Raw genomic sequence first — 60,948 nt, forward strand, 5'->3', positions numbered from 1 at the left:
AGGTTCCGCCACGTTGTGTTTCCGGAGGGCCTGTTCCAACTGCTGCAACGGGGGACATTCCCACTTCCCAAACACCACCAGGTCTATGTCACTGTGGCAACAGAGAGAGAGAGATGGTATTAAGTAAACTGGTGGCCAAACACTTGTGGCAAATTCGGAGAACAAGACTGAGCCAAAACATCACAACAAGACTGCCCTCTTACCTTGTAGGTAGGTAGAGTCCAGTGCTGAAGCTGCCAAATATCTGCACCTGAGAGAGCAGGGGAATGAAAGAGTTTGAAAAAACCTATACTGTACAAATCATTTTAGGGAAAAAAGTCTGATGTCCCAGTTCAACCCCCAGCTCTGGTGTGTGTGCTCACATCGGCAGTAGGCCACAGCTCCTTGATGACCGTCTCGATCCTGTCGACCACCTCCTTCCTCATAGCAGCCTCCTCCGGTCGGGGAGACATGAAGTTGTAGAAGTCCACCACCTCCTCATGGAGACTGGGGGGGACAGGGAGAGGGTTAATACACACACAGTTGCTCACCCAAAACTAAACCAGTCAAATAATTGGTCGATTTACATTTTCTGTTTCAGGATTTCATTCATTTAAATGTCATCAGTTCACCTACATGGTAGGTATTCTCAAAGAAAGCAAGACCATTATGGAAGCGCATATATATATATATATATATATGTCTACATTGAGACAGGCTTCCCAGTAAGCTCAGCATCCCTCACAACATTCAAAATCATTACATAGTCCTGTAAGAGCATGGGATTAACAACTCCATGGTTGAGGTTTCAATTCCCATACTGATCACAGACTATACAAAAATTATATGTATGGATTTTAACATTTTTCACACCAAAATGATTGAGTGCAGCCATACACTGAAATTTAGCACAATCAGATATTGCAGTATGTACATTAGCCTACATTTTCATCCACGACACAGTGATGGCCCATTGAAATTGTTAAATATTCTACTTAAACACTAAGGCCTTCAGGTCTGGGCACTGCATGCTCTTCCAATGCCAGAAGGGTGCAACTAGAGGCCAATCATTGTATTACACAGTTACATTCAAATGAAACCTATGGATCTTTCAACTGTCCATGGAGACCAGAGAGAATCTTAAACAAAGTCACCTGGCAGTTTTTTGTTGCTGACAATGTTAACATGCATAACGTAAGTCTAATCAACAATATTAGGTTATGTAATAAACTAGCAAGTCCTGCTATAGTTTTATTAATAACTGAATAATGAGTCAGACGTTAATAATACCCTGAGTGGGTGTATAAAGAAGAGCAACGTTAGCTAACCATGACCGCTTCCATGCCGCCTTCACGTCATATCAAAAACTCGGGACCTCGGAGTTAAAATGAACGTAAATTATTTGCTTATATCTTCCTATTGCTTGATTCTGATACTACGTAAGTAGGAAACTCGGGTATCTTTATACTGAGTAAACGTGCCGGAAAATGTCCGATTTCCGACATGACATGAATGCGGCATTAACCCTACATTCCAGAAGTTACCCAACCCTTTAGATCTGTCAAATAGCTTACTAATTGTTAGCTAACCTTACCAAATCGTTATCTAGCTAGCTAGTTATAGCTTCTTAACAAGTTAAATCTGGCTAGTCAGTGCAGCGCGCAGTCAAATTAGCGCTCTAGTTAGCTAAGTAGCTAGCTATTTAAGCTAACGTTAACATTCCGATTACTAATCACCCGTGCAGTAAATCAATCTGAAAAATATAAACCTCAACATACAAACACCAAAACACGGATTGACTTTAGGCATGACATTTATAATAATATAAACGTGTCTAGCTAGTAGGAAAGCATGATAGGTAACGTTATCGCGGTTAGCGTTAGCAAGCTAACGTTAGCGTCAAACAATTCCAGAGGGGCAATGGCCCTATCAAAAATAACATCTCACCCATCAACACCGGGGCTGTATTTCCTCGTCTTCCAAGGCGTCCCAGTCCCCGAACTAACATAGTTGCCATAGTTAGAAAGAAGGTAATTCATCCCATAGGTGCTCGCCTTGTTGTCACTTTTCCTTCGGCCTGGATGGTGAGTGTGGTTATTTAGGGATGCAGGCGGGTGAGTCGGGTGACGCTTCACACAATTCTGTTGGAAATTGTACTGAGGGTGATGCTGATGGTGCCTTTGATGGTGGTATTGGTTGACATTATTATGCATGCTTTCACTGAAGTTAAATAACAGATTGACACCGCCAGCGTTTTTATTCATATTTCCAGTTACATTGCCACCACTAATCCTTCCCAAAGAGCGGTTTGAAGATGTAATGTCCGTTATGGATTCCACTGAAGACAAGGACGATAGAGATCCCGTCTTTTGGGGCATTTTACTGTCTCCCAAATCTGTCGTTACCCCGTAAGCGTTGGACGGGGTCAATGAGTTCTGTACGGGTCCGTTCGGTAACGTTACCCCGAAGGAGGAGAACGCAGTGCCGTGGTTAGAAGTAGTGCCTTTTGAAATACCGTGATGGCTGCTGCTGCTCAGACCAGTGGTGGTGTTGGTGCACATGCTATTGCCCTTTGCCGCAACATGTTTATAAACGTCCAACGCTGGAGAATTCAAATGCAGGTTGTAGTTCTGATTATTATGAAGATGCTGGCCGGAGTTTGCTCGTACCTGAGAAGTCTCCCAGACTTGCATCCAAAATGCGTTTGCAGGTCCTTTCTGCTCGGGCTGAATCCAAGCCACCCTCGGATCCATTCAACTTCTTTTTTCTGAACCCACTTCAAGCAAGTCAATGAGACCGTTAAAATGTACGACTGCTCCGACAAAATAAATGAGCTAGTAAACCGGGTTACAAAGACAGAGAAGTGCTAACGCCAAACCGAACGAGGACCATTGAGAAGAGTAGTCCAGGTCCTTTTCAAGCCGCTAACTGAAAACGGTTAGCAGAAGTCTACGGTGAATCAATATGGCGTATTCTCTTCAAACCAAAGCGCCGTGCGCATTTCTGTAGGATTTTAAACTATCGACTTGAACACACCCACATCCACCGCCCATTCCTCCCTACACCTCGCTCTCAGCTGCCACAATATTTAACTAATTACAAACCAACCAATGCTGTTCAAAGTAAATATTTGAATCATATTTGATCATGTTTATATAGCAACATATGTATTATGAATAAAAAAAATAACATAAGATATTATCATAACAGGAGACAGATAAGCTAAAGTTAATTTGAAGAAAATAATCAGAAATAGTAATAAACATTACATTATAAATATTTTAGAGATCGAGAATTGAACCCACAATCCTGGCGTTACAAGCGTCATACCTTACCAACTGAGCTACACGGGACCAGCACCCAGACTTGGTACTGGTACCCCAGTTATATAGCGAAGTTGTCGTTACTCGTGTGTATTTATTATTACTTTTATTTTTATGTGGTTTTAATTTTCTATTTCTGTTTTCTTTCTATTTGAATTGTTGTGACGAGAAATACAAGTACGTTTTTAAAAGTAAGTAAGTATTTCACTGTTTGTCTACACCTGTTGTTTACGAAGTATTTGACAAATAAAACGTGGTTTGATTTAAATAAGTGATTTTGAATTCCCCTTCCATTAACAAAAGCCTTGGCTCCCGCAAAGTATGCACTTTTCCCCTCCTTCCTTGCTCTCGCAATCGTTAGCCACAGACGATTCCGAGCTTCTTTATCAAATGTTGTCAGGTCCTCCTTGAACCTCAGGTTGTTGTTCTTTAAATAGCCATTTTCTTTGCACTTTTCCATGTCAGATCCCTTGCTGTCATGGGGATGAATCTCATGATCACTGGTCGCGGTGGCTGGTTGTTCTCCCCATCTCTCAGCCTACCCAGGCGGTGCACTACATCCAGAGAACCTGCAACAACATTTCGCTCGTCTTCCTGCAAATGTCCTTCACGTTTGCTTTGATGTTCTCGTCAGATCTTTCTGCGATTCCGTAAAATCTCGCCGGAGTCCAACCAGTATGAAATTGTATTCACTCACGACTGTAAATCGTTCTGGATAAGAGTGTCTGCTTAATGTAATTGAGGTAAATATGTACAGGGCCTTCAGAGCGTAATCACACCCCTTTGGATGGTGTGTCACTCCAAAGATACAGGAAGGAGACCACTAAAGCGTATTTCACCATGAAGCCATGTGTGACTTTAGGCCGTCATTGTAAATAAGAATTTGTTCTTAATTGACTTGCCTAAAAGGTTAGAAAAAACAGAGTTTAATTGATGTGATAGGAGAAAACTGAGATTGGATCAAAAACATTGAAGTTACTTCACTATACTAACCTATGTGACAGAGTGAAAAGAAGGAAGCCTCTACAGAACAAAAATATTCCAAAACATGTGTCCTGTTTGCTATAAGGCATAAAAGTAAAACTGCAATGAAATTAACTTTATGTACTGAATACAAAGTGTTACGTTTGTGGCAAATCCAACACGTCACTGAGTACCACTCCTCATATTTTCAAGCATGGTGGTGGCTGCATCCTGTTATGGGTATGCTTGCATCGGCAGTAAAGCAATGCATAGGCAAAATCTTATCGGAAAACCTGGTTCAATCTACTTTCCAACAGGTACTGGGAGACAAATTCACCTTATTGATGTGTGTGGGCCATGATAGAGCCTTAGTGATGTGGACAACAAGGAACTTGAAGCTCTCGATCCTCTCCACTATAGCCCCATTGATGTGAATGGGGGTGTGCTCGGCCCTCCGTTTCCTGTAGTCCATGATCAGCTCCTTTGTCTTGTTGATGTTGAGGTAAAGGTTGTTGTTTTGACACCGTACTGCCAGGTCTCTGACCTCCTCCCTATAGACTGTCTCATCGCCATCGGTGATCAGGCCTACCACCGTCGTGTCGTCAGCACACTTAATGATGGTGTTGGAGTCGTGTGCAGCCAGGCAGTCTTGGGTGAACAGGGAGTACAAGGAGAGTACTGAGCATGCACCCCTGAGGGGCCCCTGTGTTAAGAGTCATAGTGTCAGATGTGTTGTTGCCTACCCTCATCCCCTGGGGGTGGCCCGTCAGGAAGTCCAGGATCCAGTTGCAGAGGGAGGTGTTCAGTCTTAGGGTCCTTAGCTTCGTGATGAGCTTGGAGGGTACTATGGTGTTGAACGCTGAGCTGTAGGCAATGAACAGCGTTCTCACATATACTACATGGGCAAACGCATGTGAACACCCATTCCAATTAGTGGATTCCTCTATTTCAGCCACACTCATTGCTGACAGGTGTATAAAATAAAGCACACAGCCATGCAATCTCCATAGACAAACATTGGTAGTAGAATGGCCTTCCTGAAGAGCTCAGTCACTTTCAACGTGGCACCGTCATAGGATGCCACCTTTCCAACAAGTCAGTTCGTCAAATTTCTGCCCTACTAGAGTTGTCCGAGTCAACTGTAAGTGCTGTTATTGTGAAGTGGAACGTCTAGGAGCAACAACGGCTCAGCCACAAAGTAATAGGTCACACAAGCTCACAGAACGGGACCGCAGAGTGCTGAAGCACATAGCGAATAAAAATCATCTGTCCTCAGTTGCAACACTCTCTACCGAGTTGCAAACTGCCTCTGGAAGCAACGTCAGCACAATAACTGTTCATCGGGAGCTTCATAGAATGGGTTTCCATGGCCGAGCAGTCGCACACAGGACTAAGATCATGATGCGCAATACCAAGCGTCGGCTGGAGTGGTGTAAAGCTAGCCACCATTGGACTCTGTAGCAGTGGAAACGCATTCTCGAGTGATGAATCACGCTTCACCATTTGGCAGTCCGACAGACGAATCTGGTTTTGGCGGATGTCAGGAGAACGCTACCTGCCCCAATGCATAGTACCAACTGTAAAGTTTGGTGGAGGAGGAATAATGGTCTGGGGCTGTTTTTCATGGTTCTGGCTAGGCCCCTTAGTTCCAGTGAAGGGAAATCTTAACGTTACAGCATACGTTGACATTCTGGACGATTCTGTGCTTCCAACTTTGTGGGAACAGTTTGGGGAAAGCCCTTTCCTGTTTCAGCTTGACAATATCCCCGTGCACAAAGTAAGGTCCATACAGAAATGGTTTGTCGAGATCGGTGTGGAAGACTGACCTGCACAAAGCCCTGACCTCAACCCGATCGAACACCTTTGGGATGAATTGGAATGCCGACTGTGAGCCAGGTCTAATTGACCAACATCAGTGCCCGACCTCACTTATGCAATTGTGGCTGAATGGAAGCAAGTCCCCGCAGAAATGTTCCAACATCTAGTGGAAAGCCTTCCCAAAAGAGTTGAAGCTTTTATAGCCGCAAAGGTGGGACCAACTCCATATTAAATGCCCATGATTTTGGAATGAGATGTTTGACAAGCAGGTGTACACATACTTTTGGTCATGTAGTGTATGTATTCTTCTTGGCCAGGTGGTAGAGGGCAGTGTGGAGTGCAATAGAGATTGTGTCATCTGTGGATCTGTTAGGGTGGAATGCGAATTGGAGTAGGTCCAGGATGTCTGGGACGAAGGCGTTGATGTGAGCCATGACCAGCCTATCAAATCAAGTCAAATTCTATTGGTCACATACACATATACACATATTTATTGGTCACATACACACATATTTTATCGGTCACATCCATCGATAAATCCACAAAATTCAGAATTTCAATAAGCATTTTCTCCCCGGTCAACAGCCCTGCACCCCCGACAGCAACTTGCACAAGCCGCCTCCATTTCTCCTTCACCCAAATCCAGATAGCTGATGTTATGAAAGAGCTGCAAAATCTGGCCCCCTGCAAATCAGCCGGGCTAGACAATCTGGACCCTCTCTTTCTAAAATTATCACCCAAAATCGTTGGGGGATATTACTAGCCTGTTCAACCTCTCTTTCGTCTAGTCTGAGATTCCCAAAGATTGGAAAGCTGCCGCGGTCATCCCCCTCTTCAAAGGAGGTGACACTCTAGACCCAAACTGCTATAGACCTATATTTATCATACCCTGCCTTTATAAGGTCTTTGAAAGCCAAGTTAACAAACAGATCACTGACCATTTAGAATCCCAACATACCTTCCCCACTATGCAATCTGGTTTCAGGGCTGGTCATAGGTGCACCTCAGCCAAGCTCAAGGTCCTAAATGATATCATAACCGCCATCGATAAGAGGCAATACTGTGCAGCTGTATTCATTGACCTGGCCAAGGCTTTCGACTCTGTCAATCACCACATTCTTATCGGCAGACTCAACATCCTTGTTTTCTCAAATGACTGCCTTGCCGGGTTCACCAACAAAACTAAATGCATGCTCTTCAACCAATCGCTGCCCACACCTACCTACCCGCCCGTCCAGCATCATTACTCTGGACGGTTCTGACTTAGAATATGTGGACAACTACAAATACCTAGGTGTCTGGTTAGACTGTAAACTCTCCTTCCAGACTCACATTAAGCATCTCCAATCCAAAATTAAATCCAGAATTGGCTTCCTATTTCGCAACAAGGCATCCTTCACTCATGTTGCCAAACATACCCTCGTAAAACTGACTATCCTACCGATCCTTCACTTCGGCGATGTCATTTACAAAATAGCCTCCAACACTCTACTCAGCAAATTCGCTGCAGTCTGTCACAGTTCCATCCATTTTGTCACCAACGCCCCATATACTACCCACCACTGCGACCTGTATGCTCTCGTTGGCCGGCACTTGCTTCATATTCGTCGCCAAACCCACTGGCTCTAGGTAATCTAGAAGTCCTTGCTAGGTAAAGCCCCGCCTTATCTCAGCTCACTGGTCACCATAGCAGCACCCACCTGTAGCACACACTCCAGCAGGTATATTTCACTGGTCACCCCCAAAACCAATTCCTCCTTTGGCCGCCTTTCCTTCCTGTTCTCTGCTGCCAATGACTGAAACGAACTGCAAAATTCACTGAAGCTGGAGACTCATATCTCCCTCACTAACTTTAAGCACCAGCTGTCAGAGCAGCTCACAGATCACTGCACCTGTACATAGCCCATCTGTAAATAGGCCATCCAACTATCGCATCCCCATACTGTTATTTATTTTGCTCCTTTGCACCCCAGTATCTCTACTTGCACATTCATCTTCTGCACATCGATCACTCCAGTGTTTAATTGCTATATTGTAATTATTTCACAACTGTGGCCTATTTATTGCCTTACCTACCTCATTTGCGCACACTGCATATAGACTTTTCAATTGTATTATTGACTGTATGTTTGTTTATTCCATGTGTAACTCTGGGTTGTTGTTTGTGTCGCACTGCTTTGCTTTATCTTGGCCAGGTCGCAGTTATAAATGAGAACATGTTCTCAACTAGCCTACCTGTGAAATAAAAAGTTAAATAAAAAATAAATAAATATTTTATTGCAGGTGTAATGAAATGCTTGTGTTCCTTGCTCCAACAGTGCAGTAGTATCTTACAATTCACAACAATACACACAAATCTAAAGTAAAAGAATGGAGTTAAGAAATATATGAATATTAGGATGAGCAATGTTGGAGTGGCATTGACTAAAATACACTAGAGTAGAATACCGTATACACATATGGAATGAGTAAAGCAGTATGTAAACATTATTAAAGTGACTAGTGTTCCATTATTAAAGTGACCAGTGATTTGTATATAGAACAGCAGCCTCTAAGTTGCAGGGTTGAGTAACCAGGTGGTAGCCGGCTATTAATGGCTATTTAACAGTGATGGCCTTGAGGTAGAAGCTGTTTTTCAGTCTCTCGATCCCAGCTTTGATGCACCTGTACTGACCTCACCTTCTGGATGGTAACGGGGTGAACAGGCCGTGGCTCAGGTGGTTGATGTCCTTGATGATCTTTTTGGCCTTCCTGTGACATATGGTGCTGTAGGTGTCCTGGAGGGCAGGCAGTGATGCCCCCAGTGATGCGTTGGGCAGACCGCACCACCCTCTGGAGAGCCATGCGGTTGCGGGCAGTACAGTTGCCGTACCAGGCGGTGATACAGCCCGACAGGATGCTCTCAATTGTTAATCTGTAAAAGTTTGTGAGGGTCTTAGGGGCCAAGCCAAATTTCTTCAGCCTCCTGAGGTTGAAGAGACGCTTCTTGTGCCTTCTTCACCACACTGTCTGTGTGGGTGGACCATTTCAGATCATCGGTGATGTGTACGCCGAGAAACGTGAAGCTTTTCACCATCTCCACTGCGGTCCCGTCAATGTGGATAGCATTTAATGGCTACAGGTGTGAGTGCTACAGGGTGATAGTCCTTTAGACAGGTTACCTTGGTGTTCTTGGGCACAGGGACTATGGTGGTCTGCTTGAAACATGTAGGTTTTACCGACTGGGTCAGGGAGAGGTTGAAATGTAAGTGAAGATACTTGCCAACTGGTCAGCGTATGCATAGAGTACGCTTCCTGGAAATCCATCTGTCCATGCGGCCTTGTGAATGTTAACCTGTTTAAAGGTCTTACTCACATCAGCTAAGGAGAGTGTGATCACATAGACGTCCGGAACCGCTGATGCTCTCATACGTGGTTCAGAGTTGTTTGCCTTGAAGTGAGTATAGAAGACATTTAGCTTGTCTGGTAGGTTTGTGTCACTTGGCAGCTTGCGTGTGGGTTTCTCTTTGTAATCCGTGATAGTTTGCAAGCACTGTGAGTAGTTCCAGTTCTTAGCTACACACCAAATAAGTAATTAACTACTGTAAACACTATCAATATTTGAATTTAGTTCAACTACCACCAAGCTACTGCAAAATGTGGTTAAATTACATGTAATTTAACTACTCCAATACCAGTTATTGCAAGAAAACTGCTATAAAATAAAATCCCAATTCATTATTAAAGGCGCAGTGACGTTTCCACACTATGAGGTTGGAATAATGTCGTTTTGAATCACAAATGGCCCTCAGCTGACAACATCCTTCACCCCATCCCATCTACTTCCTTCCATTTCCCCCCTCCCTACTCATTAATGCTTAAGAAATATCCCTTTGCTAATAAGCTATTTTTGTTTCTTTTTGACAATTTTAATGAAAACTATCACAGAAAGGTACTTTATAGTACCCATAAATAATTTGATATTGAGATCAAAATGGCTGCATTGGACCTTTAATGAAGCATACTCATTCACTCATCACCATTAGCAGCATCTACTAAATGTTAAATCTATTACCTGTCAGGTATTTTAATTGTCCGTAATGTCTACTTGTCTACTCTACTAAATGTTTGTACGGTCTTAAAATTGTAATTTTTCTAGTGTCTTTTTAGTTCTGTGTTGGACCCCAGGAAGATTAGCTAACATTATGGCATCAGCTAATGGGGATCCTAATAAAATCAAATGTTTTCCATCAGAGCACCAAAAAGCAACAAAAAGCCTCATACAGTAACATGTTAGTACATTTTTCCACCAGTGATGTGTTTCCATCAAATTGACATAAACGTTGATTAGAGTAAATGGCCTCTTTTTGGCATTGTAGCCTTCAGGGTAGTTTAAATGAAACCTTGTCAGTGGTGTTGTGGATTCTAGAGCTCTTCATATTTTCCCAGTGATTGTAAGTACTCAGTGTTCATCCTTGTACGTCTTCGCTTGACGTAAACACAAACAAACAAGCAATAACTAACCTAAACAGACCCCAGCTTCTTCCTACACTTGGTCTTCAAACTTCTAAAGGTACCACCTGGAGAGAAAGACATAATTAAATTAATTCACTGTTCACCCCAAACCATGTGTGTGTATGCTCAGTGTCTTCATGCATGTGTGCCTGCCTGCGGAATGTGTGTGTGTTTCCCAAGGGCGCAACTTTTCACAATTCTGAAATTGCATGTTTGTCATCCCCCTCCCCCAGTTTTATCATTGGAATGTGATACACAACGAAGAAACCGTGCGGACCATGCGGACGCCTCAGAGCGGTCGGTTAGGCTGTTTGGAGTGTTTATCCCACTGAAAATATATATATACGTAATTATGCCCCCCCCCCAACACACTTCTAAAACCAAAGTGGCACCCCTGGTGTTTCCTACCTGAAGTGAGCGAAGGCTCTGCTGGACAGAATGAGCCGCCAGGGCAAACCTCACCCACTCTTATCTCGCCAAAGAACTTTGAGTATGTGCCCGGAGCACACAGAGCAAACAGCCCACCTACAGGAGAGAACATAAGACAGGGTAAAACTCGTTGCATTGTGATTACAGCAACAGTCATGGACAAATGTGACTAACCCAGTGGCGGTCAGTGCCGTTTATGATGAGGGAGGACAATTTTATTTTCATGAGCATGGCCTTATTTCTATTACAGCATGTTGGATGACTGTCATTCATATTCCATTCACCCAGTTCAATGTAATGTCGAGAGGTTGAGGCTACAACAGGATACAAAACATGTCCCCTACAATCTAGCCTATGAATGAAAGGTTACAATGTAGGTGCACACAGATTGAGATACATTTTTGAGACGACAGTGACACATTCAATGCCACCATGCACACTCTTGCCTGCATCTAGCTTATCTAAGGTGTAATCATTAGTCCAACAGTTGCTAACGAGAGTTTCTATTGGACGAATTCGGGTATTTTCATCCCCGTTTCGTTGGCTTCCGTATAAGAAATGTTTTTCAACAGAATTGGCAGACTGAAAACACCCTGATCATAGCAGCCACGTTGTATTCATTTAAACCTCTATGCACTCGCCTCCTCTCACATTTTCTCTTTGTTTGTGAACTTCTATGAACAACACATCAGCTGTATGTGACCAAGGGAAAAAAACTTTCCAAGCCAACCCATATCATAACCACTACACACAGCCTACATTGTTGTCCCCATATTAGCTAAAGTAACGTCATGGTCAACATAGCTAATAGAACTAATGTTTTATTAAACCCACTACAATCATGCAGTAACGTTACAGTGTATAGTCAGTAAGCAGTTACACCGGCAGGCCCCGGTGGCAATAGTTTAATAAAACTAAAAGCTTACCTTGACTTGGAAGAGTTCCAGTGTTGTGTTAGATAGTCATAACCAGATAGCTAACATATAATCCCTCTGTTTGAGCCGGGTGTCTGAGTTACTAAATTAGCCAGCTGCATTTGCTAGCTAAGTAAGTGAAACTGAAAAAAAATTACAATCTCTCCCTCTCTTGCTTCTCCTTCATTTTTGAAGAAATGTATTTGTTGAAAACTGTTAAACTATGGTCTTTCTCTCTTTAAGTGAACTACGCACCACATGTTATGCACTGCAGTGCTCGCTAGCTGTAGCTTATGCTTTCAGTAATAGATTCATTCTATGATTCTTTTATTGGGTTAACAACATCTCAGTTCATGCTGCAAGTGTTCTGATAGGTTGGAGGACATCCTCTGGAAGTTGTCATAATTCCTGTGTAAGTCTATGGAAGGGGGTGAGAACCAAGAGCCTCCTAGAGTTTGTATTGAAGTCGATGTACCAAGAGGAGGACAGAAGGTAGCTGTCCTTCGCCTACACCATGGTGCTACTCTACAGAGTGCTGTTGAGGCTACTGTAGACCTTCACTGCAAAACCGTGTGTTTTAATCAATTATTTGGTGACGTGAATATTTTGTCTAGCTTTTCAAAGATTTACAATTTTTCATTTTAAGAAATTTACTGAGGATGGTCCTTCCGTTCCTCCTCTGAGGAGCCTCCACTGGACTAACCAGGTTTTGAGCCGGTGTCACGTGTCACCTGTGGGAGTCAATGTTCAACTCATCCAAGGTCTAGGCATTCATGGGAGCCAACACAGAGTTGAAAGTGTTTATTTATTGTTAGTTAAAAATGTAGTGGTGCCCACCAATATCAATAATTAATTTGATATGAGCAAGGCATATATCTGTTTATCCTTGCTGTTAACACTATTATGTAAAAAGAGGTCCATTCATGCCTGTTCCTGCAGTCACAAAACATTCTCACAGGTTCTCTATTAGCATACTTACTTGTCTTGATGGGCCATCAACAGGCTTTCCATTGTATTCAAACTGGTTGGGTAGGTTAGGCCTGCAGAACATTCACACCTGGCACAGTGGGCAATCAGGAAGAAGTTGTCTGAACTTCACAAAACTGTGGAAGAGAAGTCCACACAGTTGCAATGTTATTCATTCAAACCGATATATCATTTTGGGGGAAAATGCAACTCATATCAATATAGGTTTTCCATGTCAGTGCCCATCACAAAAAATATATAAATACAGTATTAGTGTCACTCCACAATAAAACAGCAATTTGTAATACAAATGACATTGAACGAAAATAACGCAACATGTAAAGTGTTGGTCCCATGTTTGGATTAATTCGTGAAGAGCATTCTTCTCCAGCATGCTAGGGGCCATCGAAGATGAGCATTTGCCCACTGAAGTCAGTTACGACGCCGTTAGGTCAAGACCCTGATGAACCTTAGACGGTTTCTAACCGTTTGTGCAGAAATGTGTCACTTTTGCAAACTCATTCTCGAAAATGATGTTGGAGGCAGTTTAAGGTAGAGAAATTAACATTAAATTCTCTGGTAATATCTCTGGTGGACATTCCTGCAGTCAGCATGCCAATTGCACACTCCCTCAAAACTTGAGACCTCTGTGGCATTGTGTTGTGTTTATTGTCCTCAGCACAAGGTGCACCAATGTAATGGTCATGCTGATTCTTGATATGCCACCCCTGTAAAGTGTATGGATTATCTTGGCAAAGGAGAAATGCTCACCAACAGGGATGTAAACAAATTTGAGCACAACATTTGAGAAAAATAAGCTTTTTGTGCCTATAGACAATTTCTGGGATCTTTTATTTCAGCTGATGAAACATGGGACCAGCACTTTACATGTTGCGTTTATATTTTTGTTCAGTGTATATACTCATTGGAGTGGGATTGTTGTGCTCCCCAAAAAAATGCATTATATAGGTGAGTGACTATACTTCAAACATGGTTCAGAATGTCCAGAATGTGGGACTACACATTGCACACCCCTTAAATAAGATTTGACAAATTAAAAAATAAAATAAATCTCAAAACGTGTGAGATGAAAATGGACAAACTAAACGGTGTGCAATATAGAAGGGTAGTCAGTGGACATTCTGAACCTTGTTTGAAGTCAGTAGGTCACATGACCAAAGAGCTATTGAAATTCAAAAATTTAAATAAATTATTAAGTAGTGCGAGTAAATCGTCAAACAGAAAAGTGTGCGCAATGTGTGTCTATGCCATCAGGTTAGCTAGAACCAGTTGACAGTTTTAGGAGTAATGGTTAAAGAGCTATTGACATTTGAAACATTTGATTTGTCACTATGTTGACGGTCCCTAACTGCTGTTGGTGGACTAAGGAAAACTACAGGCGAATATCGTAAAATATCCAACCTGAAAACGGTCTTTATCTCAGTATAAACTGCATGCTTTTCCGACTAGTCGTGGTGGGAGGACCACACAACATGTCATAGTGTGACTCCAAGTTTACTTCGATATGATGGTCATTATACAAATATTTGTGCATAAAAGCATTTCTCACAATTTTACATACAAAAAGATCCCACCTTGTTTAGTGTATTTTGTTTTGTCGAGATTTGGACAGTTTACTGTAAAATGTTCTGTTTCCATCATTACGTTACATTTATCCGGCATGTACTGTCACCTGGTTATTGTTATACATTTTTGGGGACCTGTGATAAAGTGCGTCTCGGTGAGAGGTGTAGGAGTCAGGCGCAGGAGAGCAGGGATTTTCTTTGAGAAGCGTGTTTAATGTAGAGATCTGAACACATAGTCCACCAATACAAAATTGGCCCAGATGAATGTCCAAACAACACGCTCGAAGGAAAACAAACTCTCGTGTCAATACACGGAGGAACAACCACATAAACCGCATAGAATACTGAACGCTAATATTCACAAACTTAATCCTGCACGAATTACGGCAGGTAACAGGTGCCCTATATACCCACAGAAATCAAAGCAATTGAAACCAGGTGTGAAAAGGAACACAGACAAACAACCAGAAAAATAAAAAGGGATCGGTAGCGGCTAGTAAACCGGAGACACCGAGCGCCGCCCGAACAGGGAGAGGAGTTACCTTCGGTAGAAGTCGTGACAGGACCAAATCAGATGTGCTATATTTATTGAATATTACATGAACCCTATAATTTAAAATTGACAATTTGGGTGCAATCAATTAGTTTAATTTCTCAGCAAATTACATTTCAACAAAATTATGTTGGAATGCTAATCTTATCATCGATGTTGGACGATAAAATGGCAAGATTTGGATCAGGCATTTACATGGTTCTTATCTGATAAAATTTGACAGGATTATTTTCATCAAAACCATTACTGACTCATTGTGGCTGAATAGTTGGAGAACGAGATCATCCCTAATATCATTGTATAAACCTCAGTTGAGTAGAACATTTCAATAAAGCCATTATTGCAAAAGAAAGAAAATTGTTTTACTTGAGGAGTGTTTGTGTCTACCCATTTCAATTTCTTCAGGTCTCTCTCAGGTCAGTTTCTGGTGAAAACGTAGCATTGTAATTCAGATCCTTTCTCACAGTCTCTCTGGTTTCAAATCACTTCTAAGTCACCGAAGGTTAACCTCAATTTTGAGTGTTGATGTCATAGACGGATAAATATGGCAGCATAAAAAAATAACATTCATAAACACCGCACTAAAGACCATAGATGGCGGCTGTGCTCCCTCCCTGCTTGAACACAGACTGTGCAGCCACAGCCTCCACCTCAACCTCTTCTAAAATGAGAATGTTTCTGGATTCCAGGAGTGCCTGCAGTTTCTGCAGGGCAGCAGGTAGCCTAGTGGTTAAGAGCGCTGGTCCATTAACCGCAAAGTCACTGGTTTGAATCCCTGAGCCGACTAGCCAAATCTGTCAATGTGCCCTTGAGCAAGGCACTTAACCCCAATTGCTCCTGTAAGTTGCTTTGGATAAAAATGTCTGCTAAATGACTAAGATGTAAACATATTTCATTAGGTGTGGCTTGTCCACAGGTACAAGAAAATATGAAACCAAGGCCAAGGCTTTCGACTGTCAAACACTGTATTCTTATCGGCAGACTCAATAGCCTTGGTTTCTCAAATGACTGCCTCTCTGGTTCACCAACTACTTCACAGATAGAGTTCAGTGTGTCAAATCGGAGGGCCTGTTGTCCGGACCTCTGGCAGTCTCTATGGAGGTACCACAAGGTTCAATTCTCGGGCCGACTCTTTTCTCTGTATATATCAATGATGTCGCTTTTGCTGCTGGTGATTCTCTGATCCACCCCTACGCAGACGACACCATTCTGTATACATCTGTCTCTTCCTTGGACACTGTGTTAACTAACCTCCAAATAAGCTTCAATGCCATACAACACGCCTTCTGTGGCCTCCAACTGCTCTTAAAACGCTAGTAAAACCAAATGCATGCTTTTCAACCGTTCGCTGCCCAAACCTGCCCGGCTGACTAGCATCACTACCCTGGACGGTTCTGACCTAGAATATGTGGACAACTACAGATACCTAGGTGTCTGGCTAGACTGTAAACTCTCCTTCCAGACTCATATTAAACATCTCCAATCCAAAATCAAATCTAGAGTCGGCTTTCTATTTCGCAACAAAGCCTCCTTCACTCACGCCGTCAAACTTACCCTAGTAAAACTGACTAGCCTACTGATCCTCGACTTCAGCGATGTCATCAAAATAGCTTCCAATACTCTACTCAGCAAACTGGATGCAGTCTATCACAGTGCCATCTGTTTTGTTACCAAAAGCACCTTATACCACCCACTACTGCGACCTGTATGCTCTGGTCGGCTGGCCCTCTACATATTTGTCGCCAGACCCACTGGCTCCAGGTCATCTATAAGTCTATGCTAGGGAAAGCTCTGCCTTATCTCAGCTCACTGGTCACAATAATACCCATCCGTAGCACGCACTCCGGTAGGTATATCTCACTGGTCATCCCCAAAGCCAACACCTCATTTGGCCACCTTTCCTTCCAGTTCTCTGCTGCCAGTGACTGGAACGAATTGCAAAAATCGCTGAAGCTGGAGACATATTTCCCTCACTAACTTTAAACATCAGCTATCTGAGCAGCTAACCGACCACTGCAGCTGTACATAGTCCATCTGTAAATAGCCCACCCAATCTACCTACCTCATCCCCATATTGTTTTTATTTACTTTTCTGCTCTTTTGCACACCAGTATTTCTACTTGCACATCATCATCTGCTCATTTATCACTCCAGTGTTAATATGCTGAATTGTGAATAACTTTGCTACTATGGCCTATTTATTGCCTTACCTCCTCACGCCATTTGCACACACTGTATATAGACTTTATTTTTTTTTTCTATTGTGTTATTGACTGTAAGCTTGTTTATTCCATGTGTAACTCTGTGTTGTTGTTTGTGTTGCACTGCTTTGCTTTATCTTGGCCAGGTCGCAGTTGTAAATCAGACTTGTTCTCAACTAGCTTACCTGGTAAAATAAAGGTGAAATAAAATGTTTTAAAAATACAAATACCAGGAACCCCCTTCTGAAAAAATTAACTAAATAAAAAGTTGGTCACAAAAAAGTAAGGTTTGGCTAGACTTACTGCATTTGCCTCTACAGTAAAAATCTTTATTTCTACAAGGCTTTAAGGTGGTGTCACACTCTGACCATTATTTGCGTTGTTTGTTTCTATGTTTTGTTTGGTCAGGGTGTGATATGAGTGGGCATTCTATGTTGCATGTCTAGTTTGTCTGTTTCTATGTGTTTTGGCCTGATATGGTTCTCAAACAGGGGCAGGTGTTTGTCGTTGTCTCTGATTGGGAACCATATTTAGGTAGCCTGTTTTGTATTGTCGTTCGTGGGTTATTGTCTATGTGTAGTTGCCTGTGTCTGCACTCGTTGGCATAGCTTCATGTTCGTTTTGTTGTTTTTGTTTAAGTGTTCTTCATTCATTAAAGAATAATGTATTCTAATCATGCTGCGTTTTGGTCCGATCCTTACTCCTCCTCAGACGAAGAGGAGGAAATCCGTGACAGGTGGAAAGGTTTCAACCGGTTCACCACAAAATGCTGGTTCCTACCCTCTAGTGCTGTGTTGTAATGGCTTTGTTATAGTGACACTATATTCTCTGGAACCCTGGATTTAGACAGAATATTGGCTCCACCCTCAGAAAAGAGGAAGCTCCCTGTTTTAAGCAGCCCTCTCTCCCACCTTCCCTTCTCTCCCACCCTATACTTGGGGTCATTGTCCTGTTAAATATACATCCTCGCCCCAGTCTAATGTTGTTTGCACTCTGAAACAGGCAAATCCTTGATGAGAACCTGCATTTGGCTCCATTAATTGTTCTATTTATCCTTACCAATCTCAGTCCCTGAAAAGCATCCCCATAGCATGAAGACAGAATATTTTGCCTTGTGCCCTCAGTCTTTCTTCAGTTTTTTGCAAACTCCAGGTGTGCCACCATGTGCCTTTTTCGTAGCAGTGGCTTCCGTCTGGCCACTATCCCATAAAGCCCAGAGTGGTGAAGTGCTGTAGAGACTGTTGTCCTGCTGGCAGGTTCGCCCATCTCAGCCAGGGAACTCTGTAGTTCTGTCAGAGGGGAAACAGGAGACAAAGTGCTGTGAGACAGAGGTTTAGTCCTAGACACATGGAAAGTGGGATGTATACAGAGGGTGCTGAGAAACAGAAGACGAACAGCAGTGGGGTTAAGGACTTTAGAGATGGGGAAAGGGCCGAGGAATCCAGGGAAAGTTTACGGGACTCCACCTGGGTGGGGGAAGATCCCGAGTGGAGAGCCATACCCTCTGCCTGAGACGATAGCGGGGAGTCGGGGCCACTTGTCGACAATACCTGGAGGTGATCTTAAGAAGACCAGACCGGGCTCTATTCCAGGTACGCCGACAGAGGAGGACAAACATCTGGGCCGATGGTATGTTGACCCTTTCCTCAGGGAAGAGTGGGTCTGATAACCCAGGAGCACTAAAGGGCGAGAGACCAGTGGCCGAACAGGGAAGGGTGTTCCGGGCATACTCCACCCACACGAGTTGCTGGCTCCAGGTGGTGGGATTAGCCGAGTCAAGGCACCAAAGAGTCATCTCCAGGTCCTGATTGGAACGCTCAGACTGGTCATTAGAGTGAGGATGAAAACCGGAGGACAGGTTGGCCGATGATCCAAAGAGGGTGCAGAACACTTTCCGGAAATCGAACCGAGGACCATGATCGGAGACTATTTCGAAACGAAGGTCCATGGATTCGGAATACATGCTGTACCATGAGTTGGGCCGTCTCCTTGGCCGTCTTCTTAATTTTGGAAGGGGGATGAAATGGACGGCTTTGGAAAGGATGGTGGTGTTGCCATTAGACAGAGGGGGGCCAGTGACAAAGTCCAGGGATACATGGGACCAGGGGCGATGAGGAACAGGGAGTGGTTGAAAGAGGCCGGCTGGAGCTTACTTTTCTGCTCTTTTGCACACTAGTATTTCTACTTGCACATCATCATCTGCTCATTTATCACTCCAGTGTTAATATGCTGAATTGTGAATAACTTCGCTACTATGGCCTATTTATTCCCTTACCGCCTCACGCCAGTCTTATTCTGAGCACCCACCGTGCATGCGGCGACAAATTCGGAGACGTTAGAAACCATAGTGGGCCACCAAAAATGTTGTCGGAGGAAGGCCAGGGTCTGGCGGGAGCTGGGATGGTAGGTTAGATTGGAGGAATGTGCCCATTCCAGGACCCGGGGATGGGCAGAATCCAGGACAAACAACCGGTTGGCCGGACCCCCCCGGGCTGGGAACACTGCGCCTTGAATACCCTCAATACCCCAAACAAGTGTTGCTGCTAGACAGGAAGTAGAGAGGATGGTCTCTGGGTCAGACGGATTAGCAGCGGAGCTATGCAAGCGAGAGAGGGCGTCAAGATTCACATTCTTGGACCCAGTGCGGTAGGAGATGGTGAAATTTAACAACAGAGCCCAACGAGCCTGCCTTGAGTTGAGACGCATGGCGGTGCGGAGATATCCCAGATTCTTATGGTCGATCTACACGAGGAATGGATATTCCGCCCTTTCTAGCCAGTGTCTCCATTCCTTCCTGGTTACCAACATCATAGTTATTCTCTGCGGGATTAAGACTATGGGAAAAGAAAGTGATGGGATGCATATTTTGATCCTGGGCAGAATGCTGGGACAGGACTGCCCCCACTACAACGTCCAAGGCGTCGACCTCCACCACGAACTGACGGGACGGGCCCGGATGAATTAGGATGGGGGCTGTAGTGAACCGATGCTTGATCCGAAAACTACCAGTCAGCAGCTGGGGACCACGTGAACGGATCCTTCGGTGAGGTGAGTGCCGAGAGGGGGGAAGCCAGGGTGCTGTAATACTTCCCAGAAAGGAGATAGTGGATTATTGGAACTCACATTTCTCTGCTTTAACAAACAGCTGGTTCTCCAGGAGGCGCTGGAGAACATCCTCCTAAACTGAACGGGAAAAGACAAGGATGTCGTCAAGGTAGACAAACACAAACCGGTTCAACATGTCACGGAGCACATCACTGACCAGAGCCTGGAACACTGCGGAACTTTGGTCAGTCCGAATGGCATATCCAGATACTCATAGTACCCGCTAGCTGTGTTAAAGGCTGTCTTCCATTCATCTCTTTCCCGTATATCCGAACCAGATGGTAGGCATTCCGGAGGTCCAACTTCGAGAATACAATTGCCCCCTGGAGAGGCTCGAAAGCCGAGGAGAGGTAGTCGCTAACGGTTCTTTACCGTGATGTCTTTAAGGACCCGGTAGTCGATACACGGGCGCAAGGTTTTGTCCTTCTCCCCAAAGAAGAAACGTGCGCCAGCAAGGGAAGGAGGATGAATGAACCCTGCCCCAAGAGAGTCTTCAATGTACCCTTCCATGGTCTTGGTCTCAGGATCAGACAGGGAATAAGTTGCCCCCGTGGTGGTGTAGTGCTAGGGAGGAGGTCCATGGCGCAGCCATAGGGTCAATACAGAGGAAGAGATGTGGCGCGGGCCTTGTTGAAAAACCTCCCGGAGGTCCTGATACTCCACGGGAATGGCGGGGGGGGGGGGTTGTGCCTCCTTGAGCCAATGCGCATGGCAGAACGAGCTCCAACCCAGGATAGAACCCGTAGCCCAGTTGATCAGGGGTGCATGAGGAGATTCAATGAGCAGGAACCGCATGGACTCACTGTGATTCTATGACACTCGCAGGCTAATAGGAATCGTACTGTGAGTGACCCTACCAATAGAGCGTCCGTCCAATGCTCTGGCATCCATGAGAACGGAGAGGAGTTGTGTGAAGATACACATCTCCAACACCAGGATAGTGTCCATAAAGCGCTCGTCGGCCCCAGAGTCCACGAGCAACCGGAGAGATTTAGACAGGTCACCCCTCAACAGGACAGCATGGAGAGGAGTATGAGTAATGGGAGCTGGGAGACTCCCTGTATGGCCCACCAGCGTACTCGTACCTACTGATGAACCTGGGCTTTTTACTGGACAGGTGGATATGTAATGTCCCGAAGTTCCACAATACAGACAGCTTTTAGGAGGTCAGTCTGCGGAAATGTTTTTCAGGGGACAATCTAGCCCTGCCCAGTTGCATGGGCGCTGGAGGAGGAGAGTCAACAGTCCTCGATGATTTCTAAAGGAACTCGTGTGACATCGGATTCTCACAGGAATGCAGGTGTCTGGGATTTCTGGGGTTCTTCGGAGGCGAGAGGAAAACCATGGACGGGTGTGTGCCCAGGAACAGACCTCTCCCTACTGCGTTCCCGCCAATCGATCCAGCTCCCGGGCTGCGAGCTCGTCTTTAATTCCCTCCGATTATCCATGAAGGAACGTGCCGAACAAGGATTCCGGGTTCCAGGCACTCTTGGCGGCTAAAGTGCGAAAGTCTACCACATAGTCTGTCACACTACGGGAGTCTTGACACAGTTGAAGTTACTTCCGAGCCGCCTCTATCCCAGACAACGGAGAGTCAAACACCTTCCTTACTCCCGCCTACGAAATCCTCCAGCCTAAGGCAAATGGTGAATTGTTGCTCCCACACCGCCGTAGCCCAGACGAGTGCCCTCCCAGACAACAGCATTATAAGATACACCATCTTAGAACGGTTCGACAGAAACAAAGAGGGCTGCAGATCGAAAATGAGGGAGCACTGGGAGAGAAAGGCCCGGCAGGTTCCAGGAACCCCAGTGTAGCGCTCCAGAGGTGGTAAGCAGGGTTAACGGGAAGTCGGTGTAGGCTGGGGAGAAACACTGCTGGTAGCAGGGTTGCTGAGAGTCTGGAAGGTTACAGTTGTGGCTTGCTGCCTGTTAGAAAACCTGTGGAATAGTTCTAGTAATGCATTGAAAGCATGGTCATGGTGTTCCGTCAAGGTCTGGAGTCTTTCCATAAGCCTTTCAAGGAACTCCTGGTGGCTCCTTGGGAAGAAACAGCATCGCGGAGTTGGTCCGAGTCTGCTGGGTCAGTCATGGCCAGTTCGTACTATCATGACTCGGGATATGACCCAGATGCAGACACAGGGGGCGGATAGTTCAATAGTCAGAATATTTATTATACAACGGGGCAGGCAAAGGGCAGGTTGAAGACAGGCAGACAGGCAGGCAGGCAGGCAGGCAGGACAGACAGGACAGACAGGACAGACAGGACAGACAGGACGGTCAGATCCAAGACACGAAAAACAAACTTGAGCGCAGACGCAACGTGAAACACGCTGGTAAGACCTGACAAGACAAACTGGCAACAGACAAACAGAAAAACGCAGGTATTAATACACATGGGATAATGGGGAAAATAGGAAACACCTGGTGGGGGGTGGAGACAAGCACAAGACAGGTGAAACAAATCAGGGTGTGACAACAACATGTGGTATAAGTCAATGGGTATGCACTCTGTAACTGTAAAGCAAGGGTGTCAAACTCATTCCATGGAGGGCGTAGAGTCTGCTGGACTTTCATTTTCAATTTCAATTCAGACTTAGACAACCAGGTGAGGGGAGTTTCTTACTAATGAGTGACCTTAATTCATTAATTATGTTAAAGAGAAGAGCGAAAACCTGCCGACACTCGGCCCTTTGTGTGAATTTAACACATGCTGAAAAGGAACAAGCAGTGATTCTCCACTACATGTAGATTCATGATCACTGCTTTAGGAAACTTCCAGGCAGTGGTTTTGATTGACCAGAGCGAACCTGCAGGTAGCAGGAATCTTATCTTTTGGTACAGTATCTTGTAGCCCCTCTCTCCAGGCTTCCGTAGGTTCCTTAGGATGTGGTCAGAGTGAACGTTCACCAACCAACCCCAGCACAGAGCCTGAAAATCAGCCAGTGGGGAAGCTGATTTATAATGACAGTGTGTATAAGACGTGAAAATAAAGGAGAGCTGCACACTCTAGGAGCTCAGATGCAAAAATGTAATATCCAGTCAAGCTGTCTTCATCAGGGTATAATCACACACACCGCGGGAAGACTCGTTTATATAGTCTCAAAAGACACACAGGTGTCTGTAATCATGGCCAAGAGTGGACTAATATCATTGGTTAATTCTCAAATATAAAAATGGCATACAAAGAACAGCATACAAAAAAAACAAATGGATAGCATACGATCATAGATTAATTTTAGACTACACAAACTTACAAACAATTACAATGGCAAAGTCACAATAATCACAAGAATGGCTTCAGATCAAAGTCTACAATTGAGACCGAAGGGAGCAAGGGTCTTTAAGTGAAAGATCCAGGCAGCCTCTCGTTTTAACAATAAATTATCCTAGGGAGGGTGACATGTTCGATGCCAATATAACGCAGAGACCAAATCGAGTGGCCTGCCTCCAAGAAGTGGGCTGCAAGTCAAGTTTTTGCACCGATGCTCTGAGATATGGACTTTTCATTTGCGCTTTGTTTTACCCACGTCATTTTTACCACAAGGACAAGTTATAAGATAAATATGTAAAATGTAAAAAACACCTTTTTAATGTTTTTCTCCCCAATTTCATGGTATCCAATTGTTTTAGTAGCTACTATCTTGTCTCATCGCTACAACTCCCGTACGGGCTCGGGAGAGACGAAGGTTGGGCTCGGGAGAGACGAAGGTTGAAAGTCATGCGTCCTCCGATACACAACCCAACCAAGCCGCACTGCTTCTTATAACACAGCGTGCATCCAACCCGGAAGCCAGCCACACCAATGTGTCAAGGAAACACCTGGCAACCTGCCTGCCACAGGAGTCGCTGGTGCGCGATGAGACAAGGATATCCCTACCGGTCAAGCCCACCCTAACCCGGGACACTAGGCCAATTGTGCGTCACCCCACGGACCTCCCGATCGCGGCCGGGGTGCGAACCAGGGTCTCTGGTGGCACAGCTGGCGCAGCAGTATAGTGCCCTTAACCACTGCGCCACCCGGGAGTATAACACCTTTGATTGGGATCGATTTCCGTGTTTGTGGGTGTTTGAAGGATCTACAGTTATAAGTGCCATTGCATTGAGCACAGCCATTACACTTGTAATTTTCATCCAGTAGGGGCGCAAATAGACGTCATCGAATATTAGAATGTGCCAATGTTTGTGAACGATTCCCTTAATTTGTTCAGAGCGCGTTGAATAGCGGGTGGTTAGAACACAAGAATGCGGTCTTTTTGTGTGTGTATAAGACACCAATGAGGTGAACATTTGGAGATGTGACGTGTTTATGGATAGCGTGACGTGGAATAACTCTAGAACGATCAGGGACAATACATGAAGAAATTCACAGAACATATTGACAGACAACTGTGTAATTTGTGATTTATGATTTTTTTTCTTGAACGGATGGTCATGGGGCCAGAACATAATTACAGATCATTTGTAGACTGCAAATTGACCGCAAGAAGCCCAAACACATATCATATTTGACTAAAATATAATTTCAAACCTTGCTTACATTTGTATACGATTACATAGAGTAGATGCACAAACATTAGGAACACCTTCCTAATATTGAGCTGCACCCCCTTTTGCCCTCAGATCCGCCTCAATTAGTCAGGGCATGGACTCCACAAGGTACCGAAAACATTCCACAGGGATGCTGGCCCATGTTGACACCAATGCTTCCCACAGTTGTGTCCTTTGGGTGGTGGACCATTCTTGATATACACACAGGAAACTGTTGAGCGTGAAAAACACAGCAACGTTGCAATTCTTGACACACTCAAAATGGTGCACCTCGTACCTACTACCATAGCCGTTCAAAGGCACTTAAATCTTGTCTTGCCCATTCACCCTCTGAATGGCACAAGTGTCTCGAGGCTTAAAAATCCTTATTTAACTGGTCTCCTCCCCTTCATCTACACTGATTGAAGTGGATTTAACAAATGAGTATGGTTACATGCACACAATAATGTGATGATGTGGAGAGTCAGATTCATATAATAGTTTGATGAAAATGTTTAAATGCTTTGCAAGAACGATTTCCTTAATAATCCTGTTTACATGGACACATCTGAAATCAGGCTACCTGATGGACTCTGATAAATGTAGAAAATCGGCAACAAACAAGTTACAATGTTGACACATCACTTAGGCAATGACATGCATTATTATTACCGATTTCATTTTAAATCACAATTGAGATTTCAGCCATCAAATTGCCGACTGAACTGAACACTGTCACCTAGAACAGTGGTTCTCAACCAGGTACTTGGCCTATCCACTGGGGACACTTGGGAAGACTCATCAGACCATAGGCTTACTTACTGGTGCAATGCGTATGAGCAGGTATTCTGGGCAGAGCAAAATAACCAAACAGCAGTAACTGATTGGGAAGATGAGTGGTTTTTGCAGCAGAAGTCCACAGCATAAGGCACAGTAGCACCAGAAGAGCAGGTAGCTCCTGAAAAAAAAAACTGGAATTGATCTAACGCAATAACTAACACATACATCACTTGAGAAACATGCATACATGTGATCAAATAACTGGTCTGCCCAGCTCCATCGTCCAATCATAAAGAAGGATAAAGGATGGTTCTAACAAACAAAAACCTAAAGAAGAAACATAGCGGAACCTTGAAATAACATCCAACACAAAACTGAGTGAGCAATGTTCAGCCTGAACCTACTTCTGAAGCCAAAAAGTAAAAGACAATCTGTAGGTAATTTTGTTATATAAAGCTTAGCAAATACGGCTACTAAGTACCAAGCTTCTAGGACAGAACAGACTTGGCTGCAACTTCAATTAGCACTGATGTGTGAAGTGAGATGTGTGAAAACTCTTGAGTACAAAAATAAGCTCCTCAAAGACAATCCAGAGGCACTATTTGCTGACTTTTACAAAGACCATCCCCTGGCATGGCACAGTGCTATAAGAGCTCACTTCCCCTATGTCAAGAGAGAGGGTATTGGAAACAACCTCTGTCAACGTCTGGGACAGTAATGGTGCAGGGCATTATCATGCAGTTCCAGTAGGACTCATACAGGATCAAAGAGAGAGCACAGCAGGAAAAGTTCTCTCTCTGTGATGACTCCCCCATCCTGAGTCAGTCTGATCACACCTCGTCAAACTGTCCTGCAGACGAGGATAGTCCCCCCCCCCCCCCCCTCCCCCCCCCCGAGCACTGAACAGACAAAGGTCCCACAACTGACTGCTCCTCCATCATGGAGAGGGATAAAATTCACAGAGCTGGAGAGAGACATGATGGAGCTCAGAGAGCTAGTCCACACAATATAGACAGAACAGACCCATGAAACAGACCAGCACAACAACACCCTCCCAACAAGACCTGGAGGGCTGAAGGTGGAGATGGACTGCACTCCGGACTGAGGTGAGACAACTTAAAGAGGAGAGAGAGGAACACATGGCACAGCTCACAGCAGTGAAGGAGGAGAGAGATGAACACATGGGACAGCTCACAGCAGTGAAGGAGAAGAGAGAGGAACACATGGCACAGCTCACAGGGGTGAAGGAGGAGGGAGAGACACACATGGCACAGCTAACAGCAGTGAAGGAGGAGAGAGAGACACACATGGCACAGCTCACAGCAGTGAAGGAGGAGAGAGAGACACACATGGCACAGCTCACAGCAGTGAAGGAGGAGAGAGAGACACACATGGCACAGCTCACAGCAGTGAAGGAGGAGGTGTGACAGAGAGCAGGACACTCCCCCAGAGGAGCCAACAGAACAGCCCACCGAAAAACCCTGACGACAACCTCAACACCACAATGGGACAGACAACACAGGACCCACCAACCCAACAGACCCTACCGACTCCTAACAGCCCCCCTGTCAGCTCCCCCGATAGCCCCCCTGACAACCCCCACACATTCACTGAGGACACACACAAAAGCCAGAAATGGTGTTCCTCATTGACTCAAATGGCAAATACATTCAAGAGAACTAACTTTTGTCCCAAACACTAGGCAAGCCCTGGAGCTGTTGTCAGAGGACAGACTAGGGTCCCCCAGCCACATTATAATTCACATAGGCACAAACTACCTGAGGGCCCAACAGGAAAGGATGGCCACAGCACAAGGGCGTGATTGAAAAAGCTTCTTCCACTTTCCCCAACACACAAGTGCTTATCTCCACCCTGCTACCATGAAAAGACATTCACCTTGTCACCATATAGCGAGCGGGTGAATGAAAGCATTTCCCGGGAATGTGCCTCAAAACCTAATGTCTACCTGGCCCACCACTCCAACCTGGACTTGAACAGCCTTTAAGAACAGGTCCACCTGTACAAGGCAGCAATCCCAACTTTTGCCAGAACCCTGAAGGATGTCACCCTCAACCGTAGCCCCAGCACCTCACACAGGAACAACAGAGCAACGGACACCCTGTCCAGACCAGCGAGACACCTTCCCAGAGCTGCAAGACCCCTCCCGAAGGACCTGCACCGAGAGAACCCACACCAAGAGGACCTACACCCAGACCACAGCTTCACTAGCCACACCCCAACCAGCTGAGACCACCCCAAACAAACCCTGACCACCCCCCAGATCAGACCCCCCCCCCCCCCCCCCCCCCCATGTTCCCAGCTCCTGCACCAAGGACCTCAACATGACAGCCACACATATGCCCAGGCCATGAGCAGAGCAACAGGCCCAACCCCGACTAATACACCCACCCAGTCCCCATCCTGCAACCTAATAGGTATGTATCAGATGCTCAACATGCTCTGCTCACACCTACTGTAATGGTTGTGGCCTAAACCACACAAAAACAACCCTAGACACTGTGGAACACAAAGCTTTTTCTATCTCATCCTGGAATATACAGGGTCTGAGGTCCTCCGCCTTTGGCCTAAAGAGCAGGAGCCCAGACTTCATCAAAGAAACTGGAAATACAGACATTCTCATCCTACAATAAACATGGTATAGAGGAAACAGACTCACTGGTTGCCCTCTAGGTTACTTTAACTATTTTTTTTATTTAATAAAAAAACAAATATTTAACCTTTATTTAACCAGGTAGGCCAGTTGAGAACAAGTTCTCATTTACAACTGGGACCTGGCCAAGATAATGCAATGCAGACAAAACAACAACATGTAAACGTGCGTTTCCCATGCCAATAAAGCCCCTTCAATTGAACTTAATTAAAAGAGCCTGGATCCAAATAAATCAATAGATATAAGATTGAACAATGTTATTCAACTAAAAACCCAATAGTGCATACTGTATATAACTCATTGGGCGGATTAGATTATTCTGAGCCATGGGGCACCGGACCCTGGCCTGTGACGTGCTGTGTAAAAACGGTGAGGGAGGAGCGCACTTCTCGGATTGAACAGTATTCTGCGCTGCTCGGTCATGTTGCCAACAAGGAAGCATCGTGTACCATGCAGAAATATAAAACATGTATTTTCCATATGTTTTAATTTTCATAGTAGTTTTCATGCTGAAGGCAGATAACGCGTTTTTATCAAAGCAATCACCTACTCCTTATGTCACTTTTGTTTGTTTTGAGACGATTTCGCCGTGGGCTTTGAACCGGGCACCTGGTTTACGCACCCGAGGCAGCCCGTCCCAAAACGAATGCAATCAACTTTCACCCTTTCAAATATGCCTACATGGGCGCCCGGGCGATATTAATCGAATCCCCACATTCTATAGACCTGATTTTGGGGTGTGTTCAAGAGAAACCATTAAATTGTGGTTAAAATGTGACATTTCAGTACTTTAAGATTAATTCAATGACACATGTTGGCAAAAGCTGGAGTTTTTGTTCTAAATTCGTATCTCTTGTTCAGATATGATCGTTTCCTATACTGGCGAAGAATACGCCACTATCGGACATTCTTTGGAGAAAGGGGTGTCAGTGCACACAAAAAAAAAAAAATTGTTGGGGGCATGGACATCAAGCACTTTTCACATATATGTCACTGTCTGTCTGTCTCCAGTTGGCTGAAATGCTGCACTGACATTTTTTTCTCTCTGGCGAATACATGGTCACCTATAAACTGCTGGCTGACAAACTGGGGTCCTGTCTCAAATGGGCCCCGCGAGTAGTGTGGTTTCCTCTAAATAACAAAGCCACAATTTTTTTTTCGTGAAAACAGAAATGTGATTTTTGCTCATAATTTACGGTTAGGTATAAGGATAATATTGTGGTTAAGGTTAGGTTTAAAATCCGATTTTAACAAGATAAATTGTATAAATAGGCGGGGTTTATGGCTGGGTTAACTAGTGACGACCGAGCAATGTGTGTTCGTCAGAGGCAGTACGTGAGTGCAACACCATTCGCACTTCAATCACGCTGTTAGTAAAATACGTTTTGACTACACCAATTTTTTATTTATTTATTTTTCAGACACGGGGAAGAGAAGTCGACAGAGAAAGAAGCAGCATCACAATAGCAAGCCTGGTGGAAGGGATAGTAGGGACAATTATTTAAGGTTTGATAGCTAATCATAGATAGCCGACTAACTTTAGCGGAACGTTACTGTACCTACCTAACTAACTTAGCTTCAAATTACTAGCGTTATGCCAACTCAAAGAGATATTTAATTTCTCCCTAGCGAGCCAGCAACTTTAATTGGATTACTATCGCACATCTCATTGCTTATCATACCTTGTTGACATGCTAAACGAATTTAGCTATTGTATTTTGGTCCCAGATGTCTTTGTGCTGTCTTGCCGACTCCTATGACCATTCATTGGCATGTCAATGAGCTGGCTATACGGTACAAGCATATTTGGGCCCAGGTTATAGCTATTGTACTATGATGGTGAGCTCTATTCAAGATCTATCCATCTGAGGCTGCAATTCAGAACACAGAACTCTTCTATTCCCTCCAAGGAGAACACGCTGTTTGAACACTTACCAGGAGCTGGGTCTTGTGCCCTAGGGGGAGTTTGAGAAGTTAATGGCGGCTATGCGGTGGCAGGTAGCCTAGTGGTTAGAGCATTGGGCCAGTAACCAAAAGGTTGCTGGATTGAATCGCTGACAAGGTAAAAATCTGTCGTTCTGCCCCTGAACAAGGCAGTTCACCCACTGTTCCCCGGTAGCCCGTCATTGTCAATAAGAATTTGTTCTTAACTGACTTGCCTAGTTAAAAAATAAATAAAAGGGAGAACCACCATCTGCATCACTGGATACAATAGGTATGGAAGGGAATCTACTTAGCCAGTCCTGTGCCATCAGATCAGGGGTGTATTCACTATGAAGAAAATGGTATCAAACGGTGAGGAACATATCTAAATTTGTCCAATAGAAACACTTGATTCTTTGCCAAATGTTTTCTGTTTTGCTACAGTGCACTAATAAAAGTGATCTTTCTCAGCCTGTGTAATGAGAACAAAATTGAAATTGATAGAGGTAGATGTTTGAAAATGATAGTTAATACATCACCCACTCTTTCTTTAGCTTGTTCCAGGATCTGTTATTGTTCATGACAATCACTCACACGTATTTACTGTTAATTTCTAATACTTTTTGTTTCTTCTAACTTTTGTTAGTCTACATTGCCAAAGCAAGTGAAATAGACCATGTTTAATAGGTTTACATTTGGGACTCCAGAGTGGTGCAGCGATCTAAGGCACTGCATCTCAGTGCAAGAGGCGTCATTACAGTTCCTGGTTAGAATCCAGGCTGTATCACATCTGGCCGTGGTTGGGAGTCCTATAGGGCGGCGCACGATTGGCCCAGCGTTGTCTGGGTTTGGCTGGGGTAGGCCATCATTGTAAATAAGAATTTGTTCTTAACCGACTTGCCTAGTTAAATAAAGGTACAATTTAAAAAACAGTGATTTTAATGGAGAGGGATGAGTAGAGACATAAGAGGGGGGCGGCTAAGCAGTCTGAAACCTGATTTTATTTGATTTCACCTTTATTTAACCAGGTAGGCTAGTTGAGAACAAGTTCTCATTTGCAACTGCGACCTGGCCAAGATAGAGCGTAGCAATTCGACACATACAACAACAGAGTTACACATGGAGTAAACAAAACATACAGTCAATAATACAGTAGAACAAAAGAAAACAAAAAGTCTATATACAGTGAGTGCAAATGAGGTAAGTTAAGGAAATAAATAGGCCATGGTGGCGAAGTAATTACAATATAGCAATTAAACACTGGAATGGTAGATCGGCAGAAGATGAATGTGCAGGTAGAGATACTGGGGTGCAAAAAGGAGCAAAATAAATAAATACCAGTTTGGGGATGAGGTAGGTAGATAGCCTATCTGTAAACAGCCCAAGTACAGGTGCAGTGATCTGTAAACTGCTCTAACAGCTGGTGCTTAAAGCTAGTGAGGGAGATGTGAGTCTCCAGCTTCAGAGATTTTTGCAATTCGTTCCAGTCATGGGCAGCAGAGAACTGGAAGGAAAGACGACCAAAGGAGGAATTGGCTTTGGGGGTGACTAGTGAGATATACCTGCTGGAGCGCGTGCTACGAGTGGGTGCTGCTATGGTGACCAGTGAGCTGAGATAAGGCGGGACTTTACCTAACAGAGACTTGTAGATCACCTGTGGCCGGTGGGTTTGGCGACGAGTATGAAGCGAGGGCCAACCAACAAGAGCGTACAGGTCGCAATGGTGGATAGTGTATTTGGCTTTGGTGACAAAACGGATGGCACTGTGATAGACTGCATCCAGTTTGTTGAGTAGAGTGTTGGAGGCTATTTTATAGATGACATCACCGAAGTCGAGGATCGGTAGGCTGGTCAGTTTTACGAGGGTATGTTTGGCAGCATGAGTGAAGGATGCTTTGTTGTGATATAGGAAGCCGATTCTAGATTTAATTTTGGATTGGAGATGCTTAATGTGAGTCTGGAAGGAGAGTTTACAGTCTAACCAGACACCCAGGTATTTGTAGTTGTCCAAGAGCAGTTGGAGGCCACGGAAGGAGAGTTGTATGGCATTGAAGCTTGTCTGGAGGTTAGTTAACAGTGTCCAAGGAGGGGCCAGTAGTATACAGAATGGTGTCGTCTGCGTAGAGGTGGATCAGAGAATCACCAGCAGCAAGAGCAACATCATTTATGTATATAGAAAAGAGAGTCGGCCTGAGAATTGAACCCTGTGGCACACCCATAGAGAATGCCAGAGGTCCAGACAACAGGTCCTCCGATTTGACACTGAACTATATCAGAGAAGTAGTTGGTAAACCAGGCGAGGCAATCATTTGAGAAACCAACGGTGTCGAGTCTGCCAATAAGAATGTTGTGATTGACAGAGTCGAACGCCTTGGCCAGGTCGATGAATACGGCTGCACAGTAATGGATCTTATCGATGGCGGTTATGATGTCGTTTAGAACCTTGAGGGTGGCTGAAGTGCACCCATGACCAGCTCTGAAACCAGATTGCATAGCGGAGAAGGTATGGTGGGATTCAAAATTGTCAGTAATCTGTTTGTTAACTTGGCTTTCGAAGACCTTAGAAAGACACAGTAGGATAGATATAGGTCTGTAGCAGTTTGGGTCTAGAGTGTCACCTCCTTTGAAGAGGGGGATGACCGCGGCAGCTTTCCAATCTTTGGGAATCTCAGACGATACGAAAGAGAGGTTGAACAGGCTAGTAATAGGAGTTGCAACAATTTCGGAAGGTAATTATAGAAAGAGAGGGTCCAGATTGTCTAGCCCGGTTGATTTGTAGGGGTCCAGATTTTGCAGCTCTTTCAGAACATCGGCTATCTGGATTTGGGTAAAGGAGAAATGGTGGGGGCTTTGGCGGGTTGCTGTGGAGGGTGCCGGGCAGTTGACCGGGGTAGGGGTAGCCATGTGGAAAGCATGGCCAGCCGTAGAGAAATGCTTATTGAAATTCTCAACTATAGTGAATTTATCAGTGGTGACAATGTTTCCTAGCCTCAGAGCTGTGGGCAGCTGGGAGGGGGTGCTCTTATTCTCCATGGACTTTACAGTGTCCCAGAACTTTTTTGAGTTAGTACTACAGGATGCAAATTTCTGTTTGAAAAAGCTTGCCTTAGCTTTTCTAACTGCCTGTGTATATTTGTTCCTAACTTCCCTGAAAAGTTGCATATCACGGGGATATTCGATGCTAATGCAGAACGCCACAGGATGTTTTTGTGCTGGTCAAGGGCAGACAGGTCTGGCGTGAACCAAGGACTATATCTATTCCTAGTTCTACATTTTTTGAGAGGGGCATGCTTCTTTAAGATGGTGAGGAAGGCACTTTTAAAGAATAGCCAGGCATCATCTACTGACGGAATGAGGTCAATGTCATTCCAGGATACCCCGGCCAGGTCAATTAGAAAGGCCTTCTCGCAGAAGTGTTTCAGGGAGCGTTTGACAGTGATGAGAGGTGGTTGTTTGGTCGCAGACCCATTACGGATGCAGGCAATGAGGCAGTGATCGCTGAGATCTTGATTGAAAACAGCAGAGGTGTATTTGGAGGGCGAATTAGTTAGGATGACATCTATGAGGGTGCCCGTGTTTACTGATTTGGGGTTGTACCAGGTAGGTTCATTGATCATTTGTGTGAGATTGAGGGCATCAAGCTTAGTTTGTAGGATGGCCGGGCTGTTAGGCATGTCCCAGTTTAGGTCACCTAGTAGCACGAGCTCAGAAGATAGATGGGGGGCAATCAGTTCACATATAGTATCGAGGGCACAGCTGGGGGCAGAGGGAGGTCTATAGCAAGAGGCAACAGTGAGAGACTTGTTTCTGGAAAGGTGCATTTTTAGAAGTAGAAGCTCAAATTATTTGGGTACAGACTTAGCCTGCAGAGTTCTGTATTACTTTCTATCTTTGCAGTAGATTGCAACACCACCCCCTTTGGCAGTTCTATCTTGGCAGAAAACATTATAGTTAGCAATGGAGATTTCAGGGTTTTTGGTGGTTTTCCTAAGCCAGGATTCAGACACGGCTAAGACATCTGGGTTGGCAGAGTGTGCTAAAGCTGTGAGTAAAACAAACTTAGGGAGTAGGCTTCTAATGTTAACATGCATGAAACCAAGGCTTTTACGTTTACAGAAGTCAACAAATGATAGCACCTGGCGGGTGGGAGTGGAGCTAGGCACTGCAGGACCTGAATTAACCTCCACATCACCAGAGGAACAGAGGAGAAGTAGAATAAGGGTATGGCTAAAGACTGTACGAACTGGCCGTCTAGCACTTTCAGAACAGAGAGTAAAAGGAGCAGGTGTCGGCACGATAGCATAGATTCAAAGCATAGTGTACAGACAAAGGTAAGGTAGGATGTGAGTACATTGGAGGTAAACCTAGGCATTGAGTAATGAAGAGAGCAATGTAGTCTCTAGAGATGTTTAAACCCTGTGATGTCATGGCATATGTAGGAGGTGGAACAACATGGTTGGTTAAGGCATATTGAGCAGGGCTAGAGGCTCTACAGTGAAATAAGACAGTAATCACTAACCAGGACAGTAATGGACAAGGCATATTGATATTAGAGAGGCATGCGTAGCCAAGTCAACATATGGGTCCAGTGAGTGGTTGGCCTGGCTGGGGACACGGCGATTCAGACAGTTAGCAGGCTAACAAGCTAACAGTTAGAAGCTAAAGAAGCTAGCAGCTAGTAGACCAGGGCAAGCTAACAGTTAGCAGGCCAGGTTAGTAAGCAAGCAGTTAGCATGGGCTAGCAGTTAGTAGACCAGGGCAAGCTAGCAGTTAGCAGACCAGGTTAGCAAGCAAGCAGTTAGCAGACCGGGCAGGCAAGCTAGCAGTTAGCAGACCTGGTTAGCAAGCAAGCAGTTAGCAAGGGCTAGCAGTTAGCAGACCAGGCAGGCAAGCTAGCAGTTAGCAGACCAGGGCCTGGCAGTTTAGCAGTTAGCAGACTGGGTTAGCAAGCAAGCAGATAGCAGGGGCTAGAAAGTTAGCCTTTGGGGGATAGGGGACGTCGCGATGGGGGTAAGTCTGTTTTTGCCTCTTTGTGCGGTGACGTCGATAGACCAGTCGTGGAATTAGTAGGGTTCCAAGTAGCTCTAGGTAGCTAGCAGGCTGATATTGTAGCCCAAGAGTATGCTTTCGGTGGTAGCACAGGAGCCCTGGTCGGGCTAGCTTCAAGCTAAATTGGTGCTTGCTCTGGGATGGAAACGCTTGCCAGGAGTGGTCATCCGGGATTGCGGTTAGTTAGTTGTGAAGATCCAGATGAAAATGTTCAGTTTGCGGTAGGAATCCGGGGATAAAAATAACAGGTCCGTTATGCTCTGGTTAGAGTCACGTTGTTCGAACTGGCGAGAGCTTTCCGAGCTGAAGGTTAGCTGACTGATACCTGGTAGTTAGCTGGCTAGCTTCAGTTTAAGGATTCCAGATCCAAAGTAAATATAAATACTTTAGGGGAAAAAAGCAGATCCACACCACATTGGGTGAGGCGGGTTGCAGGAGAGTGTTTAGATGATGAGGTTTAGCAAAATATTTTAAAGGATATGCAACGAAAAATATGTAAAACGATATATACAAGGGACACGACAGGACAAGGACGTCTGACTGCTACGCCATCTTGGATCAAGATGTGTCGTTGGGGGTTTGCTTTCCTGGATTGTGCATCTCTACTGGGTTTGTCTCTGTCCAAACATCATTTTTAAGTGTGTTCCTATTTTCTTCTTTCCCTAAAGTCAAGTAGTATGTGTATCTCCAGTGGCGAGGGCACCACGAGGAAGAACATTGATGTGTGGAAGAAATAGACCACCAGCAACAGCCTGCATCTCCATGGGTGAGGAGAGAGCTTGTGTGTGTGTGTCTTAACCTTTATTTTTTCACCTTTATTTAACCAGGTAGGCTAGTTGAGAACAAGTTCTCATTTACAACTGCGACCTGGCCAAGATAAAGCAAAGCAGTGCGACACAAACATCAACACAGAGTTACACATGGAATAAACAAGCATACAGTCAATAACACAATAGAAAAAAAAATAAGTCTATATACAGTGTGTGCAAATGACGTGAGGAGGTAAGGCAATAAATAGGCCATAGTAGCGAAGTTATTCACAATTCAGCATATTAACACTGGAGTGATAGATGTGCAGAAGATGAATGTGCAAGTAGAGATACTGGGGTGCAAAGGAGCTAAATAAATAACAGTATGGGGATGAGGTAGTTGGATGGGCTATTTACAGATGGACTATGTACAGCTGCAGTGATCGGTTAGCTGCTCAGATAGCTGATGTTAAAAGTTTTTTGAGGGAATTATAACTCCAGCTTCAGCGATTTTTGCAATTTGTTCCAGTCACTGGTAGCAGAAAACTGGAAGGAAAGGCGGCCAAAGAGGTGTTGGCTTTGGGGGTGATAAGTGAGATATACCTACTGGAGCACATGCTACGGGTGGGTGTTGTTATCGTGACCAGAGAGCTGAGATAAGGCAGAGCTTTACCTAGCATAGACTTATAGATGACCTGGAGCCAGTGGGTCTGGCGACGAATATGTAGCGAGGGCCAGCCGACTAGAGCATACAGGTCGCAGTGGTGGGGGTTATAAGGGGCTTTGGTAACAAAACGGATGGCACTGTGATAGACTGCATCCAGTTTGCTGAGTAGAGTATTGGAAGCTATTTTGTAGATGACATCGCCGAAGTTGAGGATCGGTAGGATAGTCCGTTTTACTAGGGTAAGTTTGGCAGGCGAGTGATGGAGGCTTTGTTGCGAAATAGAAAGCCGATTTTAGATCTGATTTTGGATTGTGTGTGTCTCCAAATCCGTATAAGTGCATGGTGTGGAGCAGCTAGCTGTAGGAGGGAGGATGGTCTACTCTACCTGTTCACTCAACACTGTAGAGGACGAAGCTGTCATAGCAACAGTACTGGAGAAGAGTAACACACACACACACACGCATGCATGCACAAATCCAGTGTCTCAGACACACCCACACCGGTGATAACTGCCTCAGCTCCTTTGTCTTTCTCCAGGTGCGTTAGAGTTGGCAGATGAGTCCGCTGATCTCCCAGGGTTAAAATGGATGTCTGGAGTCACCAAATGGAAGGTGTATAACTGTTGGACCACATGAGCTCCACCTCATGCCTAACAGTCACTGCTAGCAGCTACTAGAGGTACTTGATAGGCCTGAGAGTCTAGCCACTACAATATTCATGATATTCCACAAACTTGTCAGTTTATTGATGACAGATTGAGACAGTTTTAGATTGCACTTTCTCCCATCTCTTCCTCCCCATCTACAACTACCTCTCACACATACTTATTCTCTCTTCATTCTCTTTCTTTCCTAGTTGATGACTAAGGAGGGTCAGTGGTATAAGGACTGGTCAGAGGTGCCAGCCGACCACCACACACAGATCAGACCCACCATGTTCCCTCCCCCCTGGAGGAGGGGCGGCAGGGTAGCCTAGTGGTTAGAGCGTTGGACTAGGTTGCAAGTTCAAATCCCCGAGCTGACAAGGTACAAATCTGTCGTTCTGCCCCTGAACAGGCAGTTGACCCACTGTTCCTAGGCCGTCATTGAAAATAAGAATTTGTTCTTAACTGACTTTCCTCGTTAAATAAATAAAAAATAAATAACCCTGCGAACTCGTACACACCCACCGGCTCCACTTTATTTGGTTAGAATATGCCTAAGATGTCAACTTTCATGACAATCATGTACATTGTATTTGCTACACCTGTGCACATTCGCCTTTCCACACAGCTGCATACATATCTGATCGTAATATGAGATAAATAATCAAATCTAGGCAGACTATCAAATCCCTGTGAAGGGTTGCTGGTTTGTGTTTTGATTTCTACCAGCAGAGGGTGCTCTTGGCCCATATTGATCTCTTAATATATAAATACACACACACACACACAGTATCTATGTGTATTCAGTATGAGGATCCTGCCCCATCACCAGAACACTGGAGGCTTCTTTGTAGCTGTCCTGGTCAAGAAAGCCCCCATGCCCTGGAGCAGAACAATCCCCAAGGTACACACCCACATACTTGCACGGGAAGATACACAAAAATGCTCACAGTCCACACATGGACACGCACACTTCACACACACATGGACACGCACACATATGGACACGCAGGCTCCTCACACACATGGACACGCACACTTCACACACACATGGACACGCACACTTCACACACACATGGACACGCACACTTCACACACACATGGACACGCACACTTCACACACCTTTGTTTTCTTGTTAACACAAGCACATCTCAGATAGAACGCAACACTGTCCGGTACCTCATACACGAGAGAGAAGTTCCCACAAAAGTGAACTTTGATTCTTTTCTCCAGTTGAGGAAGGAGCAGACATCCAGCTCAGTGCCCCAGCCAGAGGACTCTCCAGTGGACACCCCCCTCCTTGAGAGACCCCTGGAGGATGGAGACGGAGGAGAAGAGGCAGGAGAGGACTCGCCCAAAGAGCTAGTCGATCAGACCAAGGAACCCAACGTGTGTGGGTGAGATGAGGGAGGGAGAGTGTGTGCAGGGTGGGAAATGAACGTTTTGGTCCACCAGCCACTGGCAGGTAGATAAGAAAATGTACCAACCACAGATTTCTTACCAGCCAAACTACTTTTCCCGCCATAATCACTCCAAAAATCACCAAAACGAATGAGCATGCATTCTAATGTTTCTAAAACAAAAGTATTACTAGTAAGAAGTAATGGGGTATATTGCTTCGTTTTATGTCATTGTTTTGACCTGCGTCTTAACCAATGCATCTTAAAATAAATAATTGAAATACTGTAGTAAGAACAGAAACAGTTCTACAGCTGAACATCAGAATCAACAAAGTGCCTGCCCTGCCACAAATGCTGAGTGATACAGCTTATTTATGATGTTTTACAAAGAGTACATATGTTCCTAAGTAGAAGCACACAAATACATCTAGGAGAACAATTACAATGTTTGAGTGTTTTAATGACAAGAAATGACAAAAAGTTCATGAGTTAAAGTTTTGGGGAGTGATACATACACAATCAAGCACAATCATTACGTGATACAAATGTTCAGCTTCCCCTTTAAGGGACAGGGCGTTACTGTGGTAATTTGGACACTCCCCTGTGAAGGAAAATCTGACTGCAATGTCTTCTTAACAGAAGGCAGTTGCAGCAAACTCAAACTAATATTGAAAAACAACCTAGTGTTCTGTGTTGTTGTTTGTGTCACACTGCTTTGCTTTATCTTGGCCAGGTTGCAGTTGTAAATGAGAACTTGTTCTCAACTGGCCTACCTGATGAAATCTAATTTAAAAAATGATCATGCTGTTTAATCAGCTTCTTCATATGCCACACCTGCCAGGGGATAGATTTTCTTGGCAAAAGAGATGCTCCTTAACAAGGATATAAACACATTTGTGCACAAAATTTGAGCGAAATAAGCTTTTTGCGTGTGGAAAATGTCTGGGGTCTTTTATTTCAACTCATGAAACATGGGACCAACACTTTACATGTTGCATTTTATATTTTTGTTCAGTGTACAGGTTTTGATTTGATAACTTCATCTATTCCATAATGTGTGTGTTGCTGGTCCTTCTATGACCTGTCTCCAGACTTCCCTAAAACCCTTCTCATCCCAAATCCCCCTAGTACACTCAGCATCTGAGCAGGTGGATGTGTGTGTGCCTCCAAGCAGTCAGATAACCACTCCCTTTTTGTACGTTTGGACACACCCACTCATTCCAGTTTTTTTTTGTTATTTTGACTATTTTCTACATTGTAGAATAATAGTCTAAACATAAACTATGAAATAACACACGGAATCATGTAGTAACACAAGAAGTGTTCAGATGAGACTGTGTGAATCAGGCCTTCATGGTTGAATTGCACCAATAAGAAGAAGATACTTGCTTGGACCAAGAAACACAATCAATGGACATTAGACCGGTGGAAGTCTGTCCTTTGGTCTGATGAGTCCAAATTTGAGATTTTTGGTTCCAACCGCCATGTCTTTGTGAGACGCAGAGTAGGTGAACGGATGATCTCTGCATGTGTGGTTCCCACCATGAAGCATTGAGGTGATGCTGTGGGGGGGCTTTGCGGGTGACACTCAGTTATTTATTTAGAATGCAAGGCACTCTTAATCAGCATGGCTACCACAGCATTCTGCCGGACCTATCATTTGTTTTTCAACAGAACAATGACCCAAACACACCTCCAGGCTGTGTAAGGGCTATTTGACCAAGGAGAGTGAAGGAGTGCTGCATCAGATGACCTGGCCTCCACAATTACCCGACCTCAATCCAATTGAGATGGTTTGAGATGTGTGAAGGAAAAGCATCCAACAAGTGCTCAGCATATGTGGGAACTCCTTCAAGACTGTTGGAAAAGCATTCCAGGTGAACCTGGTTGAGGGAATGCCAAGAGTGTGCAAAGCTGTCATCAAGGCAAAGGGTGGCTACTTTGAAGAATACAATGTATACACTACCGTTTAAAAGTTTGGGGTCACTTAAAAATGTCCTTGTATTTGAAAGAGAAAAAACTTTTTTTTGGTCCATTAAAATAACATCAAATTGATCAGAAAAACAGTGTAGACATTGTTAATGTTGTAAATTACTATTGTAGCTGGAAACGGCAGATTTTTTTAATGGAATATCTACATAGGTGTACAGAGGCCCATTATCAGCAACCATCACTCCTGTGTTCCAATGGCACGTTGTGTTAGCTAAATCAAGTTTATAATTTTAAAAGGCTAATTGATCATTAGAAAACCCTTTTGCAATTATGTTAGCACAGCTGAAAACTGTTGTGCTGATTTAAAGAAGCAATAAAACTGGCCTTTAAACTAGTTGAGTATCTGGAGCATCGATATTTATGGGTTTGAAAACAGGCTCAAAAATGGCCAGAAACAAAGAACTTTCTTCTGAAACTCGTCAGTCTATTCTTGTTCTGAGAAAGGAAGGCTATTACATTAACAATGTCTACACTATATTTTTGATCAATGGACAAAAAATGTGCTTTTCTTTCAAAAACGAGGACATTTCTAAGTAACCCCAAACTTTTGAACGCTAATGTATTTTAATTTGTTTAAAAAAATAAAAAGTATTATTACATGATTCCATATGTTATGTCATAGTTTTGATGTCTTCACTATTGTTCTACAATGTAGAAAATAGTAAAAAAAAATAAAGAACACTTGAATAAGTAGATGTCCAAACTTTTGATTGGTACTGTAAATATATGTACATGCATATACACTGAGTGTACAAAACATTAAGAACACCTGCTCTTTCCATGACACAGACTGACCAGGTGAATCCAAGTGAAAGCTATGATCTCTTATTGATGACATCTGTTATCCACTTCAATCAGTGTAGATGAAGGGAGATGGTTTAAAGAATGATTTTTAAGCCTTGAGACAATTGAGACATGGATTGTGTATGTGTGCCATTCAGAGCGGCAAGACATAAGATTTGAGTGCCTTTGAACAGGTTATGGTAGTAGGTGCAAAGCACACCGGTTTCAGTGTGTCAAGAACTGCAACGCTGCTGGATTTCCTGTGTGTATCAAGAATGGTCCACCACCCAAAGGACATCCAGCCAACTTGACACAACTGTGGGAAGCATTGGAATCAACATGGGCCAGCATCCCTGTGGAATGCTTTCGACAACTTGTAGAGTCAATGTCCAGACAAATTGAGGCTGTTGAGGGCAAAAGGGGGTGCAACTGAATATCAGGAAGGTATGCACAAAAAAACATTTTGTTCAGTTTTTACATGCATGCAGAATACTCAGCACGGTTCTGGCTTAATGATGTGTGACAAAATATTGTAAGAAGCAATGGCTTATTTGAAATCCAAACTATTATTCAAAACATTGAAATCAGAAGCAACCGGTAAATATGTTGCTGAAACGGATGTTATTCTCAAGCACTGTAATTTCATTATTTTGTGTGTTTTGCAGGTGATCAACACAGAGGTGTATGTGTGGTCTCTCAACAGCGACAAGGAGGGGTTTGGCTGTGTCTTCAGACTTGCCCAGGAGGTAGGTACACGTGTATTAATATTCTAGACTTTCAGATAACATGGAAAATGCACACGCGCACCTACGGCAGTACACATGAGTACACGCACTCATTCATCTCTCCCTCCTCATCCCTCTCTCCTCCAGGGTATCTACTCTGTTCCCCTACATCCGCTCCAGGATGATCATAATCAGTGTTGAGGACATCAAGATTCTACTGACTCAGGAGAACCCGTACCTCAACAAATTGGAGGATGATGCTCACCAACAGGCCAAGAAGATTGGTACAGTCGTGCTTTTTGTTTTTCCTTCAAATGTTCTGTACTGTGTGGCTGTAGGGTGGTGGCTTTGTGTGTGTTCATGCAGTGTTTCTGTTTCTACAGAAATGGGCAGCATTGTTCTAAAGTATCGGCCTGATAGTAGGTAAGTATCCATTTTGTCTCTGTCCATGTATTATTTACTGTTATCAGAGAACTCGCCCTCTTTCTCTCTCCAACCCTCTCCTCAGTAACCCTGATTTTCCACAGTGTCCTATAGAGCTGTGTGGCTAGAGAGCCAAGACCTCCATCAGAGCTTTTGTACCCCGCAACGAGAGGTTCCACTACCTCCGCATGCTGGGGGTCGAGGTATTCCGGAACAAACAGGGACCGGGACCCAGGGAGAAGAGGAGGAGGTGGAGACGGAGAACAGGAACAAAAATGGCAGCATAAAAGAGGAGTTGAAAGTAGAGGTGACGAGCACCTGACAGGGGAGGGGAGATATTTACCAGCACCTGAGGGGAGGAGTAGAAAGACATTTGTATCTCATTAGTCTTAACAAGTTTCTCTCTCTTTGTCTCCACCATATTGCTTTCACCCTTCTGTTTTTATATCAGTGGAGATGTAGGTGAGGCGTTGAACCTCTTTAGACTATTGCGACACAGGGAGTAAGGGAAAGGGAGGAGGAGGTGCTGTATGAGCTGGAGCTATGCTGGCCAGACTAGGGCTAGACCAAATGTGAGGGAGAAGATATGAGTTGGGTAGCTCAGTAGAACTTCTAATCCACTGCCATAGCAGAAAGGCCACCCCTTGACCGAGCACCTAGTCTTCCATGCTCCCCCAGACTTGGTACACTCCAGGGGTCGACGCTTTAGAAACTTATTTTAGTTTCTACTGCTGATTTGTTTTAACAGGGAACTCCACTGGCAGACAACTTTTTAAAATTATTATTATTGTGCATGTTTGAATGTTTATCAACGGCTATTTCATTTTCTATCATTGTAAGGAAGATGGAATTGATTAAAGATATTAAATTCATATACAGTCTCTGAAGTGCATTGAAATTGAATCTAACCTCAACTCTGCTTCCCACGCACACACACAAACATGCACAATCTCTCAAAGTAACTGCCTTTATGTGGTTGCCATGGGGACCTAAACTGCATCATATCACACAAACATACACAACACCCCCATCAGCCACATCTCTCCTGTTTATTACCAATCTCTGCTGCCATGACGACCATGCAGCCACCTCGGGAAAGAGGTGCCACCCCTTTCTCCCACTGGAAGAGGGAGAACAGAGAAAATGTTTCTTCTCCTTAGCCACCCTTCCATCATTCCCCTCTTCTCTCATCCTGTCTCAAACTAATGTAGGCATAAGGAAGAGGGAGCAAAGGCCACCCATAGAGCAAAAGAGAGGGGCTAGATAGACTATCTAGAGGGAGATTGAAAAGGGAAAACATTTTGTTACATTACAGCCTTATTCAAAAATGGATTTAAAAAAATGAAATCTTCAACCTACACAATACACATTGACAAAGTGAAAACAGGTTTTTAGAAATGTTTGCTTATGTATAAAAATACTAATACCTAATTTGCTATGAAACTCAAAATTGAGCTCAGGTGCATCCTATTTACATTGATCCTCAATGTTTTCTGCAACTTGATTGGAGTCCACACACTTGTCTATATGAGGTCTCGCAGTTGACAGTGCATATTAACAAAAACCAAGCCATGAGGTCAAAGGAATTGTCAGCAGAGCTCCGAGACAGGATTGCGTCGAGTCACAGATCTTTGGAAGGGTACCAAAAAATGTCTGCAGTATTGAAGGTTCCCAAGAACGCAGAGCCCTCCATCATTTTAAAATGGAAGACGTATAGAATCACCAAGACACTTCCTAGAGCTGGCTGGCTGGCTAAACCGAGCAATTGGGATAGAAGGGCCTTGGTCAGGGAGGAGACCAAGGTCACTCTGATTTGAGCTTGGAGAACCTTCCAGAAGAACAACCATCTCTGCAGGACTCCACCAATCAGGCCTTTATGGTAGTGGCCAGACTGAAGCCACTTCTCAGTAAAAGGTACATGACAGCCCGCTTGGAGTTTGCCAAAAGGCACATAAAGGACTCAGACCACGAGAAACAAGATTCTCTGGTCTGATGAAACAAAGATTGAACTCTTTTGCCTGAATGCTAAGCGTCACATCTGGAGGAAACCTGGCACCATCCCTACGGTGAAGTATGGTGGTGGCAGCATCATGCTGTGGGGGTGTTTTTGATCTGCAGGGACTGGGAGACTAGTCAGGATCGAGGCAAAGATGAACAGAGCAATGTACAGAGATCTTGCTGAAAACCTACCCCAGAGCACGTAGGACCTCAGACTGGGTTGAATTTTTACCTTCCAACAGGACAACGATCCTAAGCACACAGCCAAGATCATGCAGGAGTGGCTTCGGGACAAGTTTCTGAATGTGATTGAGTGGCCCAGCCAGAGCACGGACTTGAACCCGATCTCTGGAGAGACCTGAAGATAGCTGTGCAGCGACACTTCCCATCCAACCTGATAGAGCTTGAGAGGATCTGCAGAGAAATATGGGAGAAACTCTAACTCTAACCCGGAAGCTTATAAGAAATCCCGCTATGCCCTCCGACGAACCATCATACAAGCAAAGCATCAATACAGGACTAAGATTGAATCGTACTACACTGGCTCCGACGCTCGTCGGATGTGGCAGGGCTAGAAAACCATTACGGATTACAAAGGGAAGCACAGCCGTGAGCTGCCCAGTGACACAAGCCTACCAGATGAGCTAAATAACTTCTATCCTCGCTTCGAGGCAAGCAACACTGAAGCATGCATGAGAGAACCAGCTGTTCCGGATGACTGTGTGATCACGCTCTCTGTAGCCAATGTGAGCAAGACCTTTAAACAGGTCAACATTCACAAGGCTGCGGGGCCAGACGGATTACCATTACCGTGTACTCTGAGCATGTGCTGACCAACTGGCAAGTGTCGTCACTGACATTTTCAACCTGTCCCTGACCGAGTCTGTAATACCAACATGCTTTCAAGCAGACCACCGTAGTCCCTGTGCCCATGAACACTAAGGTAACCTGCCTAAATGACTACTGACCCGTAGCACTCATGTCTCTAGCCAAGAAGTGCTTTGAAAGGCTGGTCATGGCTCACATCAACACCATTATCCCAGAAACCCTAGACGCACTCTAATTTGCATACTGCCTCAACAGTTCCACAGATGACGCAATCTCTATTGCACTGCCCTTTCCCACCTGGACAAAAGGAACACCTACGTGAGAATGCTATTCATTGACTACAGCTCAGTATTCAACTGCATAGTGCCCTCAAAGCTCATTACTAAACTAAGAACCCTGGGACGAAACACCTCCCTCTGCAAATGGATCCTGGACATCTTGATGGGCTGCCCCCTGGTGGTAAGGGTAGGTAACAACACATCTGCCATGTTGATCATCAACACAGGGGACCCTCAGGGGGGGTGCTCAATCCCCTCCTATATTCCCTGCTCACCCATGACTGCATGGCCAAGCAAGACTCCAACACCATCATTAAGTTTGCAGATGACACAACAGTGGTAGGCCTGATCACCGGCAATGATGAGGCAGCCTATAGGGAGGAGGTCAGAGACCTGGCCATGTTGTGCCAGGACAACAACCTCTCCCTCACCGTGATCAAGACAAAGGAGATGATTGTGGACAACATAAAAAGGAGGACTGAACATGCCCCCATTCTTATCGACGGGGCTGTAGTGGAGCAGGTTGAGAGCTTGGTGTCCACATCACCAATTAACTATCATGGTCCAAACACACCAAGACAGTCGCGAAGAGGGCATGACAACATCCATTTCCCCTCAGGAGACCGGAAAGATGTGGCATGGGTCCTCAGATCCTCAAAACGTTCTACAGCTGCACCATCGGGAGCATTCTGACTGGTTCTACTCCAAAGCCATAAGAATCTTGAACAGTTAATCAAATGGCTACCTGGACTATTTGCATTGTCACCACCCCCCCCCCCCCCCCCCCCCATTTTTACGCTGCTGCCACTCTGTTTATTATCCATGCATAGTCAATTTACATATTACCTCAACTACCTCCGGAACCCCCTGTGTAGCCTCGCTACTGTTATTTTATTGTTGCTCCTCAATTATTTGTTAAACGCTTGCAAGTAAGCATTTCACTGTAAGGTCAACTACACCTGTTGTGTAGACCTTACATTGGTAATATGACACCATATTACCAATTAGGTTCAAAGGTAGTGCACCAGGAAACAGGGTGTCGTACTGTATGCCGACCAGTTGTCGTTGATGTGTGGAGTTTCAGAGTATTAAACAGATGAGAGAGAAAGCTTAGGCTGTAACCGTGTGTGTGTACCCCCTGCTCTGCTCTGCTCTGTCAGAGTGAGTGATGCCCAGTGCCTTTCAGCTGCAGCTCTCTGTGCCAACTCACTAATACCATAATGACATGCTCCCTGGTAGGAACACATCATTCACTCTACTCCTCCTTGTACCTTTCTCACTCTGTCTACAGTGCCTTCATTCCTGCTTTCTCTACCTCCTCTCTATTTATCCTGTTACCTTTGCTGTTCTTTCTCCTCACACCTTTGTTTATCAATTTCTCTCTAGCTCTCTGTCAACTGGACGTTTAGAGTAGGCCTCCTCTTCAAGCTCTGGACTTTAAATGTTCCAGACGGTCACTTTAATCAAACGGTCTCTCAGGACCTAGACATTCCACGTGTTTGCTATTTGAAACTCTAAAACCTCAGTTACTGTAAATACTCGAGACCAGTGTACTTCATCTAACGCTAGTATTTCAATGACTGTCTTGAAACCCTATTCCCTATCTAGTGCACTTCATTACATTGTTTGATCCATCACTTGTTTTCTTTAGACTGAACCATCAATCTAGAACCTATCAATCAAGTGGACCGTCTCCTCATCTCACCCCTCTTTGATTACCCAACCTCCTTCCACCCTCTTGCTTTTACTCTTCTCCTCATCCTCTCCACTCCTTTCCTCTTCTTCCTCCTCTCTCCTCCTCCTCCTCTCAAATCCGCTGCTGTTACCTGCTTCATGCTCTCTGAATGCAAGCCTCGGCTCGCGGATATGTGTCTATCTCTGGGATTATATAATAAAAGCCCTTACACAACACACACATACAGATTCACATTGGGTGTTGGCATTTGTGGATAGAGTTTGTTTCATGTTTGAATTAAACCAAATCTCACTCAGCCTTCAACGTGCACACACACACGTGTGTCTACAGGCTAACTCAGACATTTAGAAAAGCAAAATGCTTTTAGTCCACACGCTTACTTACATTCACCTATACTAAGACCTTTATAAAACACATCTCTGGCTCCTGCAGTGTGAGGGTACAGATTTCATGGATTTGCCTGTCTTTCGTTTGACAGCTTTAGTTTTCCAACTGTCCTAGAAAATACAGAATTTGGTTTTAACCCCTAAAATACAAATTCTCTGCATTTGTCTGCTCTACAGAGACCATAACTCTGAACTAAATGCTCTAAAACAGGTCTCTGTAATGTCATTAGGATAATCACAGCCCACTGGGCACATACTGGTTGAATCAATGTTTCCACGTCATTTCAATGAAATTACAGTGAACCAACATTGAATTGACATCTGTGCCCAGTGGGAAGTAATTGTTTAGAATCTCTGGTGCCTGTTGCTAAGTAGTCTCCATGGTGATAGGGTTTATTTCCTGTAGTGATTCCACAGGGTTTACCTCGATCTTATTTGATCTTACTCCCTCTCTCATAGTCATTTTTCATAAATCACCAACAGAAATAAAGGGAGCAGACTGTCAGTGTGAAATGTGTTCTGGGTTCATGGTAGAACATCACACACAGTCAAGGTAGCTCTGCAGGTTCAAGGCCTGTGCTGTGGATATCTCCTCTGCTTTTGGCTCAGGGTGGATATGAAGCTGAGCTGGGGCAAGAAAAGGATGCAGAGGGAGAGGAATGGAAGGGAATGGGGTGAGGGAGAATAAGATGAGGTTAGAGAGTATGGCGGTGAGAGATGGGTAGAGTAAGGGAGAAAGGCATGAAGGATGTAGATAGAAAAGGGGGGTGAAGGAGGGGGTGAGTGGCTGGTGCAAGGCTTTATTTAGCCCATGCCTGCAGGTGTTGCCTAGTAACAGACTAAACAGAACGGAGCAAGAGAGACAGTGTGCATGTTGCTTTTCTCTTTCTTTCGCTCATTCTCAGTTTTTCCCATCCTCTCACTCTCTCGCTCTCTGTTTCTGCTGTTTCTTTCACCCTTGCCTAACTAACCCTTACAGTGGCCTGTAAAAGTATTCACCCCCTTGGCATTTTTCCTATTTTGTTGCCTTATAACCTGGAATTAAAATATATTTTGCAGGGTAATGAGTTATTTGATTTACACAACATGCCTACCACTTTGAAGATGCAAAATATTTTTTATTGTGAAACAAACAAGAAATAAGACAAAAAAACGGACAACTTAAGCGTCTATAACTATTCACCCCCCCCCCACCACCACCACCAAAGTCAGTACTTTGTAGAGCCACCTTTTGCAACAATTACAGCTGCAAGTCTCTTGGGAATGTCTCTATAAGCTTGGCATTCTTCAAGGCAAAATTGCTCAAGGTCCTTCAAGTTGGATGGGTTCCGCTTGTGTACAGCAATCTTTAAGTCATACAACAGTTTCTCAATTGGATTGAGGTCTGGGCTTTGACTAGGTCATTCCAAGACATTTAAATGTTTCCCCTTAAACCACCCGAGTGTTGCTTTAGCAGTATGCTTAAGGTCATTGTCCTGCTGGAAGGTGAACTTCCGTCCCAGTCTCAAATCTCTGGAAGACTGAAACAGGTTTCCCTCAAGAATTTCCCTGTATTTAGCGACATCCATCATTCCTTCAATTCTGACCAGTTTCCCAGTCCCTGCCGATGGAAAAACATCACCACAGCATGATGCTACCACCACCATGCTTCACTGTAGGGATGGTGTTCTCGGGGCTATGATGTTGGGGTTTGCGCCAGACATAGCATTTTCCTTGATGGCCAAAAAGCTCAATTTCAGTCTTATCTGACCAGAGTACCTTCTTCTATATGTTTGGGGAGTCTCCCACATTTTTCTGGCCATTCTTCCGTGAAGCCCAGCTCTGTGGAGTGTACGGCTTAAAGTGGTCCTATGGACAGATACTCCAATCTCCACTGTGGAGCTTTGCAGCTCCTTCAGGGTTATCTTTGGTCTCTTTGTTGCCTCTCTGATTAATGCCCTCCTTGCCTGGTCTGAGCTTTGGTGGGCGGCCCTCTCATGGCAGGTTTGTTGTGATGCCATATTCTTTCCATTTTTTAATATTGGATTTAATAGTGCTCCGTGGGATGTTCAAAGTTTCTGATATTTTTTTATTACCCAACTGATTACTGATTTGTACTTCTCCACAACTTTGCACCTGGCCTGTTTGGAGAGCTCCTTGGTCTTCATGGTGCCACTTGCTTGGTGATGCCCTCAGCTTAGTGGTGTTGCAGACTCTGGGGCCTTTCAGAACAGGTGTATATATACTGAGATCATGTGACAGATCATGTGATGCTTAGATTGCACACAGGTCGACTTTATTTAACTAATTATGTGACTTCTGAAGGTAATTGGTTGCACCAGATCTTATTTATGGGCTTCATAGCAAAGGGGGTGAATACATATGCACTTTTCTGTTTTTTTTATATCATTTTTTGAAACAAGTAATAAAAAAAAAAATTCACTTCACCAATGTTGATTATTTTGTGTATGTCCATTACATGAAATCCAAATAAAAATATATTTAAATTACAGGTTGTAATACAACCAAATAGGAAAAATGCCAAGGGGGATGAATACGTTTGCAAGGCACTATGTGTGTCACACAGGTCAGCACGCACACACAGCGATGACTCTGGGACTGCTGTTTTTCAGTAGCAGTGATAAGGGCTGCAGTTATCGGGGCCCAATTTTCCAAAAGCATCTTAAGGCTAAGTTCATCGTTAGAATCTTCGTAGGAGCATCGTTTATCCTCCAAGCTGTTTCCAAAAACCGTAGATTACGAGCGCTTAAGTGCAATGTTAATAATGCCTGCCTCAGCTGTTCTACAGTATGAGTGGTCTAAGTGCTTCGTTTGATGCTTCTTTACCCTGTCGTGTCACTTTATATACAGATCTCTGCTAGACCTAGAATAAAGATTGTGATCTGTCTCTGTGACAGCTGACAACAACGAAGTTGACTACAAATACAAAGTGAATAACTGTGTTGCATATTGGGGGGTTCCAGGGTCAACACCCTTCTAGGGAATTTCAGGGGCTGGCCCCCTACCCCAATTCTCCCCCCGGGAGATATTTTTTATTTTAAGAAATAGCTGTGAAATTGAGATTTTAGTGATTTTTGAAGGGAAAATACACTGAACAAAAATATATAAATGCCAGAATTTCAAAGATTTCACTGCGTTACAGTGTATGTAAGAAAATCGGTCAAAATAAATTAATTAATTAGGCCCTGATCTATGAATTTCACATGACTGGGAATACAGACATGCATCTACTGGTCACAAATAACTTTTTTGTTTTTAAGTAGGGGGTTGGATCTGAAAACCAGTCAGTATCTGGTGTGACCACCATTTGCCTCATGCAGCACGACACATCTCTTTCACATAGAGTTGATCAGGCTATTGATTGTGGCCCGTGGAATGTTATTTCCGTGATATCCAATTGGTAGTTACAGTCTTGTCCCATCGCTGCACCTCCTGTACGGACTCAGGAGAGGCAACGTTCAAGAGCCATGCGTCCCCCGAAACACGACCATGCCAACCCGCACTGCTTCTTGACACACTTCTCACTTAACCCGGAAGCCAGTCGCACCAATGCACTGGAGGAAACACCGTCCAACCAGCGACCGTGTCAGCTTGAATGTGCCCGGCCCGCCACAGGAGTTGCTAGAGCGTGATGGGACAATGACATCCCGTCCGGCCAAACACTCCCTTAACCCGGACGACGCTGGGCCAATTGTGCGCCGCCTCATGGGTCTCCCGGTCACTGGCTGGGATCGAACCCGGGTCTGTAGTGACGCCTCAAGCACTGCAGTGTAGTGTCTTAGACTGCTGCACCACTCAGGAGGCCAATATGTACTCTTTTGATCTAAATTGCTTTTGTTTTAGAGATGAGTACTGAATTGCATGGCCTCTAAAGGCACATTTTAAGTGTCTTACACTGCTGCGCCACTCGGGAGGCCCCCTGTGGAATGTTGTCCCACTCCTCTTCAATGGCAATGCTAAGTTGCTGGATATTGGCGGGAACTGGAACACGGTGTACACGTTGATCCAGAGCATCCAAAACATGCTCAATGGAGGACATGACTGGTGAGTATGCAGGCCATGGAAGAACTGGGACTTCCAGGATTTGTGTATAATTCCTTGGGGCTGTGCATTATCATGCAGAAACATGAGGTGGGGGTGGCGGATGAATAGCACAATAATGGGCCTCAGGATCTCATCAAGTTATCTCTGAGTATTCAAATTGCCATTGATAAAATACAATTGTGTTTGTCTGCAGTAGCCAGTAGCCCATACCATAACCCCACCGCCACCATGGGGCACTCTGTTCACAACGTTGACATCAGCAAACCGCTCACCCACACAATGCAATACACACTGTCTGTTATGTGCCCGGTACAGTTGAAACTGTCATTCATCCCTCAAGAGCACACTTCTCCAGCATGCCAGTAGCCATCAAAGCTGAGCATTTGCCCCTGATGTTGGTTACGATGCCATACAGCAGTCAGGTCAAGACCCTGGTGAGGAAGATGAGCATGCAGATGAGCTTCCCTGAGATGGTTTCTGACAGTTTGTGCAGAAATTCTTAGGTTGTGCAAACCCACAGTTTTATCAACTCCTACGCATGGCTGGTCTCAGACGTTCCCACAGGTGAAGAAGCCGGATGTGGAGGTCCTGGGCTACATGGTTACACGAGCTCTGTGGTTGAGGCCAGTTGGATGTACTGCCAAATTTTCTAAAACTAGGCTTATGGTAGAAAAATGAACAATCAATTCTCTGGCAACAGGTCTGGTGGACATTGCTGCAGTCAGCATGCCAATTGCACGCTCCCTCAACTTGAGACATCTGTGGCATTGTGTTGTGTATTTTATAGTGGACTTTTATAGTGCCCAGTACAAGGTGCACCTGTATAATGATCATGCTATTTAATCACCTTAATATGCCACACCTGTCAGGTGGATGGATTGTCTTGGAAAAGAGTAATGCTCACTAACAGGGATGTAAGCAAATTTGTGCACAGTTTGAGAGAAATACATTTCTTGTGTGTATGGGCATTTTCTGCAATCTTTTATTTCAGCTTATGAAAATGGGACCAACTCTTTACATGCTGCATTTATATTTTTGTTCAGTGTACATCCAAAACATGGTCAATGTATCCAACCACAACTGAAAGGCTAGTCATGGCTCACAACAACACGGCTCACATCACCACCATCATCCCTGAAACCCTGGACCCACTTCAATTTACACACCGCCACAACAGATCCACAGATGATGCAATCTCTATTGCACTCCACACTGCCCTTTCCCACCTGGACAAAAGGAACACCTATGTGAGAATGCTGTTCATTGACTACAGCTCAGCAGTCAACACCATAGTGTTCTCAAAGCTCATCAATAAGTTAAGGACCCTGGGACTAAACACAGGGGCCACTCAGTGGTGTTTGCTCAGTCCCCTCCTGTACTCCCTCCCTGTTCACTCATGACTGCACGGCCAGGCATGACTCCAACAGCATCATTAAATTTGCCAATGACACAACAGTGGTAGGCCTGATCACCGACAACGATGAGACAGCCTTAGGGAGGAGGTCAGAGACCTGGCCGTGTGGTACCAGGACAACAATCTCTCCCTCAACGTGATCAAGACATGTTTATGGACTACATGAAAAAGAGGACCGAGCATGCCCCCTTTCTCATCGACGGGGCTGCAGTGGAGCAGGTTGAGAGCTTCAAGTTCCTTGGTGTCCACATCACCAACAAACTAACATGGTCCAACCACACCAAAACAGATTCTATCTCAAGGCCATTAGACTGTTAAACAGCCATCACTAGCACATTAGAGGCTGCTGTCTTTAGGCATAGACTAGAAATCACTGGCAACTTTAAGGGTTGGAACACTAGTCACTTTAATGATGTTTACATCTGGCATTACTCATCTTATATATACTGTATATACTGTTCTATACTTCTACTGTATCTTAGTCAGTTCCGCTCTGACATCGCTCATCCATATATGTATGTAGTCTTAATTCATTCCTACTTAGATTTGTGTGTATTGGGTATATGTTGTGTAATTTGTTAGATATTACTTGTTAGATATTACTGCACTGTTGGAGCTAGAACCACAAGCGTTTCGCTACACCCGCAATAACATCCGCTAATCAAGTGTATGTGACCACTATCAATGAAGACTAGGGTGGGCCAATTTCTACATTTTCTCATTTGGTTCAAAGTATTCTTTGGGTGATTTATTCGGTTGCAGGAACATGGTGAGTGCTTTCCCCCCACAGTTTTGGCCTTCAAATGTGTTTTATTTTAATTATTTATTTTATTTTCGATTTGTTTTTTACCCCTTATTCTCCCCAATTTGTTGTTAGTCTTGTCCCATCGCTCTCTGGAGAGGCGAAGGTCGAGAGCCATGCGTCCTCCGAACCACGACCCTGCCAAGCCGCACTGCTTCTTGACACACTGCTCGCTGAACCCGGAAGCCAGCTGCACCAATGACTTGGAGGAAACACCGTCCAACTGGCTACCCTGTCAGTATGCATGACCCCGGCTGCCACAGGAGCCGCTAGAGCGGGACGGGACAAGGACGTCCCGGCCAGCCAAACCCTTCCCTAACCCGGGCGACGCTAGGCCAATTGTGTGCCGCCTCATGGGTCCCATGACACAGTCCGGGATCGAACCCGGATCTGCGATGCAGTGCCTTAGACCGCTGCACTACTTGGGAGGCCTCAAATTTGTTTTCTAAACATAAATGAGGATAGGTTTCTGCTGCTGGCTAGAGTCTGAGACAGGCAGGTTGCCTCTGACCGGGTAGAGAAACAGGCTTGCTTGAGCCTTCTGCCTGAGGTTCAGAGAAACAGCACTTCTCTAATTCTTTAGCCCATTAGATTCCAGTCGTTTCAATGTTTTATAATACTACCAAAGTTGTCTTTCAACTCACAAAATTGAGCCCAATATAACTGTTACCAATTATCACTCCTTTTGAGAAATACTGCCCACATGCGAGATGCGTATCTGCTCACTACGCAATAGAAACATAAAATTCCCAATAAAAAGTTACCTCACTTTTCTATTTTTTGTGTTATTACAGAGAACCGATCAAAATGCCAAAGTCATGTCTGGAAATGTTTTTCCGGGATGTGATGTAATATGGATGACCCGGCAAGCCAGACTATTCCCTATACAGTAATGTAAACTCACTCACTTTTGTACATCGCCTTGGTCCGTACAATTGACCTTATTTTAGAGCCCCAAAAACGTAATACTTCCAGATCAACTGTATTGTCAATACCATTGTAAAGCACAATTTCTCCCCTTTCCAACAGAATCAATTACATGACCCCCACGCTGCCCGTTTCTGCATGATTCAAGCAGGCAATGAGCCCCGTCGGGTCCTTTTAAAAATGGCGGGTGGGGAAGCTAAACTAATGCGTGATAGTGAGAAGGAGAGATGTTGTTTGGGAAAATTGCTTTTTTTCACTCGATCTGTCCAACTTATCACCTTATTGCCTCTAAAATGTAAATAAAACACTATAAAGAGTTTATATAATGTGTCATTACATACCTATTTGAAGGTTTGTGTCGAATTTGAATCTGGTTTTTAGGGAGGTGCTAAAGTGATCTTAGAAGTAAACATTGGCTTTGAGAATGATGATCGCATGCGGTGATGACGCAAAAAAATTACTAGATATCCCCCTTTACCCCCGTCACTGTCCATTTCTTGTTTTTAAAGGATGAGAGAAGTGCTACACTTGGTGGAGAGAGATTGTAAGACGGAAATAGTTGCTTTATGCTTGCTGTACGTTACACTACATGATGTAATGGAGGGTCCGTTTTTTCAACTTTTCTCCAATACTATAGGTCCATTACCATGTCGATCAACGCTTGAATAGAAATGATGTTCACACCCCAGATTTTGAAGTCAACACAGTCGCTACAGTCCCATTAGTTTTCTTTGTTAAGTTAAATTAGCACTGCATGAGTCAGACAGTTGCTATCAACACCTACCTCACAACTACATTTAAGTAAACTAAAGTTTTGGAAATACATAAACGCTACTTAACCAGTTATAAAATAATGTTACCAGTATATGCATTTATCTTAGCCAGCAAGTAAAGTTAGTTATTTTAGCCAGCCAGCTAGCTAGCCAACTACCACAGACAACATAGCTAAATAGTTTATCTCCATCACTACTGAAACTTGTGATGTACTAGTAGGTCGGTAGGAAATAAAGTATAATTGGAATCCTGCCTTCCACTGGTTATATTAACTTTGGTGTCCCATCCACGGGACGGTTGAGCTAACGTATGCTAATGCCATTAGCATGATGTTGTGGGTAACAAGACATTTTCCCAGGACGTAGACATATCTGATATTGGCAGAAAGTTACATTTTTTGTTAATCTAACTGCACTGTCCAATTTACAGTAGCTATTACTGTGAACAAATACCATGCTATTGTTTGAGGAGAGTGCACAATTTTGAAAATGAAAAGTTATTAATAAACTAATTTGGCACATTTGGGCAGTCTTAATACAACATTTTGAACAGAAATACAATGGTTCATTGGATCAGTCTAAATCTTTGCACATATACTGCTGCCATCTATTGGTCAGCATCTAAATTGCACCTGGGCTGGAATAATACATTATGGCCTTTCTCTTGCATTTCAAAGATGATGGTACAAAAAAAATACAAAAGAACAGTTGCTTTATTCTTTGTATTATATTTTACCAGATCTATTGTGTTATATTCTCCTACATTGATTTCACACTTCCACAAACTTCAAAGTGTTTCCTTTCAAATGGTACCAATAATATGCATATCCTTGCTTCAGGGCCTGAGCAGTTAGATTTGGGTACGTCATTTTAGGTGAACATTTTAAAAAAGGGGCGGATCTTAAGAGGTTATTTAAGCCATCGAAGTCGTTCGGGGTGAAATGATGGCAATTTGCATATAATCCAGAATGTTATGAAGAGTGATCAGATGAATTGCAATTATTTGCAAAGTCACTCTCTTTGCCAAGCAAATGAACTGAATCCCCACAAAAACATTTCCACTGCATTTCAGCCCTGCCACAAAAGGACCAGCTGACATCATGTCAGTGATTCTCTCGTTAACATAGATGTGAGTGTTGACGAGGTCAAGGCTGTCATGCTGATTGAGTTCGAATAACATGTCATGCTGAATGAGTTCGAATGACTGGAAGCTTCAAGAGGAGGGTGGTGCTTGGAATCATTGTTCTTCCTCTGTCAACCATGGTTACCTGCAAGGAAACACGTGCCGTCATCATTGCTTTGCACAAAAAGGGCCTCACAGGCAAGGATATTGCTGCCAGTAAGATTGCACCTAAATCAACCATTTATTGGATCATCAAAAACTTAAAGGAGAGCGGTTCAATTGTTGTGAAGAAGGCTTCAGTGCGCCCAAGAAAGTCCAGCAAGTGCCAGGACCGTATCCTAAAGTTGATTCAGCTGCGGGATTGGGGCACCACCAGTACAGAGCTTGCTCAGGAATGGCAGCAGGCAGGTGTGAGTGCATCTGCACGCACAGTGAGACAAAAACTTTTGGAGGATGGCCTGGTGTCAAGAAGGACAGTAATGAAGCCACTTCTCTCCAGGAAAAACATTAGGGACAGACTGATATTATGCAAAAGGTACAGGGATTGGACTGCTGAGAACTGGGGTAGTCATTTTGTCTGATGAATCCCCTTTCCGATTGTTTGGGGCATCCGGAAAAAATATTGTCCGGAGAAGACAAGGTGAGTGCTACCATCAGTCCTGTGTCATGCCAACAGTAAAGCATCCTGAGACCATTCATGTGTGGGGTTGCTTCTCAGCCAAGGAAGTGGGCTCACTCACAATTTTGCCTAAGAACACAGCCATGAATAAAGAATGGTACCAACACATCCTCTGAGGGCAACTTCTCCCAAACATCCAGGAAAAGTTTGGTGACAAGCAATGCCTTTTCCAGCATGATGGAGCACCTTGACATAAGGCAAAAGTGATAACTGAGTTTGAGTTTGAGTTTATTTTTTATTTTTACAGGGACAGTGCACATTAATCAACGTTTCAGTAAAAGTGCCGGTTTTAGCCAGCCGGCTAATTTTCAACCGCAGTCCCTGGGCAGGTTATTAAAAACAATAACAATATAGACAATAGCAACATAGAACAAGCAAGACATAGCAACATAGGACAAGCAAGACATAGCATACAGACAGAGCAACATAGGACAAGCAAGACGTAGCATACAGACAGAGCAACATAAAACAAAAAGCAGCAAGACAAAATTCATAAAAGTAACAAAGTGTTTCCACACCTCACAAGCTACAGACAACAGACAACATGGAAAGCGGCAACACACAGCTAGGGACCATGTTCACAAATCTGATTGACCTTTAGCCATGTCTTCAAGCATTTTGTGAAAGTGTGATATGTGGTGCAGTTATGTGTGTCTGATGGCAGTGTATTCCAGACATGGGAAGCTCTCACAGAGAATGCAGATTTACTAAAGGTGCTTTTCCTTAGGGGAACGATACAGTCACCTCTCATGGCAGACCTTGTGGATCTGCTGCCATATGTCTGGGTTTTCTGTTTAACAAAAATATTGAGTGGAGGGGGAGCCAGGCCATTAAGGATCTTGAATACAAGACATGCGTCGGTGTATTGCACAAGATTTTCCCAACTCAAGAGCTCATGCTTTCTAAGGATGTGACAATGATGATGGCTATTGGGCTTCCTATCAAGCACTTTGAGAGCCTGTTTGTAGACAGACTGAATAGGTTTTAATGTTGTACAGCAAGCTTGGGCCCAACTAATCAAGCAGTATGTTAAGTGGGGGAGTATCATAGATTTGAAGTACAGTTTTGCTACCTCTGTCGTCAAACAATTTCGTATAAATCGGAAATTAGCTAGGTTGAATTTGGTTATTTGAATTACCTTTTTCACATGCTTTTTAAAAGAGAGGTTGGAATCAAGTATGATGCCAAGGTACTTAAAATCGGATACCACCTGGAGCTTCTCCCCTGACACATGGACATCTGGCTCAGTAGCATCTGTTGCCCTCTTTGTGAAGAACATGCAAACAGTTTTTTTCACATTGAGATGCAAACACGAGTCACTGAGCCAATTTGTAACCTGGACCATTACAGTAGTGAGTTCTTGTGCAGCTTGTTGTTTGCTATTTGCATGCACATATATCACTGTATCATCTGCATACATTTGAACTTCAGACCCAGTACAGACAGAAGGCAGATCATTAATGTACAGGCTGAACAGGAGGGGCCCCAGTATTGACCCTTGGGGCACGCCCACATCATAGCTACGAGTGGGCGACAGCTCATTGCTCACTCTGACACACTGAGTTCTGCCTTCAAGGTATGATTTCATCCATCTCAAGGCATCAGGGGAAAAGTTGAACTTGGACAATTTTGTGATGAGAATCTCATGGTTAACAGTATCAAAAGCCTTCCTTAGGTCCAGAAACACAGGGGAACACTCGGGGAACAAAGCATCAATATTTTGGGTCCATGGCCAGGAAACCCCCCAGACCTTAATCCCATTGAGAACTTGTGGTCAATCCTCAAGAGGCAGGTGGACAAGCAAAAACACACACATTTTGACAAACTCCAAGCATTGATTATGCAAGAATGGGCTGCCATCAGTCAGGATGTGGCCCAGAAGTTAATTGACAGCATGCCAGGGCGGATTGCAGAGGTCTTGAAAAAGAACACTGCAAATATTGACTCTTTGCATCAACTTCATGTAATTGTCAATAAAAGCCTTTGACACTTATGAAATGCTTCTAATCATACTTCAGTATTCCATAGTAACAACTGACAAAAATATCTAAAGACACTGAAGCAGCAAACTTTGTGGAAATTAATATTTGTGTCATTCTCAAAACTTTTGGCCACGACTGTACAGTCGACATGTGCACAGTTCCCTTACTCCAATCCGATCGCTTCAACTGGACAAACCGGTCCCATTTCAAAGCTAGCTTCTCTTTTTTGGTCCACAAATGAGTTGTAACCCCGTCCTTGTGGATATTACTGCATTAGCTACAAACAACGGAAAACTACTACAACGCTCGCTCGACTACCACTACCAAACCAGTGGAGGCTCCTCATACGGAGGAAGGGGAGGACCATCCTCCACAGGTAAATTCATTTAAAAAACTATCCTCCAACTTATCAGAGCTCTTGCAGCATGAACCGAGATGTTATCCACCCAGTCAAAGGATCAGAGAATTAATCTAGTACTGGAAGCATAAACTACAGCTAGCTAACACTGCGGTGCATAAAATGTGATGAGTAGTTGATTCAGAGAGAGAGACAATAGTTGAACAAATTAATTTATTCAGTGAGAGAGCGAGAGAAAAGGAGATAGATTGTATGACCATATTAGAGACACATATTTCCCTCAGATTACACAGACCCACAAAGAATTTGAAAACAAACCCAATCTTGATAAACGCCCATATCTATTTGGTGAAATACCACAGTGTGCCACCACAGCAGCAAGATTTGTGACCTGTTGCCACAGGAAAAGGTCAACCAGTGGAGAACAAACACCATTGTAAATACAACCCATATTTATATTTATTTATTTTCCCTTTCATACTTCAACTATTTGAACATTGTTACAACACTACATAGCCAATAATATAACATTTGAAATGTCTAAATTTAAAAATGTTTGAGTGTAATGCTTACTGTTCATCTTAGTTTATTTCCTGTCTATTTCACTTGCTTTGGCAATGCAAACATAAGTTAACCATGCCAATAAAATAAATAGAAAGAGAGAGGGCGAGAGTAAGGACAGAGAGGGCGAGAGAGAGGGATCAGATGAGCACACCGCGTCATTTCAACTACCAGCTCTCAGTCTCAAGTCAGAATTAAAACCCTGTGGTTGTAATCAATGAGATAACAGTATATAACAATAACCCACTCAAAAAGACAGACAAAAGTCAATTGAATTTCTAATGCGTTATCACTATGCTTTGAATCCTTTAAAAGCACAGCACGTTGAAATGGAAATAAAATGTCTAATATTGTGTTTAGTTATGCAACAGATTTAATGTGTTATCACTTTGCTCCATCTCATAGCAGAACTTGAGATTACACAAACAATACA

The 60,948-nt window shown here is 44.1% G+C and overlaps 2 protein-coding genes and 1 long non-coding RNA gene across 6 annotated transcripts in view; 1 reads left to right on the forward strand and 2 right to left on the reverse strand.

The window, feature by feature from the left end:
* LOC110488105 (terminal nucleotidyltransferase 4A) overlaps window positions 1-4,180 on the reverse strand; it is a 15,394-nt gene extending 11,214 nt beyond the window's left edge. For both annotated transcript variants that reach the window (XM_036970876.2, XM_021560126.3), the window contains exons 1-4: window positions 1,927-4,180; window positions 363-486; window positions 204-250; window positions 1-91 (exon numbers count right to left, since the gene is read on the reverse strand). The exon at window positions 1-91 is cut by the window's left edge and continues 30 nt beyond it. In XM_036970876.2, the coding sequence (XP_036826771.1) occupies window positions 1-91; window positions 204-250; window positions 363-486; window positions 1,927-2,732 (1,068 nt within the window). In that variant the 5' untranslated portion in view covers window positions 2,733-4,180. The remainder of the gene's footprint in view (window positions 92-203; window positions 251-362; window positions 487-1,926) is intronic.
* Window positions 4,181-10,057: 5,877 nt separating this feature from the next.
* Window positions 10,058-11,102, reverse strand: LOC118946514 (uncharacterized). Its single transcript, XR_005041387.2, has 2 exons — window positions 10,986-11,102; window positions 10,058-10,642 (listed from the first exon to the last, which is right to left on the reverse strand). It is a non-coding gene; the product is annotated as an uncharacterized LOC118946514 (long non-coding RNA).
* An 18,323-nt stretch (window positions 11,103-29,425) lies between these two features.
* On the forward strand, window positions 29,426-43,538 carry LOC110488106 (RNA cytosine C(5)-methyltransferase NSUN2). Of its 3 annotated transcripts, none has more exons than XM_021560127.3 (8): window positions 29,426-30,606; window positions 35,952-36,049; window positions 37,237-37,377; window positions 37,555-38,740; window positions 42,184-42,264; window positions 42,391-42,527; window positions 42,627-42,666; window positions 42,771-43,538. In XM_021560127.3, exons 5-8 carry the CDS (start codon window positions 42,203-42,205, stop codon window positions 42,778-42,780), a joined length of 249 nt encoding a protein of 82 aa, XP_021415802.1. In that variant the 5' UTR covers window positions 29,426-30,606; window positions 35,952-36,049; window positions 37,237-37,377; window positions 37,555-38,740; window positions 42,184-42,202; the 3' UTR covers window positions 42,781-43,538. The 3 variants fall into 3 exon arrangements, with proteins under 3 accessions (XP_021415802.1, XP_090084137.1, XP_090084136.1); XM_090228011.1 differs by having other exon boundaries at window positions 29,737-29,817; window positions 35,957-36,049; XM_090228010.1 differs by lacking the exon at window positions 29,426-30,606 and having other exon boundaries at window positions 35,212-36,049; window positions 37,555-38,246; window positions 38,577-38,740.
* The last annotated feature ends 17,410 nt before the right edge of the window (window positions 43,539-60,948 follow it).

The sequence above is a fragment of the Oncorhynchus mykiss genome, chromosome 30, assembly GCF_057628025.1.
Source record: "Oncorhynchus mykiss isolate SJ-2025 chromosome 30, ASM5762802v1, whole genome shotgun sequence".
Lineage (NCBI taxonomy): Eukaryota > Metazoa > Chordata > Actinopteri > Salmoniformes > Salmonidae > Oncorhynchus > Oncorhynchus mykiss.

Coding starts and splice junctions, on each gene's coding strand:
- LOC110488106 (XM_090228010.1), top strand. CDS start 38,151: ATGAGGATCCTGCCCCATCACCAGAACACTGGAGGCTTCTTTGTAGCT. Junction 38,247..38,576: donor GGAGCAGAACAATCCCCAAG/GTACACACCCAC, acceptor TCTTTTCTCCAG/TTGAGGAAGGAGCAGACATC.